The 60,948-nt window shown below is 37.9% G+C and overlaps 1 protein-coding gene and 1 long non-coding RNA gene across 2 annotated transcripts; both read right to left on the bottom strand.

Annotated features, from left to right (window-relative positions):
- Window positions 1–5,116: 5,116 nt before the first annotated feature.
- LOC142164154 (uncharacterized) lies at window positions 5,117–7,617 on the bottom strand. Its single transcript, XR_012694694.1, has 2 exons — window positions 6,791–7,617; window positions 5,117–5,336 (listed from the first exon to the last, which is right to left on the bottom strand). It is a non-coding gene; the product is annotated as an uncharacterized LOC142164154 (long non-coding RNA).
- A 2,412-nt stretch (window positions 7,618–10,029) lies between these two features.
- LOC107798792 (uncharacterized) lies at window positions 10,030–14,042 on the bottom strand. Its single transcript, XM_016621830.2, has 5 exons — window positions 13,802–14,042; window positions 13,524–13,717; window positions 12,646–12,730; window positions 10,455–10,520; window positions 10,030–10,369 (listed from the first exon to the last, which is right to left on the bottom strand). Exons 1-5 carry the CDS (start codon window positions 13,883–13,885, stop codon window positions 10,277–10,279), a joined length of 522 nt encoding a protein of 173 aa, XP_016477316.2. The 5' UTR covers window positions 13,886–14,042; the 3' UTR covers window positions 10,030–10,276.
- Between the last annotated feature and the right edge of the window lie 46,906 nt (window positions 14,043–60,948).

Genomic DNA, 60,948 nt, shown 5'->3' with positions numbered 1-60,948 from the left:
ATGTAAATATCATATAGAAATAATATTAGTATATTTTAATCCAAAATAAAGAAAAATAATTTGAGTATATTTAAGGGACAACCCCTCAAGTAGTTAAAATATTTTTTTAACTATAGTACCCTTCCCAGATAACTTATCCTAATTAAACTTAAATAATCAAATTAAGAACGAATATAAACTTCGGTTCAAAAATATCTTTTGTAACATATTTTATGATAGAAGTGGTCTATTCTCAATATTGTTCCACACGTAATATTTCTTTTTGTTATAACAAGGAAATTTGCGGCCACTATCCTTCGGGTACACACATAACAAAACTCCGCTCTTATCTAATAGTTCACAAACTACACAAAAGAGTAAATCGCACTAGCAAGATCGTACGACAAGCTCGACCGAAAAAGTATGCAAGTGGATTTAAACCCTAAACCTCCTATTTGGGAAGTTTTCCCAACGTAATATATATTGCATGAATCCTATTTCATTTTTCTTTTTGTTGCATCCTATAAGTTGGTAAGTTGGACTATTATATGATCCTTTTATTTTGGTCTTTCTTTTTCTTACTTTTTTCGGTTTTTCATTCGACGTCCGATATCCATATTGGGATCCGATTAAATCCGGATTCGCGCCGGGAAGTCCCACATTTGAAGGGTAAAGCGCTCCCTAACAAAGGCGACTCCATACCTACGGACTCGAACCCGAGACCTCTGGTTAGCTATTAAGTTCTTCACAAAACATAAAGGGCATAAAGGTCATTGCAAATTTTGTTTCTCCAGATATTGATAAAGGGTGTTGCTATAATTTCATAAGACTAGAGGAACTGTACATCCAATATAGATAACTTAGAGGGATGTCCCTGTAAATTACTCAAAATTTCAATGTTTTTGTCAATTAATTAAAAGTATTTGTAGTAGGAAGATGACATCAAACACAATGACTAACCAATGTTTCCTCACGACATTTGTAATAAGCTTTCTCCATCACCTAATTTTTATTAAACTTTAGTTCCTTAGCAAATAAGCAACTGTTTGTTCATCGTAGTTATTTGCCCAATTAGCCAAATAGTTGCACGGAATTATACGGCAGATATGAACTCATAATTTTAAAAAATTTAATGAGTACAATATTAGAAACTTTAAAAGTTGAACCAGTAAACAGATTCTAAACTAGCGTGCTAAAATAGTGTCAAACTCAGTTGACTAATAAAAATTCCATCCTCTTGCAAAAATTTTGTGTTTCGAAAATATACTTCTATCATAATATACTCGTAAAAAACATAATCTATCTTCTATCTATATAGAATAACAAAAGCAAAACTATCTTAGGCTGCCAAGTGGAATAGCCACAATTCTAACACATGTCAAAAATTAGGACAACTCTCCGAGATAGTTGGAGTTTCAAATTCAAACTACAAATCAGGAAAATAAAGTTAAATTTATCAAATTTCAAAAACTTCCAATCCTCCCACGATTGTGTTTTTGCAGTTGATCTCATTATTATTATTATTATTATTATTATTATTATTATTATTATTAGATATTAGATTATTAGACTTGCCTATTAAAAAGAGAATTCCTTCCCCTTTTTTTTGTTGGCTGTTATAAAAAAAATCCTCCCACTTTCTTAGTTGGCCGTTTTTTACTCAACCACTACCCTCTCATATTTGTAATTATATTTTTATAAAAAAAAAAAGTTAACAAAAAAAGGAGGAAAACAATTTTTTTTTAAAAATTCGACCATGTATGAAGTTGGTCGTTTTTCTTTAACAACTGCCCACTCAAATTTGCAATTATTTTTTTTATACATAAAAGTGAAAAAAAGGAGGAAAACAGTCAGATTTTATCCCACGACTGATCGTGCTCCCAAACGTGGGCTTCCAACCAAAAATCTCTATTTTATCTACACCTCCATAACTAATTGATTTATGCGCTTTATATTTTCAAAGGCTTTTCAACTTCATATTTTATCTACTCAATATACCAGTCTGATTACAATTGCTTTGCAAATATGGTTACACAACTTCATGATATCAAACAAATTCCAAGCAACTCGATGCAATGGAATCTCAAAGTTAGAGTCGTTCGAATGTGGGTAATGTCAGATCACTTTAAGCCGGAAATACCGTATTTAATTGAATTGGCTTTACAGGATTCGAAGGTAACATATTCAACTTTCTCATATTTTTAAACTTCCGTTTCTCTAAATATTTCTTTTGAGTGAAGAACAGTGCATGTATGAATATTATGCTGCTCTTTTTTCACATTAGAACAATGGTGGACACGAAGAATTTTCGTAATTAAACCATCAGTAACTTCAAAGACTGCTTTACTAAAGCAAGAAGTGTATTATGTATTGGGTCAATTACATACTAAAACGTTACCGATGCACTATCCAGGTCTGTTAAAGATGTCGATAAATATCCAATTATTAAACATTAAGCAGCCAAATTGTTGGTTCTCATAACATATGCAACTTCTTAAAGATTTTTCAAAGTAAGAATCACTAACTGTCTATTTTTGTGTTTTTTCTTCTGTATAATTATGCATCTTCACATAATTGAATTTCATCTCTTCAATCTCATTATTTGATTCTATTCATATAATTTTCTCCAGTACTATACAGTCTTTTGTCATACAAGACGAGATATTCTCATATAGTATTGACAAGGATCTCATGTATTGTGAAATCTTCAGAGAATCGATTAATAATAAGCGAAAGCTTCGGTTTTTCCATTTGTTAAGCATAAATATTCTCAAGTCTAAAATCGTTACTATTTTGGTTATAATCAAAATTTCTTTTTTCTTTTTCCATTTACTGTTCAGTTATGTCAATTGCAACAGATTATAAGTTGAATTTTTTAACATTCTATTCGAAATGAGTAAGTAAATGCAATTCGTTTTGGTTTTCTTATATTCTGCATTTTTTTAGTTTTGTAATGTCGATTTGAAAGAGTGGTATTCTTATTTTCTGAGATAGTATGAAGAAATTTGATGTCTGGTCATAGAGTATTGACAAAGATCGAATGTTTTACTTGTTTAACAATGATATGTGTTTGTATCGTCAACGATTTATTTTGTTTTGCAGACGAATTAGATGCAAATGACAGTAAGGGAAAAAATTTCAATCATCATTGAAGGTATGTTGATGGCCTTAATCTATACAACTCCTTGCTTTCCTTCTATGATTGTAATGCAATAGCAACTTGGGTTGCATAAGTTGGACATATTTAAGTATGCTATACAGCATGTCAGCATCAGATTCTATACTTAAAGTTTCGACCAAAGAAAATACACCCTCAATGGACAATTCTGAACTAATATCATAGAAGGCTATACCATTTTTCATGACTTCAAAAATCATGTCGCAATAGTATCTGAAAGGAAACACCCTCATGACACGGCAAACATACTCCACAAGGTGATATGGAAAGAGCTACAACAGAACATAATGATATTAAGTTATTGTGCATTAGTCCCAATTCATAAAGTGCATATCCAAGATATAACTTTATTGGTCTTGAAGGTAATAAAAAATCAGCATTTGACCAACTTCTATAATCTAAAGGTTCAACTTGCAATTACTGAAGCCAAAAAGGAGCTCCTGGAGAGGCATCATAGCTTTATTTTTCAAGCTGGGGAGTAGTATGCTGAATTTGTAGCACATGCTATGTTGTTGGAATTTGATATTCAGACTGCTGCTCCAAGTCAACTACTAGACTACTTAAGCCACTGCTTCAAATTTTGCAGTAGTACTGGAGATGATGTTCATCGTAAGCTTTCAAAGGTGATTGGATATCTACCTTGTGTGTGTACTTATGATATCATATCCTCATTATAATATAGCTAGATGTTTTGTCTCTTCTTTTTCTAAAAGATAATTGAAATGCAAATTTCAATTCGTGCCATCTTTTCCATTCACAAACCTTATTTTGCCAGGTGCTCTGCTCATTTAATTTAAACAGTGACGCTGCTACCTTGCTCTCTTTTTCTTCGAAGGTATGGAGTTTATACCTTGGCGCAAAATTTAGTGATTCTTATGGTTGATGTAGAATTACTTAAACATTAACTTTATGCATCTCTAACGCATGATTGTACATCTTTCTTTGATAATATGTCACTGAGGCCTGTATGTTTGAAATGAAGCTTCTTATGCCCTCCAATATAATGAATTTGCTTTACATATAGATTTAGCATTAACTTACCATTTGTTGCTGCAGTTTTCTTCGTCCTTGTCACACCTCCTTTTTCCGGCACCGCTAGGGTACAAGGAGTTTTTTTCCAATTAAAGGACAATCGAAACGGGATTTGTTTGTTTATTTCAGAGTCGCCACTTAGGAGATTTTAGGGTGTCCCAAGTCACCAATTTAATCCTGAATCGAGGAAAAGAATGACTCCATATTACAGTCTGCGTACCAGAAATCCGGATAAGGAATTCTGTTAACCCGGGAGAAGGTGTTAGGCATTCCCGAGTTCCGTGGTTCTAGCACGGTCGCTCAACTGTCATATTCGGCTTGATTATCTGATTTTATACAAATATGAACTTATGTGCAAATTTTAACTTTCTACCGCTTTCATAATTATCATTATTATTTTTACAAGGAATTGCAACGTTGTGAAAATGTATCTCGAACTGCGTCACAATCAATGTACCCGTGGTCGTCGACACACTTTGACTCCGTTGAGATTTGGATTTGAGTCACATAAATGTGCACCCGAGTTTAAGGAAATTAAATTATTAAAGGCGCGCCTAAAGTGACTAGCGTATCATTTACTTTGGGTAGAGCCGTGGAATTCGCTAAGCGGCCTATCCCGAGTTCTAAGTAATTAACACGTACATTTTTGTGAGGGTCCCGCAATCTGTGCGTTTTATTTGGTGAGGCTCATCTCATTTTATTTAAAAGGATAAACCTATAGTGACTACATTTCTTCTATTAAGTTCATCTCTAAAATAAAATAAAATCTCCCAATTAATTACATGCTGAAAAACGTAACTTATTAGTTATTAGTTTACGGCTAATACGAATGGAAAATTGCGATCGAGTTTGTACAAAGAAAGACTGCTTTCATTCTATATTCTATTATTTAATAATACTAGAACATGAGATTGACACACCATAATATCAAAACAAATTAACTAGTCTTTGATTAATTTAAACTAACATTATTAGATGAAGAAGTTATACATATGCAACCCCATTACTCATTAATCAGTCAACTACATTTTTATACAAAGAAGGGAAAATTCTATTCAAACACAAATCTAAACAGGAGGAATTCAACCGGAACAAAGCCGGATTAATATTTCATTTCACTTCAAGCCGAGAGTGTACAAATGTGTACCTGGAAATGGCAGTACAAGAAGAAAAGAAGGAGGAGTCAGCAACAGTAATAACACAGCAACAACAGGTTCAGTAACACCGCAAAACCAGTAACGACCCGTAGAATAACCCAGTAACAGATTGAAAAATCAGCAATACCAAAGTGCAATCGCAGTCAAAGCAGAAGAGAGACGGATACAAGATGTCGTAGTTTACTGATTTCGAATAACACTCGAGGAAAGACAAACGAAAATTATTCAAGTGAAAGTTCAAATTGTCTTTCTCTTTTACTCTCAAATTCTGATTTCTCAAAATTCTTTCAAGTTCAAGTCTCTCTCCTCTAAGTCTTAATTCTTCTTTAAGTGTGAAGTCTTCTTTAAGTTCAAGTCCTAAAACTCTCTTTCTTTTTTAAACTCCCCGTTTTTTTTAGTTCCGCTCTCAAGTGTAAAAAGTATGTCCCTATAATGTGTCAAATGACCCTATATATAACAAGACTCTTGTCTTGAATCCCCAACCCGAAATATTCCCCTCAAAGCATGCTTTGTTTCCCACTTTCTTAAACAAATGAATTATTCCCCACTATTTTGTGTCTTGTCCCCCATTATATTAAATAATTGTATCAACCCCACCCCATTACATCTTGTCCCCCATGCCTAACATAAACAATTACAATATTCCCCTCCACTACATTATGTCTTGTCCCCTATTATATTAAACAATTATATCACCCACACCCTATTACATTTTGTCCCCATGCTTAACATAAAGAATTATTCAAAATGTTCAATTCCCAAACTACCCCTCCGACCTTATTGCAATTACCATTTTACCCCTGAACGTACTGCAATTTACCAAACTACCCCATCAGCTATAGCCGATTCACCTAATCAATTTCAACCAAATATAGTCAATATGACCAATTTCTAAACAAATTCAACAACAAAAATCATATGAACACAGATGAACAACATCAAATTAATGGAAATAAATTAACCATATTGGGAACCAATCCTGGTTAACTTAGACCAAAAAAATGGATAAGCAAGGAAACAACAATATTAACAACACAATACATGATTCAAACTAAATCAACAAATCAAAAACAAAAATAAACTCAAATTAAATTACTGGATGGACTTCAAACAAAGAATAAACATGCATTAGATCCATATTAAATAACAAACATGACAGATTCAAATGATTTAAACTAAATCTAACAATATTAAAATTAAACTAACAATTTCTTTTACAAAAATACAAAATAAAAGCACATGAAATAAACTGAAAAACTAATTAATCAAAGTTCCATTTGAATCTGAAAATTAAATCAACAAAACATATGAACAAACTAGAAAATTATTTCAACGATGAACAAACAAAACAAGAATTGAACATTTATCGATTTTGGATCCGAAAAATATCAAACAAAAATATGGACAAAATGATGGACAAAATGAACTTAAAAAATCCACTAACCGGATCGAAACGACGAACAATGACTGACCAACAACGAACTCGTATGGACTGTTTTGACAAACCCCGACTAAAGTGAAGTAGCGACGAGCTACTGTGATGGAGAAGTCGAAGAAGAAAGCAACGATGTTCGACGAGATGGGCATGGTTGGACATAGCGGAAGCAGCAGAAGGATCTTGGTTTTGGGAGTAGCTGCTCGTCATGGCTGGATCGTAGCAGAAGCTGCAAGAAACAGTAACAGGAGCAGCTTGGCCATGAAGACGATGAAGTGAAGCAGCAGCGCCATTTGCTGTTGCTGCGTCGCCTGGAGGTCGTCGAAGATGAAGGCAGAAGCAACGGGAAGTAATGGCAGCAAAAGGGTGAAGCAGCTATGGTCATCGACTGTTGCTACGTTCAGCAGCTATGGTCGTCGAGGAGGAAGATGGCGATGAAGAAAGCTGAAACAGTAGTAGCAGCTATGAAAAAAAAATGGAGCAGCAGCGCGAGCTGAAGAAGCAGACGACGCAGCAGTGAAGCAGCTCGTCGAGGGTCGTTTGGTTATTTGGACGAAGAACGAAGGAGGAGGAGCAGCCATGAACGTTGGTGAAGCAGTAGCAGCTTAGCCATGGCAGCCATGGTGACGGGTTGACGACGAAGACGCAGTAACGTCAACAGAAACGAGCTCAATGGAGGAGAAAATGGCGGTGGCTAGAGCTTGTTCATGGTTGACGAGCAGAAGCAGTCGCGGGGTTGAGGGCAGCCATGGATGTGTGTTTTGGAGTTTGGAGAAGATGGAGAGAATGAGAGAGGGGGCGGATGGATTTTCTTAGGTTTTTAGGGTTTTGTTTTCTTTTTGTTTTGTTTTGTTTTTTGGAAAAAAAAATGAAAAATATGGGGTGTTGGGCATTTGGGTTATGGGGCGGACCGGGTCGACGCGTGTGGAGATGGACCGGGTCATGGGGAAGGTTGAGCAATTATTTGGGCCTGTGGTTTGAAATTGAAGAAGAGACCCAATTCCGATTTTCTTTATACTTTTGCTCTCTTTTCTTCTTTTATTTTTCTAAAACTAAATTCTAAAAATACTTAAATTATTATTAAGAACTAAATTAAGTTATAAAAATGTAAATTAACTCCCAATAACAATTAACGCACAATTAAGTAATAATTAAGCATAAAATTGTACAATTGGACATTAAATGCTAAAAATGCAAAAGATGCCTATTTTTGTAATTTTTAATTTTTGTAAAACAAACTTAATTATTAACAATTGTGGAATTAAATCCTACATGCAAAATGCGACATATTTTTGTATTTTTTATTAATTTAACAAATAAACATGCACAGACAAATACAAATAATTATCCAAAAATGTCACAAAAATTCTCAAAATTGCACACCAAGGAAAATCATTTTATTTTGAATTTTTTTTTGGAGTAATTCTCATATAGGGCAAAAATCACGTGCTTACAGTCCTCCTCTCTTTAGAATATCAAAACAGTATCTTTAATTTTCTTTTGCCAGATTTGTTTATTACTTCCAGTAATAATAATCTGCATATCTGCATGTGGAAGGGACAATATGTACATAGGAACCGATCTTTCTGATATTCATGATATTACTTTTAACTACGCAAACCATTCAGTTAGAGTTAGCTCTTTTGTTCTGTCTGGACCAGAGTTTTGAGCCAAGAATTGTATTCACAGAGAAACTATTCTGCAGATTATAAACACAACCAGAAGTGTATGCACTAAACTTTGTAATAGAAACTATACATTAACAATATAACTTCCTATATTTTTGTATATGACTTTTTAGATTTAATAAAATTGAACTATTACCATGAAACATACATGAGGAACATGATTTCAGCAATTTTGTGGGATGAACTTGTGGATCAAATTCAACCATACTTTAATGGATCTATGATGAGTAAGGATTTAGTGAATAAAGCTGTGGAAAGACTGAAAAGTTGTGGGGTACAATTGCTATGCATGTGAAAGATTGATCTTTTTGCTGGAATGATGAAAATAGTACTGAAAAAGCATTGAAAAATATAAACTTTGAGATTAAAAAATGAGAGTTTGCAGCTGTATCGTTGACTGTTGGTGTATTGTTTGATCTCCACTAAATCAGAGGTTTTACTGGTCAACAAAGTCAGACTAATGTGCTTCATTCCTTTGGCTCTAAACCTTAGTACTCTTTCATTCTAATGAACTTAAGGCGTGTAATGGAAACACCATTATATTGCATTAGCTGATTAGTTAATTTACACTTGCATAGCATATTTTATAATTTTTTGCTTAGTTGTCTATTGTTATGGATTAATAGTTCTAAATGCAAGCAAACTCAATTATTTTGTCGGTCTTGAGCTGAAATTAGTTCATGTTGTCCTTAGCTGAAGCTCTTGGTTCTATTGCATTCAATAACCATCTTTAAAAAATTAATATTTTTATAATGATACTTACTCTCAAATGTAGTCCCTGATAATTGGTTTGATATGGTGAAGCATGTATCCAATTACAATAACAAGATACTAAAGTGAGCATGGATCTTTTATTTAAAGTATTCTTATTGAATATTCTGTCAATTGTTCTTCGCTATAATTTCTCACGCTTTTTTTTTATAATATAATTAAAGAACTATGGAGGTAAAGTTACTTTGGCTTTCCTGGTGATTGGTGTTGCAGGAACTACTATAATGTTGTTTATATATTACATCCATATTATTTCCAACAGTTTATGAACAATTAATGTTTTCTTATTAGCTCTTACATTCCATGAACTTGCATAGTGTATAGGCGGACCACTAAAGTATCAAGGTGTCTAAAATTAAATTCTAAAATGAGATTCATATCAAGGCGGACCACTAATTTTTTTGACAATCCATCTGCTATCATTACGGCAATGCGTTATGTAACAAATGCAGCCATACTTTCCATTTTGATAGGAAAGATACAATAAGTTTATAAAATTTATTCTTATGTTTTATTTGTGATTATATTTTTCGTTTTAATTTGGTCATGTACAGGGAGGTTTGATTATATGTTCCAAAAAATAATAGCATTTCCATATTCGTTTGTATCTACCGTCTTTCACATATATTTTCTTATAAAAAATTCTTATATTTATTATTCTCTGCGCAACGCGCGGGTACGGATACTAGTTATATGTTAAACCTGAGAAGGGGTTTCAAGATCAAGTTGTAAATTGCACAAAAATGTAGCTAAATCCTTGATTATGTCATGGTACAGGTTTCAGAAGTAGATCTGGAAATGAGGCTGCTGACCAAGACATACACAAATACATTAAACAGACAGAAATCGATCTGTTTATGGCAATTCTACAGAGAATTCAAAACCATAATTTCCAACAAGATAAGAGTACATCGATCTCCAGTCTCGAGACAACTTGTGTGCTAGAGCACAATTTTCTGACATCGAAAAGCAATGGTAGTCAATCAGCCAACGCATAAGTCTCAGCAACACCAGTCTACTTCACTGCGATGCTGAGTTAACGAGCTCTTGTTTTAACAAATTTGGTTCTTGAAGCTTTCTTCTCCAGTTTCTCTCTCTTTTTTCTGGTCTTCTCATCCTCTTCAGCATCCTGAATAATCATGAGAAATATTAGGCCACTCAGTTAAAGACATTGTTAATCTATGAAGATTTCATTCCCTATTGTTAACACGAACCTCTGAACCTTGAGGTAAAAATCCTTTGATAAATCCAGAGAGCTGGTACGCTGCAAATGCAGGTATCTGGAAAGGGAAATGGTAATTTAGTACAAATCAACCAAATAATAACCTAAAAATCTCACTAGTTATCTGTCCCTGTCACCATTTCTTATATATATCCTTTCAATCATGCATATGAACTAATACTGCTGCTTGGACCAGAAGTTAGCTGTCCCTGTCCCATTACTAGACATGAATGAAGCACTACTATTACAGGATACCTTCTTTGCAACAAGAGAAATTACAGTATCACCCCTCGAAAAGATAATAGGGAAAGAATGATCATTAACAGAAGTACACAAAAAAGAGAAGTGCAATTTGGCTAGACCACTTTCACATTCTGAGGAACTTGTTAGCCCTTGTTAACCTTTTCTTTTTCCCTTTGGGATGCTAGTGCATCCCAGCCAACTTCTGTGCACCTCAACTAATCCACACACATCCACATGGCAGCCTGCTATAGCCCACAAGCAGCTGGGCAATCTGCCCAACCGGGGGGGGGTTGCAGATCGGTTCACGCTGATGATGCTGGGATTGGGATCCGAACCTGGGATCTCCAGGTTACCCCAATGCTTTAACCACTAAGGCATCCCCTTGGAATAACTTATTAGCAATTTCTAGAAAAGGTACAAAATCAAATGGCTAAAACAAGCTAGCATGACCACCTTTGTTATACCATTTAGTATTCTGCAGATTGACAAGACAACCACAATGACATCAACAACAACTAACCTCAGTCCCAAACAACTAATTGACATCATTGCACCTTTTTCTGTCCGGATGTATGTATTAAAACCAGCATACATTTGACCAGCACTAATTTGTTGTAAATGATAAAAGTCTAACAGTCCATGGACAAAAGGCCGAAAGAAGAAGAGTACTTGGGTCCTTGGTACAGGAAGTCTATTAATTAAGCCAATACCTCACTTTAATAGAGGGCTCTGAATTTTAATTGGAGTGGGAAAAACTTGATTGAAAACTGTGCAACTTCCAAATCTCCAAAAGTAAGGTCAAGTATGTCAAAAAACAGTTCCTTCTCTAATATGAGACACAGAATTGATAAATTAAGAGAACTAGCCCCCTTCATACCTGAGAATTTGCTAGATTGAGTTACTAATTTCCTTGAAAGCAAAAAACACCCTAAACGAAAACATCATTGGTTTCGCCTCAAGGCTTAAAGACAAAATCTTCGCAAAAACGTCAGAAGACCACTAGAAAAGGGCCAATTTTGGTTATTTACCACATTGTGAAAGACGAGAATACCGCTGGACGACAAGATGTTATAACTTTTGGACAAAAACTCTTTGTATCTCTGGTCTCCTTCCTCTTTCCCTCTCTCCTCAAACGCACAAGAATTCTCTCTCTCTCTCTTTCTCTCTTCTTACAATTTTATTTTTTCTTTTCCTTTTGGGATCATGACAGAGAATGCTTTGTCAAGCACCATCACAAGACATAAAATTGGGTGGAGGCGGGCTCTAAAATTGGGTGGAAGTGGGCTCTATTCATGTAGAAGAATTTCTGAAATTTTGACTTAAAAACAAAGAAAGCAAAAGCAAGCACCATCACAACATAAAATTGGGTGGTGGGCGCCATTTCTGCATTAGAATTTCTCGAGTTCATTGACTGAAAAGAAAGAAAGCACGAAACAATTGCCCTGAGATTTCAGCAACACCAAAACATAACATGTATATTGTGATAACTTTTCAACTTTATTAACGAATATAAAATAAATTGCAAGCTCATGCAAAGCTCCTCTGGTACACAGTAAAACCTACTCTAAATTTATCTGAAACTTATACTAATTAGTAATTCCTAACCAAATAAATGGAAGAATGATGGGAAAGTTAACTTATTTCTTCTTTCGTAAGATGCTTTTCTACACATCCTTGCTTTATTCACAAAAGATCCAAAAGTAGACTGTTTTTCCAGCGTTTTCACTAAAACCTTATTGTGATGGCTAGATAAACTATAGATCATACCAATGATAAGACAACAGAAATAACATCTTACCAAATTTTTACGTTAATTGAGTTTAGCAGCAATGGATATGGATGTTTCCTACTAATTACAAGCTTTAATCCATGCTCAAAATGCATAACGATGACTGTGACATGTAAGTAATGCATGGATAAAGGTATAAGAATAAACTTACCACTAGAAATGTGTACCAGAACTTGTCGGAGATGATAGAAGCCAACTGCACGAAACATGTAATGTAGATTACATCATGTAAATATCTGCAAGCAAGATTCATTACAAGATAAGATTTTTTATATATTTCCAAACAAAATGGAGCAGAAAATAATCAAGTTACCACAAAGCTCGTGCTTTGAGTAGGAATATAATATTAGCAAAACTGAGCATATTACAAGCAAAATCTACAGCTTGGAATCGAGTTCAAACTTCAGATAGTGATTATTGCATTAGTAGTTAGAATTTAATTTCTCCCACTCCTCCACCTGTAACAACCCAGCGCATTAGTGATAATGTCTTGTCCGCTTTGGGCCGAGACCAGCACAGCTTTAAAACGCGTCGCTAGGGTCTACGACTTCTCTACTTATATACCCAGCATTTCTTTACTGTTTTGTCGATGTGGGATTCGCCTAGGGTGTCACATATACCCCTTAGGGACTCAGCGTCCTCGTTGAGGTTTGCCCCACCACTGTTCAAGGTTGCAAGCAAAGTGGCTCTGATACCATATGTAACAGCTCAGCCATTAGTGATATCGCCTGCTTTGGGTCTAGACTCGCACGACTTTAAAACGTGTCGCTAGGATCTAAGGCTTGTCTACTAAAATACAGAGCATCTCTTCCATGTTTTGTCGATGTGAGATTCGCCTAGGGTGTGACACCAGTCTCCAAAAAAATACAAGGAAATTGATGTGTAAAGGGCATCGTAGCTCACATTTTTTAATAATTAAGGACAATATTTTATCAAACACAAGTTAAAACAGCTCAAAAAAGTATAAAAAACTCAAAACTCCAAAAAATAAAATAAAGAAAATGAATTGGGAATGAAGCTACACATTACCCACAAATACCACCAGTACTCATATCATATCCACCATCAAAGAGCTCTCCATCATCACCATAACTTGGTTTTGACATTGAATCTAATTGTTTGTATGGTAAAGCATAAGCCAACGAAGTCAACAATAATCCTACGACATGCTTCCATGTGAAACTTGAATGAAAAATTCCAGCTCTCACCAATAAATAAATCACCTATACACAACAACAGAAAAATGAATAAATAAAATAAAATTAATTAAAAAAATTCATTTTAATTGAAAAAAATGAGAAATTTACGTTGCAGGCAAGGATGATTTGAAAGAGTTTCTTCATATGACGAGCGTTTTCTTCCTTTCGCTTCTTTGCTCCTTGATTCGCCATCTTAGGATTCTTCTAAAACGATGTCGTATTCTGATCTAGGAGCCAAATTAAAGCCCTAAATTTGGAATTGAATTGTATGAAATTGAATTAACAGAGATGGCAGGGTGAAGAAGGAGGAGAAAGAAGCTGACCCGATTTTAATTTTTAATTAAGTTCTGTTTGGATAAGCGGAGATTACTATTCAGAGGAATTCTCGAGCCCCACTTCATTTCAGAGCCCAATTTCCAGGTGAAAATAGCACGGGCTAGTCAGTTTTCGGATTGATAATTTAAAAATAGCTAGCATTTACAAAGTCATAAAAAATAGTCACTATTTTGCTACAATATGAAAAATTCTAGTATAATATACTAGAGATTGATATACCTATGTATGAACTTCTAGCATATTATGCTAGAAATCCAGCACACGGAAAGTTCCAGCATAATATACTGGAGATTGGAGCACCTGTGTATAAACTTTCAGCATATTATGTTAGACCAACATATTATACTGGAACTCCAATATTTATGCTGGAACTCTAATATATTATTCTGGAACTCTAGTATATTATGCTGGAAGTTCATGTGTAAAAAATTCGAACTCCAATATATGTTGCTGGAATATTTTCTGGATTTTGAATAATGTTTTCATTCAGATTTATCTTTACATGAAAAGTGGCTAAATTTTGATTACTTTTGAAACTGTGGCTATTTTTTCAATTACCAATTATAAATCTGGCTATTTTTGAATTTCACTCAATCTTGAGAGTCAAAATCCAAATTGTTCTAGAATCCAGTTATTAGTCACAAGATGAAGGGGGTGATTTACAACTGCTAATTGAAAATTATTTATAGTTTTAAAAATAAGTCAAATTTAGCTATTTTTTCATGTGAAAATAAAATATGAACAAAATTACTCTAAAAATCAAAAAATTAAGGCATAATATTCTGGAATTCAAATTTTTTACATACGAGATTCCAGCATAATGTGTTAGAATTCATAATCTGCTAGATTTCTAATATAATATGTCATACACAAAAGTTTCATAATCTAGCATATTATGCTTTAATTTTTTGTGTTTCAGCTAGGGTACTTTTGTTCAGATTTCATCTCAACATTATATAATGACTACTTTTTATTAACTTTGCAAACACCGACTATTTTTCAATAATCACGCAGAAAAATGGCTATGCCATGCCATTAACCAAGATGAACGGTTGGAATTTGGCCTTTAATGTCCCCCGAGGAAATGCCCGATTGTTATGACCTTGTGGAACACAATTTAAACCAAAAATTACACGACATGTCTCAAACGTGACTGATCTTGGCGGAATATTCTCATTTTTATGGTTAGCGAAAGTCCTGACATTTTTACTTGAACGCCATAGTTCTTCAATATTTAAAGCTTGAAATTCTTATTTAATGGTGGAAAGAAGGTTAATGATCCATTATTGTTAAAATCATTAGAGTGTTGATATTTTCTAAATTTTTTAGTTCAAACACCTTTACTGTAAGAACCTCAAAACTCCATTATTGGACCTTAGAAAGCAGTAAAGAAGACAAAGTGAATCTTTTTTATTTGGCGTTATTTAGGTAAATTGGTGACTAGGGATTGTTTGTATTGGTATTTGAAAGGTTTTTTTTTTCAAATTTGAGATCATTTGGAGCGGATTTGGTGGTGGTTTGATTGAAATTAAAGTTGCAGATACGAAGAACAACAACAACCTAGTGAGTTCCCACAAGTGGGGTCTGGAAAATACTTTATTAAAATAACACAAAAAAACTGTGCATATCCGATAGATTTCGATGAACAACTTAACTTAACAGATAGGTAGAGCAAATATAGCATAAGCTCTACCAATCCAGCAAAGAAATATCTATACAACGAAATTATGTCAGCATGGTAGACTTTGATGAATAACTTAACGGATAGGTAAAGTAAATATAGCGCAAACTCTACCAATTCGGCTGAAAAACTCTGAAGAGCAATAAATATGTGTAGGTGGGGGCTATTTTTTAAATGCCATCAATTTTGAGGACATTCGGCTAAGATCAGCCCCTCACGGAGCCATTCATGTCAATCACACAAATTATTTGTGGCTTCTTCTCACAGGTGTAGTAGAACGAGCTAGAATAAGGAGTATGCTACCAATTGAGTTTTTCAAATGAAAATGGTTGCTCGGATTTCTTGTTAAAATAACACGGGCTAGCCAGTTTTCGGACTGGTTATTCAAAAATAGCCAGCATTTGCCAAGTCATTGAAAAATAGCTCACTATTTTGCTGCAACAAAGGATGGTCCAGCATAATATACTGGAGTTCGGTGCACCTATGTATGAACTTCCAGCATATTATGCTAAACCGGTATACTTTGATGGCTCTGGTATAATATACTGGAGATTGGAGCATCAATGCTCCAATTTCCAGTATATTATGCTGGACCGATGTATTATACTGGAACTCCAATATATTATGCTGGAGTATTTTTCCGGATTTTGAATAGTATTTTCATTCAGATTTATCTTTACATGAAAAGTGGCTAAATTTCGATTACTTTTGAAACTGTGGCTATTTTTAAATGACCACTTGTAAATCTGGCTATTTTTTAATTTCTCCCGGATTTCTTGTCTTGGTATTCTGGATCTCGTGTTCATGATATCTATATTTAATTACATTCCAAAAATACAGTCAAATTATGGCCGTTCAATGTGCTTTTGTCATGTCATAATAGTCCTTGATGTCTTTTAGGGCTCGGTTGGTATGAGAAATAAGGGATAATAAATCCCGGGATTAAATTTGAGATGAGTTTTGTGACGTCCCAACCAATCATCTCATGAGTTACCGCTCTGTTTTCCTTATTTTTATTTTTTTTATGTTTTGTTTATCCGTGTTATGTGATATCGGGTTGGTCGGATCGAATCTGGAATGATTTTGGTAAGGTCTGGGACACTTGATCTCTTTTAAGGAAGTTTAAGTTGGAAAAGTCAACCGGACGTTGACTTATGTGTTAGAAGGCTCGAATGTGAGTTCCGACGGTTCGGTTAGCTTCGGGAGGTGATTTGGGACTTAGGAGTGCGATCAGAATGAGTTTTAGAGGTTCAGAGTAGATTTAGGCTTGAATTGGCAAAGTTGATATTTTGGCGATTTTTGGTTGGTAGGCAAGATTTTGACATAGGGTTCGGAATGGAATTCCGAGAGTTACAGTAAATCCGTTGGGTCATTTAGGATGTGTGTGCAAATTTTCAGGTCATTCGGACGTGGTTTGGTTAGGTTTTTTTTATCAAAAGCGGAATTTAGAAGATTTTAGAAAGTTTGGCTTGAATCCGATGTGTTTTAGGTGATTTAATGTTGTTTGAGGTGTTTTGGTGATTAGAACAAGTTTGAATAAGGTATTGGGATATGTTTGTGCTTTTGGTTGAGGTCCCGGGGGCCTCAGGGTGATTTCGGATGGTTAACGGAGAAGTTGGATTTTTGTTGCAGCTGCTGAATTTGTTGCTTCTGATATTTTCGCACCTGCGGATTGGGAACCGCAGGTGCGGGAGAAAAGCCGCAGAAGCGGATTTTTGAGGATTTGCCAAGAACCACAGATGTGGTGTGGGACCGCACCTGCAGAGTCGCACGTGCGGAAGTCTGAGCGCAGAAGCGGCAATGGCTTTTAAGTGAAGGCCGGCAGAAGTGGTGGTTTGGGCGGATATGCGGTACCACAGAAGCGGTTAAAGGATCGCAGATGCGAAAATCTCAGGCCAGAAGGTATATATTATCTTCTTCACGAAATTTTGCTAAGTTCATCATTTTTGAAGACGGGAAAGAGGCTAAGGCATAGGATCAAGGGGAATCAAAGGATATCAGTTGGGTAAGTTCCCTAAGCTTATTTATTTGGATTTAATGTCATTTTTCTATTGTTTAATCATGGTTTTAGTGGAGATTAAGGAAGAAAAATTGGGGAATAGGCCTTGAGTTTAAGAGGCCTTTAAATGAGGATTTGAGGGGTCATTTGGACTCCGATTCTAGCGTTCCTGATATGTATAGACTCGTGGGAGGATAAGGATTCCGTTGATGTAAAATTTTTTGAATTCTGAGATGTGGGCCCGGGGGTCGGGTTTTGGTAATTTTGGGATTTATGCCATGTATTGATTGTTTTCGCTTGGGCTTCATTCCCTTGGCATATTTTCACATCCTCGTTCTAATTTTGGATAGATTCAACATGCGTGGAGGGCGATTCGAGGGGTAAAGGCATCGCGAACTAGAGATTTGATTGGTTCGAGGTGAGTAATGATTGTAAATGATGTTTTGAGGGTTTGAAACCCCGAATTTCACATCATAGTGCTATATTGAGGTGAGACACACGCTTGATGACGAGCGTAGGGTCGTGCACTATTGGGGATTGTGACTTGGTCCATCCCGATTGATATTTTTACTGCGTATTTAACTGAAATCTACTTGTTATCATCATTATTTGGGCTGAATGCCATATTTGGGCCTTGTGCCAACTATTTGAAACCTTCGGGGATTTTTACTGGTATTTCCTCACTGTATTGACTTTATACTTGAATTCAGTCATGTTATAGTTCACTATTTTTCGTACTCAGCCAGGTTTACTCTATTTTAACACTTATATGCTCTTTTAAATGATATTTTGGGCTGAGAAATATGTTTTACTACTGCCCGAGTGGCTTGTGAGGGTTTTTGACTAAGTAAGGCGGAGGACCTATGTTGTGAGAAAACATTTGATACTGATTATGAGGCCGAGGGCCTGAGATATGTACGCCACGAGGTGGCTTGATTGATATGAGGTCGAGGGCCGAGTGACGATGCCATGAGATGCCTTGATATTGCGCTTAGGCCGTAAGGGGCCCCTCTAGGAGTCTGCACACCCCTAGTGAGCGCGGGTACCCATTGTGATATGAGATTGAGCCCGAGGGGCTTGTATTGTTCTGAGATGTTGCCTGAGGGGCTGGTACTGTTCTGAGATGTTGCCCGAGGGGCAGATTTGTGGATACTGTGCCCGAGGGGCGAGCCTTTATGTGTTTACTTTTCATAATTAACTGTCAATTACCTGCTTGAACATTTAAAAAGGCTTTTCATGAAACTGCATTTGAGTTAAAGAATTCTACCTATCTTTCACTAGTTTACTATTTTTAAATGGTTTTATTGCTTCATTGTAGAATGCTTTGTGCCTTACGTGATTTCTTTCTTTCAGTCTTTATTTACATTTGTTACTCACTGAGTTGGAGTACTCACTTTACTTCCTGCACCCCTGTATGCAGATTCAAGCATTGTGGATCCTGCCAGTGCGAGTTGAGAGCTCCCAACAGATATCGGAGTCCACGAGGTAGCTATTTGACGTCCGCAGACCCGTGTTTCTCCTTTTTATCACTTCTATCTCTTATCAGACATTGTTAGGGTTGTGTTTGGTTGTACTTCTGCACTTTTATTGGTATTATCTGCTACTTCGTATTATTAATCATATTTTAGGCTATTTTATTGCTATTTAACTGTTTTAATAACGAATTGCGAATAGTTGGCTAGCCTTGTCTTCACGAGAGGCGCCATCACGACCGGATCCGGGTTTAGGGTCGTGACAAGTTAGTATCAGAGCCTAGGTTACATAGGTCTCATGAGTCATGAGCAAGTTTAGTAGAGTCTTGCGGATCAGTACAGAGACGTCTGTATTTATCCTCGAGAGGCTGTAGAACCTTTAGGAAAAACTTCATATTCTTGAAATTCTTGTCGTGCAAACTTGCTGATTCGAGTACTAAACTTCTGTTATTCTATCCTCTCATAGATGGTGAGCACATGCGCCACCGGACAGTAAGGACAACCACCAGTGCCACCAGCTGTGGCCACCAGAGGCCGAGAACGCGGTCATGGTCGTGGTAGAGGCAGAGCAGCGAGGGTAGCACATGTAGATCCATCAGCTGCCCCAGTTCAGGACTAGGTCCCAGCTATCGGCGCTCCAGCAGCACTAGCTCAAGCACCAGCTGTGCCCATTATGATTCCGGGTTTTCAGGAGGCCTTATCTCAGATCTTATCGGTTTGCACTGGCCTAGCTCAAGCAGTTTCAGCCACTACAGCCGCAACTACTTCTTAGGCCGGGGGAGGAAATCAGACTCCCGCCACTCGCACACCCGAGTAGGTCATGCAAGTACATCAGACATTGGGGGCACAACTAGCCCAGCCGGTTGCAACTGCTTAGGACTATGTAGTTCCTGCCATGCCGGAGGATGAGCAGCGTAGGTTGGAGAGGTTTGGTAGACTTCAGCCTCAGTCATTTAGTGGTGCAGAGGGCGAGGATGCCTAGGGTTTCTTGGATAAGTGTTAGAGGATGCTTCGTACAGCAGGTATTCTGGAGACCAGCGGGGTCGCTTTCACCACCTATCAGTTTTCAGGAGCTGCTTTCACTTAGTGGGAGAATTTTGAGAGGCGTAGGCCTGTTGGTGCAGCACCCCTTTCCTGGTAGTAGTTCTCCGTTCTCTTTCTGGAGAAGTATGTGCCGCAGTCTCGTAGAGAGAAGCTGCGTAGGCAGTTTAAGTGATTGCGTTAGGGGATATGATCGTGTCGCAGTATGAGTTGAGGTTCTCTGAGTTGGCTCGTCATGCCATCTGGTTGGTTCCGACAGATAGAGAGAGGATTATGAGGTTTGTTGATGGTCTCACTTATCAGCTCTGTATTCTTATGACCAAGAAGAGGGTGATTGGTTCTACTTTCGAGGAGGTTGTGGATATCGCCCGTGAGATTGAGTCTGTTCGTCGCTAGGAGCGATAAGAGAGGGAGGCCAAAAGGCCTCGAGGATTTGGTAGCTATAGTGGTGCTCCTTCGAGGGGTCAGTTTTAGCACGGCAGGGTCGTCCATTTAGGTCTACTCAGCCAGCTCGCCCAGGTTATCATGGGGTATTTTCGGGTCATGGCCATCACAATTCTCAGCAGGGCCAGTCATCACTTAGTGCCCTTCCAGCTCAGAGTTCGACCCGTGCTCTATCTATTCAGGTCTCTCTTATGCCGAGTACGTCTGCTAGTCATTCTGGTGCGAGGGGTTCCCTTCAGTCCCCTTCTCCAGCACCTGGGAGTCGTTATGAGTGTGGTGAGATGGGTCACATGTGGAGGCAGTGTCCTCGTCGTGTTGCTAGTTCGTCCCAGCAGAGGGGTCAGTCATCGTCTTCAGCGCTAGTTACTTCACCACCACCCGCCCAGCCAGCTAGAGGTGGAGGTCAGTCAGCTAGGGGTCGCCCCAGAGGGGGAGGTCGATCAGGTGGCGGTTAGACCCGTTTCTATGCACTTCCAGGCAGACCCGATGCTATTGCTTCAGATGCTGTCATTACATGTATTATTTCAGTCTGCCACAGAGATGCCTCTGTATTATTTGATCCCGGTTCCACCTTTTCTTATGTGTCATCATACTTTGCTCGTTATTTGGGTACGCCCCATGAATTAATTGCTTCACCTATTCATGTATATATCCCGGTGGGCGATACTGTTGTTATAGACCGTGTGTAACGGTCGTGTGTGGTGACTATTAGGGGTTTGGAGAACCGTGTGGACCTTTTACTATTATGTATGGTGGATTTCGATGTCATTTTGGGCATGGATTGGCTATCTTCGTGTCGTGTTATTCTATATTGTCATACTAAGATAGTCACATTGGCTATACCAGGTGTGCCACGGATCGAGTGGCGGGGTGTGACTGATTATGTTCCTAGTAGAGTGATCTCATTCTTGAAAGCCCAGCGTATGGTTGGGAAGGGTTGTCTTTCATATCTAGCATTTGTGAGGGATGTCGGTGTTGAGACTCCTAGTATTGATTCTATTCCAGTTGTGAGGGATTTTCCCTGTGTGTTTTCTGCAGACCTGTCGGGCATGCCACCGGACAGGGATATTGATTTTGGTATTGACCTGGTGCCGGGAACTCAGCCCATTTCTATTCCGCCGTCTCGTATGGCACCAGCGGAGTTGAAGGAATTAAAGGAGCAGCTTCAGGAACTCCTAGATAAGGGGTTCATTCGGCCTAGTGTGTCACCTTGGGGTGCGTCAGTTCTGTTTGTGAAGAAGAAGGATGGCACAATGAGAATGTGCATTAATTATAGGCAATTGAACAAGGTAACAATTAAGAACAAGTATCATTTTCCTCGTATTGATGATTTATTCGACCAGCTTTAGGGAGCAAGAGTGTTTTCCAAGATTGATCTCCATTCAGGTTATCACCAGTTGAAGATCAGGGATTTAGATATTCTTAAGACGGCTTTCAGGACCCGATATGGTCATTATGAGTTCTTGGTGATGTGTTTTGGGCTAACCAATGCCCCAACAGCGTTCATGCATTTGATGAACAGTGTGTTTCGGCCTTATCTTGACTCATTTGTCATAGTCTTTATTGATGATATTCTGGTGTATTCGCGTAGTCAGGAGGAACACGTGGAGCATTTGAGAGTTGTGTTGCAGAGATTGAGAGAGGAGAAGCTTTATGCAAAATTCTCCAAGTGTGAGTTTTGGCTTAGTTCAGTGGCTTTCTTGGGGCACGTGGTATCCAGCAAGGGTATTCAGGTTGATCCGAAGAAGATAGAGATGGTTCAGAGTTGGCCTAGACCGTCCTCATCCACAGAGATTCGCAGCTTTTTTGGTTTGTCAGGCTATTATCGCCGGTTTGTTTAGGGGTTCTCATCTATCGCATCACCCTTGACCAAGTTAACTCAGAAGGGTGCTTCATTTGTATGGACAGATGAGTGAGAGGAGAGCTTTCAGAAGCTTAAGACAGTTTTGACCACAGCTCCAGTGTTGGTTTTGCCATCAGCTTCAGGTTCATATACCGTGTATTGCGATGCTTCGAGAGTTGGGATTGGTTGTGTGTTGATGCAGGAGGGTATAGTTATTGCTTATGCTTCTTGTTAGTTGAAGTCCCATGAGAAGAACTACCCCGTGCATGATTTGGAGTTGGTTGCCATAGTTCACACGTTGAAAATTTGGAGGCATTACTTGTATGGCGTGTCTTGTGAGGTATTTATTGATCATTGTATCCTTCAGCATTTGTTCAAATAGAAGGATCTCAATTTGAGGCAGCGGAGGTGGTTGGAGTTGCTTAAGGATTATGATATCACTATACTGTACCATCGGGGAAAGGCCAATGTGGTGGCTGATGCTTTGAGCTGAAAGGCAATGAGTATGGGGAGTTTAGCATATATTCTAGTTGGGGATATACCTCTTGCGGTTGATGTTCAGGCCTTGGCCAATCGGTTTGTGAGATTAGATGTTTCTGAGCCCAATCGGGTATTGGTTTGTGTGATTTCTCGGTCTTCCTTATATGATCGCATCAGAGAGTGCCAATATAATGATCCGCATTTGCTTGTCCTTAAGGATAGAGTTCATCATAATGTTGCCAGAGATGTGACTATAGGTGATGATGGGGTGTTGAGGATGCAGAGCCGGATTTGTATGCCCAATGTGGATGGGCTTCGGGAGTTGATTCTAGAAGAGGCTCATAGCTCGCGGTATTCCATTCATCCGGGGTGCCGCGAAGATGTATCAGGATTTGAGGCAGCACTATTGGTGGAGAAGAATGAAGAAAGACATCGTGGGATTTATAGCTCGGTATCTCAAATGTCAGCAGGTGAAATATGAGCATCAGAGACCGGGTGGCTTGATACAGCGAATAGATATTCCCGAGTGGAAGTGGGAGAGGATCACTATGGACTTTGTTGTTGGACTTCCACGAACTTTGAGAAAGTTCGATGCTATTTGGGTGATTGTGGATCGGCTGACCAAGTCCACGCACTTCATTCCTGTGTGTACTACCTATCCTTCAGAGCGGTTGACAGAGATCTATATCCGTGAGATTGTTCGTTTGCATGGTGTCCCAGTTTCCATCATTTCAGATAGGGGCACTCAGTTTACATCACAGTTTTGGAGGTCTGTACAGCGAGAGTTGGGTACTCAGGTTGAGTTGAGCACAACTTTTTACCCTCAGACGGACGGGCAGTCCGAACGCACTATTCAGATACTGAAGGACATGTTGCGTGCTTGTGTTATTGACTTCAGAAGGTCATGGGATCAGTTTCTACCACTTTCAGAGTTTGCTTATAACAACAGCTACCAGTCGAGTATTCAGATGGCTCCATATGAGGCTTTGTATGGGAGGTGGTGTAGATCTCCAGTTGGTTGGTTCGAGCCCGGTGAGGCTAGGCTATTGGGGACAGATTTGGTGCAGGATGCTTTGGAGAAGGTGAAGGTGATTCACGAGAGGCTTCGTACAGTACAGTCAAGACAAAAAAGTTATGCTGACATGAAGGTTCGAGATGTGTCCTACACGATTGGCGAGAAGGTTCTGTTGAAGGTTCCGCCCATGAAGGGTGTTATGAGATTTGGAAAGAAAGGGAAATTGAGTCCTCAGTTCATTGGGCCTTTTGAGGTGCTTCGGAGGATTAGGGAGGTGGCTTATGAGCTTGCTTTGCCACCTAGCTTGTCGAGTATGCATCCTGTATTTCATGTTTCTATGCTCCGGAAGTATATTGGAGATCTGTCTCATGTTTTGGATTTCGGCACGGTTCAGTTGGATGATGATTTGACTTATGATGTGGAGCCAGTAACTATTTTGGGTCGTTAGGTTCGAAAGTTGAGGTCAAAGGATATAGCTTCAGTGAAAGTGCAGTGGAGAGGTCGGCCCGTGGAGGAGGCTACCTGGGAGACCGAGTAGGAGATGCGGAGCAGATACCCTTACATGTTTGAGGCTTCAGGTATGTTTCTTGACTCGTTCGCGGACGAACGTTTGTTTAAGTTGGGGAGGATGTGACGACCCGGCCAGTCGTCTCATGAGTTACCACTCCCTTTTCCCCATTTCTGCTTCTTTATGCTTTATTTATCCGTGTTATGTGATATCGGGTTGGTCGGATCGAATCTGGAATGATTTTGGTAAGGTCTGAGATACTTGGTCTCTTTTAAGGAAGTTTAAATTGGAAAAGTCAACCGGACATTGATATCACGACCCTAACCCGGACCCCGGTCGTGATGGCGCCTCTCATGAAGACAAGGCCAGCTGACACTTCCCATTTTCCAATTATTGACAGTTAAGCATTGAAGAAACGGTCTAAACATGACAAAATAAATCCGAAATAACCATGATAACATAAATACGCGGAAGAACACTCATACACATCCCTAATCGGGGTGTCACTAGTCATGAGCATCTATAAGTCATAATACAAATCTGCTAAGTCAATAAACTAGTACAACTATCTGAAAAGATATAGAAGTGATAAAGGAGTAGAGACACGGATCTGCGGACGTCAGGCAGCTACCTCGTGAACTCCGAATGTCCGCCGGGAGATCTCAACTCGCACTGGTAGGATCAGCAATGCCTGAATCTACACACAGGGGTGTGGGGAGTAAAGTGAGTACTCCAACTCAGTAAGTAACAAATGTAAATAAAGACTGAAAGCAAGAAATCACGTAAGGCACAAAGCATTCTATAATGAAGCAGTAAAACCATTTAAAATTAATAAATCAGTGAAAGATAGGTAAAATCCTTTAACTCAAATGTAGTTTCATGAAAAGCCTTTTTCATTAATTAAGCAGGTAATTGACAGTTAATTATGAAAAGTAAACACATAAAGGCTCGCCCCTCGGGCACAGTTTCAACAAATCCGCCCCTCGGGCAACATCTCAGAACAGTACCAGCCCCTCGAGCAATCATATAGAACAATATCAGCCCCTCGGGCTCAATCTCACATCACAATAGGTATCCGCGCTCACTGGGGGTGTACAGACTCCTGGAGGGGCCCCTTACGGCCCAAGCGCAATATCAAGCCACCTCGTGGTATTATCACTAGGCCCTCTGCCTTATATCAATCAAGCCACCTCATGGCGTACATATCTCAGGCCCTCGGCCTCATAATCAGTATCAAATGTTCCCTTATAACATAGGCCCTCGGCCTCACTCAGTCAAAAATCCTCACAAGCTACTCGAGCAATAGTAAAATAGTGTTTCTCAGCCCAAACATTACTTAAAAATATCATTTAAGTATTAAAACTGAGTAAACATGGTTGAGTACGAAAACAGTGGAAAATAACATGACTGAGTTCAAGTATAAAATCAAAACAGTGAGGAAATACCACTAAAAATCCCCGAAGGGTTCAAATAGTTGGCACAAGGCCCAAATATGGCATTCAGCCCAAATAATGATGATAGCAAATAGTTTTCAGTCAAATACGCGGTAAAATCATCAATCGGGACGGACCAAGTCACAATACCCAATAGTGCACGACCCCACACTTGTCATCAAGCATATGCCTCACCTCAATATAGCACTACGATGTGCAATCCGGGGTTTCAAACCCTTAGAACATCATTTACAATCATTACTCACCTCGAGCAGGTCAAATTTCTAGCTCGCGATGCCTTTGCCCCTCGAATCAGCCTCCACGTGCGTCGAATCTATCCAAAATCAGAACGAGGGCGTCAAAATATACTAAGGGAATGAAGCCCAAGCAAAAACAATCAATAAAGGGCACAAATCCCGAAATTACCAAAACCCGACCCCCGGACCCATGTCTCGGAATTAAATAATTTTTACATTAATAGATTCCTTATCTCCCCACGAGTTCATACATATCAAAAGTTCTCAAATCTGACCCCAAATGGTCCTTCAAATCCACAATTAAAGGCCTAAGTTTCCAAGCCCTAGTTTTCCCAATTTTTCACCGTTAATTTCCATAATTTCTAGCTCTAATCCGTGAAATAATAGCATTGAAATGAGTTTTAAGTCCAAATCTCTTACCTCAATGAAGTCTCCTTGAATTCCCTCTTTCAAATCGCCCAAAAAGCTCCCAAGCCGAAGTAGAAATGGTGAAAATAGCTCAAAATTGCGAATGAAATAACTTATATGTTCTACCCAGGCCTTTCTGCATCTGCGGTACCACATTTGCGGTCATTATTCCGCTTTTGCGGAAATCACTTAACCGGCCACATCTGCATCTGCGATCATCTTCGCATCTGCGACTCCGTAAATGCGGTCCTCTTAGTCGCTTCTGCGGTCCCTGACAAATCCCCATAATCCGCTTCTACGGCCACCCTCTCACACATGCGGCGCCGCACCTGCGGTCCCCAAACCGCAGGTGTGAAAACACCAGAAGCAGCAATTTCAGCAGCTGCAATAACATCTCAACTTCTCCGTAACCACCCGAAATCACCCCGAGACCCCTGGGACCTCAACCAAAAGCACGAACATATTCCAATACCTTATTCAAACTTGTTCCAATTACCAAAAAACTTCAAACAACATTAAATCACCCAAAACACATCGAATTCAAGCCAAACTTTCTAAAATCTTCCAAATTATGCTTTCGATAAAAAATCCAACCAAACTATGTCCGAATGACCTGAAATCTTGCACACACATTCCAAATGACTCAACGAAACTAGTGCAACTCTCGGAATCCCATTATGACCCCTATATCAAAATCTCGCCTACCAACCGGAAATTGCCAAACTATCAACTTCGCCAATTCAAGCCTAAATCTACTTTGAACCTCCAAAACTCATTCCGATCGCACTCCTAAGTCCCAAATCACCTTCTGAAACTAATCGAACCATCGAAACTCACATTCGAGCCCTCTAACACATAAGCCAACATCTGGTTGACTTTTCCAACTTAAGCTTCCTCAAAAGAGACTAAGTGTCTCAAACCTTACCAAATTCATTCCGAATTCGATCCGACCAACCCGAGTCCACATAACACGGATAAACAAAGCATAAAGAGGCAGAAATGGAAAAAATAAAGCGGTAACTCATGAGACGACTGGCCGGGTCGTCATAGTTCACTTATGTGTTAGAAAGCTTGGATGTGAGTTCCTATGGTTCGGTTAACTTCGGGAGGTGATTTGGGACTTAGAAGTGCGATCGGAACGAGTTTTAGAGGTTCGTAGTAGATTTAGGCTTGAATTGGCGAAGTTGATATTTTGGCGATTTCCGGTTGGTAGGCGAGATTTTGACATAGGGGTCGGAATGGAATTCCGAGAGTTGCAGTAGTTCCGTTGGGTCATTTGGGATGTGTGTGTAAAATTTCAGGTTATTCGGACGTGGTTTGGTTGGGTTTTTGATCAAAAGCAGAATTTAGAAGATTTTATAAAGTTTGGCTTGAATCTGATGTGTTTTAGGTGATTTAATGTTGTTTGAGGTATTTTGGTGATTGTAACAAGTTTGAATAAGGTATTGGGATATGTTTGTGCTTTTGGTTGAGGTCCCGGGGGCCTCGGGGTGATTTCAGATGGTTAACGGACAAGTTGGATTTTTGTTGCAGCTGCTGAATTTGCTGTTTCTGATATTTTTGCACCTGTGGATTGGGGACCGCAGGTGCGGCGCTGCACGTGCGGGAGAAGAGCTGCAAAAGCGGATTTTTGAGGATTTACCAGGAACCGCAGATACGGTATGGGACCGCACCTGTGGAGTCGCAGGTGCGGAAGGCTGAGTGCAGAAGCGGCGATTTGGCCGCATATGTGGTACCGCAAAAGCGGTTAAAGGATTGCAGATGCGAAAATCCCTGCCCAGAAGGTGTAGATTGTCTTCTTCGCGAAATTTTGCTAAGTTCATCATTTTTGAAGATGGGAAAGAGGCTAAGGCATAGAATTTCAAGGGGAATCAAAGAATATCAGTTGGGTAAGTTCCCTAAGCTTATTTATTTGAGTTTAAGGTCATTTTCCATTGTTTAATTATGGTTTTAGTGGAGATTAAGGAAAAAAATTGGGGATTAGGGCTTGAGTTTAAGAGGCTTTTAAATGAGGATTTGAGGGGTCATTTGGACTCCGATTTCAGTGTTCTTGATATGTATAGACTCGTGGGAGGATAAAGATTCCGTTGATATAAAAAATTTTGAATTCTAAGACGTGGGCCTGGGGGTTGAGTTTTGGTAATTTTGGGATTTGTTCCATTTATTGATTGTTTTCGCTTGGGTTTCGTTCCCTTAGCATATTTTAACGTCCTCGTTCTGATTTTGGATAGATTCGACGCGCATGGAGGCCGATTCGAGGGACAAAGGCGTCGCGAACTAGAGATTTGACCGGTTCGAGGTAAGTAATGATTGTAAATGATGTTCTAAGGGTTTGAAACCCCAAATTTCATATCGTAGTGCTATATTGAGGTGAGGCACACGCTTGATGACGAACATGGGGGCGTGCACTATTGGGGATTGTGACTTGGTCCATCCCGATTGATGTTTTTACTACGTATTTAACTGAAATCTACTTGTTCTCATCATTATGTGGGTTGAATATCATATTTGGGCCTTGTGCCAACTATTTGAATCCTTCGGGGATTTTAACTGGTATTTCCTCACTGTTTTGACTTTATACTTGAACTTAGTCATGTTATATTTCACTATTTTTCGTACTCAGCCAGGTTTACTCTGTTTTAACACTTATATGCTCTTTTAAATGATATTTTGGGCTGAGAAATATGTTTTACTACTGCTCGAGTGGCTTGTGAGGGTTTTTAACTGAGTAAGGCCGAGGGCTATGTTGTGAGGAAACATTTGATACTGATTATTTGGCCAAGGTCCTGAGATATGTACGCCACGAGATGACTTGATTGATATGAGGCCGAGGGCCGAGTGATGATGCCACGAGATGGCTTAATATTGTGTTTGGGACGTAAGAGGCCCCTCCAGGAGTCTGCACACCCCTAGTGAGCATGGGTACCCATTGTTATATGAGATTGAGCCCGAGGGGCTGATATTGTTCTGAGATGTTGCCCGAGGGGCTGGTACTATTCTGAGATGTTGACCGAGGGGCGTATTTGTTGATACTGTGCCCGAGGGGCGAGCATTTATGCATAATTGACTGTCAATTACCTGCTTAAACATTTAAAAGGGCTTTTCATGAAACTGCATTTGAGTTAAAGAGTTCTACCTATATTTCACTGGTTTACTGTTTTTAAATGGTTTTACTGCTTCATTATAGAATGCTTTGTGCCTTATGTGATTTCTTGCTTTCAGTCTTTATTTACATTTGTTACTCACTGAGTTGGAGTACTCACTTTACTCCCTACACCCCTGTGTGCAGATTCAGGCGTTGCGGATCCTGCCAATGCGAGTTGAGAGCTCCCGGCAGATATCGGAGTCTACGAGGTAGCTGCTTGACGTCCGCAGACCCGTGTTTCTTCCTCTTTATCATTTATATCTCTTATCAGACATTGTAATAGTGTTGTAGACCTTTCAGACTTGTATTAGGTTTTATAGATGCTCATGACTAGTGACACCCCGGTTAGGGCTGTGTTGGGTTGTACTTCCGCATTTTCATTGGTATTATCTGCTACTCCGTATTATTAATCATGTTTTAGGCTATTTTATTGATGTTTAACTGTTTTAATATCGAATTAGGAATAATTGGCTGGCCTAGTCTTCATGAGAGGCGTCATCACAATCGGGTCCGGGTTTAGGGTCGTGACAAGTTTATTTGGGATAAAATTGCGATATAATTAATCACAGGATTAGTTATCCCGGAATTGTAGTGTTATTTTTATCCCTATGGAAGAGTGGAATAACTTCTTAAAATAACTAATTTCAAAATAATTAATCCTGAAATAACTTATTTGCAAACCAAATGCGCCTAGTGGTTCGTCTAGTCCTATTGATGAGGTACAACATTTGCAGCTATTAAAACAACTGACGGCAAGATAAAATGAAAATAATGGTATTTGAACTGGTGCTGGCTATGCTCTCACTTCTTTTTTTAAGGGTCGTATTAAATCATTAATTTATATTTATCTCATCATAATCAAGTTTATTATCATATTATAAGTTTTAACATATGATATAGGAAATTCATTAGGACTTTTTGTGTATACAGTTAAACCTCTTTATAACAACATCTCTACATAACAATCATTCACTGTAAAAGTCAAGTTTTTCTCGGAATCGATTTTTTAAGTTATATTTTACCTCTCTATAAGAGCTTTTTACCTATAACGACAACTGCCAAATTTATAGCAGAACGCTCTTTGTAAAATTACCCTAACAGCCATATGGAATCTTTAAGATTACTAATAGTAATTCTAAAAATATGCACATGATCTTTTCCATTGAACAAAGTTTCTATCTTGCATAAGATATAAGATTTGAAGATTTACTCTAGATATCTTTTTCATTGGACAAATTCTAAAAAGTATTTAGATAGAAGATTTAACTGTTAAGCTCTTAGATTGTATTCAAGAGAAAGTTATCAGATACCTCTTTGCTGAAAATTTGGACATGCGCCGATTCAAACGTTATATCGCTAGCAAGAGAATGAAATCTACGAAACAAGTTACAATTACAAAGTTCATCCGTCAATCTTGAATTTTTTTATTTTTCTAGGTAGCTTTAACATGTGTGCCTTATAGTTTAAATTTTTATATGTTTAGTTATGAATATTTTAATAATATATTAGCTTTGTTCAATATTTAACTAGTGAAATATGCATATCTTTTGAGATTTTATTGAATAATTTTCTTATCTTCTATATGGAACATTACAAAATGAAAAATAATTAATTTTGAATAACTTTTATTTATAACAACCAAAAAATATTTAAATGGCAAATGGTATTATAAGTGTATAATAGTCATTTACTATAAAAATCAAAAAATATTTAAACGAACGAAAATTTTTATAGAGAGGGTTGACCGTAGTAGATGGATGAGTGCTGCATATATAGCCCTTGGCCTTGTGGCCACTCCACCAGAAAATGCAGTTAAATCTCAAACAAGAACTAATAACGGTAATTTTTTTGATAATATTAGTCAATTGTTAGTGCATTTTTTTTCCAAAGGATAAGAACTTTGGGAATGTCAATTTCAAAGATCTTATCATTACATTAGAATATATCCTCTTCTTGCTTTTCTTTTTGTGGTTACTAGTGATAGAACAAATTCTTGAAGAAATTTCATTTTATATTATTTCAAATTTAGACTTTTTATTTTATTATAATGAGATGATTTATAGCCACACAAATATTTATGACTTCTTTTAAACTATAAATTTCAATTTTTTTAACTTCATATCCAGTAATATACTATACATAAATTATAACGGAGGAAATAAAATTTAGGACGTTAGTACAATAACTATTGATCAATAGGACATTTCATGCGGACCTACAAAATTTCTGACAATAAGAGTCAGTTAAAAAAATTCTACAATATCAGCATATATTAATATATATGGAAAAATGAATATAATCATAAATTTGTATTGTATGTCCTGGAAATGCCATAAAATGCACTCGAACGTCATGTCAAAGCGATGAGTATTGGTCACTAGGCCATTTCTTATGGACCTATAAAATTTCATGTCAATCGTATTCCGTAAAAAAAATTCTATAAAATCAGCATGTAGTAATACACATGAAAAAGTAGATATAATTGTATGTTCGTATTGTATAATACCGAAATACCATAAAATAAACTCGAAAGTCATGGCGAAGCAATATGTATTGGTCACTTGGCCGTTTCTTATGGATCTATGAAATTTCAAGCCAATCGGAATCTGTCAATTTTTTTAATTACAAAATTAATATATATATATATATATATATATATGAAAAAGTAGATATAAATACAAAATTCATGTTGCATGATCATGAAACACCATAAAATGAACCCAAAAGTCATGGCGAAATAATGAGTATTGGTTACTAGGCTATTTTCTATGGACCTACGAATTTTCAGACCGATCGAAGTCCGTCAACAAAATTTTACAAAATTAGTATGTACTAATACACACAAAATAGTGGATATAATTATAAATTCGTGTTGCATGATCTTAAAACATCATAAAATAAACCAAAGGTTATGATGAACAAATGAGTATCGATTAATAGGTCGTTTCCTATGGATCTATGAAATTTCAGGCCAATCGGAATCCGTTAATTTTTTTTTAATCAATATGTGCTACGACATATAAAAAGGTGGCTATAATCATAAATTCGTGTTGCATGATCCCAAAAAAAATGCTAAAAAGCGACGTTAGTCATGACGAAGCAATGAGTATTGGTCAATAAGATATTTCTTATAGATCTAAGAAATTTCAGACCAATCAGGTCCGTTAAAAAAATTATATATAATTAACATGTACTAATACATATGAAAAATTGGATATAATTACAAATTAGTATTGCAGGACCGTGAAACGCCTTAAAATAAACCAGAAGTCATAGTGAAGCGATGCGTGTTGCTCACTAGGCTGTTTCCTATGGACCTACGAAATCTCATGCTAATCGAAGTCCGTTAATTTTTTTTACAATATCAGCATGTACTAATACACATGAAAAAGTAAATATAATCATAATTTATGTCACCTCGCCATGACTGTTCCTCGTTTTTGGCGTTTTAGATCCGTAAAACTAGAATTTCTTCCGATTACCAGAATTTTGTGTGTTATAGCCCTCGCTATCTGCATGGGTCTGGTCGAGTGGATCTGAATCACCTGAAATTTTGCCGGCCTATCAAAAGCGACCTAAGGAATAATAATCATCGTCTCGCTATGACCGTTCCTAGATTTTCTATTTTAGGGCCATAAAACTAGAATTTCGCCCGATTTTTAGATTTTCGTGTGCTATAACCCACGCCATCTGAATGGGTTCCAACGATCAGACTCGAATCACCTAATATTTAATCGGTCGATCAAAAGTGATCTCAGGAACAATAGTCATCGCATTGCCATAACCATTCCTTCTTTTTTGGCGTTTTAGATCTATAAAACTAGAATTCTGTCTGATTCATAGATGCTCATGTGCTATAGCCCTCGCCATCTATATGGGTACAGGCGACCGGACTCGAATCGCCTAATATTTGGTTATCCTATAAAAAGTTACGTAAGGAACAATAATCATCGCCTCGCCATGACCGTTACTCATTTTTTGGCGTTTTAGGGCCATAAAACTAAAATGCGGCTCGATTCCTTGATTTTCGTGTGCGATAACCCACACCATCTGCATCGGTCCGAGCGACCAGGCCCGAATCGCATAAAATTCCTTCGGCCCATAAAAACGACCAAAGGAACAATAATCATTGCCTTGCCATGACCGTTCCTCGTTTTATGGCATTTTAGGAAATTTTGCCTGATTTCAAAATTTTCGTGTGCTATAGCCCAATCATCTGCATGGGTCCGGGAATTGCCTAAAATTTTGTCGGCCTATCAAAAGCGACCTAAGGAACAATAGTCATCGCCTTGCCATGCCCGTTCCTCGTTTTTGGACATTTTGGCACCATAAAATTGGAATTTCGTCCGATTCCCAAATTTTTTTTTGCTGATATGGCACACGAAAATATGAAAATCGGGCAAAATTCCAGTTTCATGGCCCTAAAACACCAAAAAATAAGGAACGGTCATAGCGAGGCGATGACTATTGTTCCTTATGTCATTTTTTATGGGTCACCAAAATTTTTGGCGATTCGGGTCTGGTCATCTGGACCCATAGAGATGGCGTGGGCTATAGCACACGAAAATTCGGAAATCGGGCAAAATTCTAGTTTTATGGTCCTAAAATACAAAAAAAAGGAACAACCATGGCGAGGCGATGACTATTGTTCTTTAGGTTATTTTTTATGGGATGACAAAATTTTAGGAGATTAGAGTCCGGTTGACTGGACCCATGCAGATGGTGTGAGCTATAGCACACATAAATCGTGGAATCAAGCGGAACTAGAGGTTTTATGGCCCTAATACGCTAAAAAATGAGAAACGTTCATGGTGAAACAATGACTATTGTTGCTTAGGTTATTATTTATGGGTCGTCACAATTTTAGAAGATTCGGGTCCGGTCACCCGAACCCATGCATATGGCGTGGGTTATAGCACATGAAAATTTGGGAATCTAGCATAATTCTAACTTTATGGCCCTAAAACGCCAAAAAACGAGGAGCTATCATGGCAAGGTGATGATTATTATTCTCTTGGTCGCTTTGGATAGACCAGTAAAATTTTAGGCAATTCGGGCATGCATACGGCGTTGGCAATAGCACACGAAAATCTGGGAATCGACGGAATTCTAGTTTTATGGTCTTATAATGCCAAAAAGGAGGGACGGACATGGCGAGCCGATGACTATTTTTTCTTTGATCGTTTTTGATAGGCTGGTAAAATTTAAGTCTATTCGGGTCCAGTTTTAATTCCCCGGCAACGATGCCAAAATTTGATCACGCCCAATTATGCCTTGTAAAAAGGACAAAGCGGTCGCTGCAAATATAATCCGAGTATTTAGCTTAGAGTCGAATCCTTAGAGAATTAACCTACCAATTACTTTTGTTAGACTCACTAAATTCTTTGTAATCAACTTCCGAGATATTTGAATAACAATTGGTGATGGTTTAACTAACTATAACTGAATAAAAACAAGTAAACTAACAGCTAACTATGATTAAGTTGTAAGCAATTAAGAGAAGGATGTAAGGTTATGATTTCCCCTATTGATGGAATCCCTTCCTGTTATGTTTCGCATAGAATTGCCTAATCGTCTCTATCGATCATGAGCACTCTTACTACCGTAAATCTTTCCCGAGTAATTACGACAATTTACTAGACGCACTCCCCCGAGTTACGCTAGCTGACGTTTATTACAGCTCACTTTATATCGCACTCAAGGCTTCGTTATCCCTAATCTCGCCTTTAAACTCTCAGTTATTAATCCCTCATATACTTTAGGAGTGGTGTTGTTCAACAATTACCTAAATATGCACTCTCTCCCCAGTAATACATACTAAATAGACACAGCTAATTAAGGATCCTATCAATTAACTACAACAAAAACGCAGTTTAACAAATAGAGATTAAACCGGGCAAACTATATTAACATAACACGAAGTTCATCCTTCAACAGGTTCCATCAAAATCCTAGACTAAATATTTAGCTACTCATAATCTTGTTCATCATAACAATAGCAAAATTCATCATAAATGGTAAAATACAAAAGGAAGAAAGGAATAACTCGATGTTGAATTATCCTCCTTGCCTCTTACCTCTCCTTGCCTTCAACTAAGCTGTAAAAACCTTGATAATGTCCCTTTGGTCGAGCTGGACCTCTTGTAGGTTAAGTTAAATTACCTCCGAACTTCCAAGTTTACCCCTGAATTATATGTTCTGAACTGGACTAACGCAGTCGCGCCAGTGGGTGCGCTAATGACCGCGCATATGGCATAGTATTCTGCCTCGAATTCCTAGGCTAGCGCGGTCGCGCTAAGCTGGATCATCATTTCAGCTCCTCTTTTCTCTCTTCTTTCAACGTACTCAACTCTGAGGGGCTTCCCTTGCTTCAATTTAGCTCCAAACACAGTACTAAGTCCTCATAAGCGCAACTCACTCCTGCAAAACATGAAATTCACAATTAGAGCCAATTTATCGTCATTTAACTATCCGAGAACAGTGAAACATCGTCAAGCTGGGGCATAAACAGTTGCCAAATTACGTGAATCTAGCCTATTATCAGCAACCCACACTTAAATCATTGCTAGTCCTCGAGCAATCCACCACTCTCTATAAAGGTTCCTTTACTAAGTTTTTCCCTCCAACGTATCACACCAAGAACAAATCACCAAAGTAACGTCTAGTAGTGTACAATCTTTGCCCCAAAAGTCGACTCTCATATGTCGTGCAATATTCGTACTTACTCAAATTACTCTATACAGAAGTCAAGACTTACCTTTCCTTCGTGAATCATATGCCTTCACATCACACAAGAGAGTAGTTCCACAAATAATAATATTAAGAACAATTAGGAACCTAGATAGACAAAATTCGCTCACTCTAAAAAAGAACATTCACATGCCACACAGATGCACCATAGGCTTGCCCGTAGTGTACTACTATACTAATCGAACCCATTCAGTTTAAGATCAAAGGTCTTTATTTGGTTGTAATGTAGGCTAAGGGACGGGTATGATATATTTGGATATAGTGACTAACTTCTCTAAGCACTTTTAATATAATCACATTAACATTAGAAACCATACTTATGTCAAACCAAACATTCCACCACACTTCTATTTATAACATCCCACTCCATTAGGTGCAATTATATCAAGTCACCACTTATCACATACTACATTTACTCATTCTCTTTTTTTCTTTTTCTTTTTTTAAGTGGTGCCTATTCTTTTACTTTTTTAAATACTGCTCCTTTTCTCTAGTTCATCGGTTCCACTCAAAAACCAAACCACCACCCCACACTTTATCTTTTGCATATTTCATAACCATTCAAGTGCTCATGGGAGGTAAAAGGGTTTAAACAGATGGGCCGTTCAAACAATTGGGTAAGGTTCGTAATGTGATTGCCAAAGAAACAGGCTTATAGGCTCAACGGGATTAACTACGATGTATTGCATTAAGGTGGGTCTGATGTATTGCATTAAGGTGGGTCTACTTTATATATCTGGCTTAACAAAAAAATGCCTCTATCACTTATAAGACTAAATAAAGCTACTATTTCACTTTGCAAACACACAGGGCAAGTTCTAGGCATCAAATGCAGAGCATAGAATACAGTACAACTCACACACACATGGCACATGACTCACTCCAAATTGGCTTATCAAGACACTCTCGTTTGAGTATTCAAGTCAGTTACAAACATACAATTTAAGGCACTCTAGCAAGAATCAACCAGTGAGACTAAGCGTTACACTCTAGTGTCTACTGTGTTCAAGTGTATCAACGCTAAGGGTTTCTCTTTCTATTTCAGCTCGTAGCCCATCAATACTAACTAAAAACTAGAAACAAAATAAACAAAAACTAACTACACCCGGTTTAAGCAAAACCATTGAAAAAGAACCGTGGCCCAAAGAAAAATCAAAGGGGAGTTACTACACTACCTAAAACAAAAATATCTTTTTGGTATTTTCTTTAGACTTACTTTCCTCAAGAAAACTATCTAGAAGATCCGTCATCAGGAAGAGTCCAACATATTTCTATTTTTTTTTCACGTCAACTTAGACCCTCAAGAACCTCGTCGAAAGAGATCCATCATCGGGACAAGTCAACTTACCTACTTTGAACTTACCTAATTTGACTACTACTCAAAATCACTAAAAACAATCAAGAAAAACAAAGAAAACATCAAACAGTCAAGTTGCTACATATACACACATACATTGAAGTATCCCCACCCCACACTTAAAAGGAAGACATGTCCTCATGGTATACAAAATAAAGAACAGTGAGGTAAAGGAACTTCCCTAAATGATCACTCTTGATCGGAGACCGTGTCTGGGTTCAGATTGCAAGCACGACCCAGAGCTCTCAGCCAACCCAATATTTTCTTCTCCGATTTCACCTGCTGGGCATCCACCGCGTCAACACGTGTACCCAAGTCAGCGACCAAAGTATGCAATCTAACCACCTCCTGCTCCAAAGCTATGAACTGGGTAACCCGAGCAGCCCTAGATGGTGCTGCAGTCCCAGATGGTGCTGCAGCTGCTGCAATTTGCTCATGGGCCTGTGGCTCGGCCCTCACATCCTCCTGCTCAGCCTCCTCTTCCTCAGAGTCATCAGATTCACTACTATCCTCACCACCTACTGTCACCGGCTCCTTCCCAGTTGTGACCTTATCTGCTCGGAACTTGTGGTCTTTTGGCACTCTCCCATCCACATCTAGATTTTCTAGCACCCGAGCTGCCCGGCAAAGTCGAGTAACTAAGGAAGGGAAGAAGAACCCATACCTTTTCACCAGTCAACGGGTGAACATCTCCTCATGAATCACCTTGGCCACGTCAAAGTTGTGACCATTTATAAAGCACCAAATCAGAGCCGCTCGAGGACCATTCACCTCCGTAATATTGGAAGACGGGATTAGGCGGTTGTTGATAACATACAACCAGTACTTCCCTTCAAAGGTTAGCGCCGCGGAGTGAAACTTCTGACCATACTTCATCCAGTTAATTTCCTTTTCGGGTACACAGATTGTTTCAAAGAACATCCCCAACTACGTGTGTGATCTTCCATACCCCTCATAATATTCTTCATATGGATCCACATGAGGGGGCAGCTGGTATATCCTCCATATAGCCTCAACAGAGCCATAGTACCTGGAAAAGGAATAACATTAGCACAACCCAAAAAATTGTGACTCAATGCGGTTACTCAGACTTCACGCGCACAATTGGTCACAATTACTCATTTACACTAACTGTGGCATTTAAGCAAATACCTTGTGGGCATTATATACCCGCACCGAATTCAAACATGTTGTAACCCCATGACCACCATGATTTCCCCAAATTCACCCACTAAGTTAAGATACAACTCCACCAACATTACTGCCCACAATCACTACAACATACACTATAAATGTCTACTTAAGAAAAGAAAAACTACTACATAAAAAAATAAAAACGAAAATCTGAAAAAAAAAAAGAAATTGGCAAAAAGAGAAACCTTACATGTAGTGAGAGAAGATGGTGAGAAGTAAAGAGGAGTAGGGGAGGTGGGCTTGAGCCTTGGGGAATTTGGGTTGGGAATTTGGATAAGAGGGAGTTTGAAGAAGACGGAATTTGAAGAAGAAGGGAGTTAGGGTTGGGGAAGGGGCTTTCTGCGTTGGGGATTTTCTTTTAAGAGTGAAGAAGAGGGGAGTAATTAGATGGAGAAGGGGGGAGAATAGTTAGGGGAAATACACTTAAAAAATTATACAAAATAAAATAAAAAAATAAAACAAAATATTAAGTTAAACAGGCGGAATTAGCGCGGTCGTAGTGCGGTACGAGCGCGGCCGCGCTAGTCAAAACAGTGTACATGGCCATATGCGTGGCCACTAGCACGGTCATAGCACGGTCACGCTAGTGATGGAGAAGCTGAGGCAGAATGTTTGCCCATATGCGCGGCCTGTAGCGTGGGCGCGCTCCTGGGCACGAAAATTTTCCATTTTTTCACATGTTCTTTTCACGTCCGATGGACTTATCACCTGCCCAAGCTCACCTGCATTGGTTAGTACTTCCCAAAATCAAAATTAACAACTACTAACTATCATTGGGTTGCCTCCCAACCAGCGCCTTAGTTAATGTCGTGGCACGATAGTTACAACAAATTAATGGGTTGCCTCCCATGCAGCGCCTGATTTAACATTGCGGCACGACACAGATAAGCGCAATTAAGGCTCGCTCGACCTTTGAGGTTCAGTCAGATGGATCTATGACACTCCCTTTGGTTCATTTATTCCCACATATAGTTTCAATCTCTGTCCATTGACTATAAATGTATGAGAGTCTTTCTCTAAGGCAATCTTTACAGCACCTGAGAGGAATACTTTGACCACTCGAAATGGTCCAGACCATCGTGACTTGAGTTTTCCCGGAAATAGCCTTAATCTTGAGTTATAAAGCAATACCATGTCTCTAGGATTGAAATTTTGCTCAACAATGTTCTTGTCATGCAACCTCTTCATTCTTTCCTTGTACAACCTTGTGCTCTCAAAAGCAAGATATCAGAACTTGTCGAGCTCATGCAATTTTGTGACTCTAGTTGTTCCCGCAGCCTCAATGTCCAGATTTAGTTGTTTCATTGCCCACCAAGCTCTATGTTCTAGTTCCACTGGCAAGTGATAGGCCTTCCCGAACACCAACTTGTATGGTGACATACCAATTGGTGTTTTGAACATAGTTCTATAGGCCCAGAGTGCATCATCTAGCTTTTCACCCAATCAGTTCTTGTGGCATTCCCAGTCTTGGTCAGTACACTACGGGGTTGCCACCTTGTGGCGTACAACATACTTTGCTAACAATTTCTCGAAGGCTCGATTGCAGAAGTGAGTGCCTCCGTCACTGATAATATCTCTTGGGGTCTCGAAACGAGTGAATATATTCTTCTTCAAAAACCCCACCACCACTCTTGCATCATTGGTGGGAAGTGCTGTAGCTTCCACCCATTTGGACATGTAATCTACAACAACAAGTATGTACTTATTGCCAAATGAGCTGACGAAGAGGCCCATTAAGTCTATCCCCCAGACATCGAACACTTCAACCTCTTGAATTGGGTTCATGGGCATCTCATGGCGACGGAAAATGTTCCCGGTTCACTGACATTCATTACAGTCCTTTACCCATTGATGTGCATCCTTAAGCACTGTTTGCCAGCAGAACCCGGCTTCTAGTACTTTTGCTGTCGTCCTGACTCCTCCAAAGTGCCCGCCATACATCGATGTATGACATGCCTGCAAAACAGAAGATTGTTCTATCTCGGGGACACACCTCCGGATTATATTGTCAACATATATTCTAAATAGATAAGGTTCATCCCAGTAATACATGCGGCAGTCACGATAAAACCTTTTCTTTTGTACAGAGGAAAGGTCATAGGGAACTATACCGCATGCCAGGTAATTTGCAAAGTTTGTCCATGGAACTTCCTCAAGGCTTGTAGCGAGTAGCTACTCATCTAGAAAGGTTTCCAGAATATCCTCAACCTCAACTGAGTTTTCAGCTCCCTCAAGTCGTGATAGATGATCAGCGACTTGGTTTTTTATGCCCTTACGGTCATAAATTTCAAGGTCAAACTCTTGTAGTAACAGCACCCAACGAATCAGGCGCGGTTTGGACTCCTTATTCTCAATCAAGTACCTGAGAGCTGCATGATCAGTATATACAATTACCTTAGAGCCAATCAAGTATGATCTGAACTTGTCGAATGCAAACACCACAGCCAGCATCTCCTTTTCAGTCATAGTGTAGTTCAGTTGGGCTCCACTCAGCATTCTATTGGCATAGTAGATTGGGTGCATTAGCTTGTCTTTCCTCTGTCCCAGCACCGCCCCCATTGTATAATCACTAGCGTCACACATGAGTTCGAATGGTTGCTCCCAGTCGGGGGCGACAATGATGGGTGCTGTGACTAGCCTCTTTTTAACTCCTCGAATGCTACCCTGCAATCATCAGAAAACAAGAAAGGGTGATCTTTTTCTAACAACTTACAGAGAGGGTTGACAATTTTTTAGATGTCTTTTATGAATCTCCGGTAGAACCCGGCATGCCCGAGGAAGCTCCTGATTGCCTTGCTGAAGTGGGGGCTGGCAGCTTTGCTATCACGTCAACTTTAGCAAGATCTACCTTATTCCCTTGCTTTATACCCGGTGTCCCAAGACTATGCCCTCTTGTACCATGTAATGGCACTTCTCCCAATTAAGTACCAGGTTAGTCTCAATACATCGTTTCAACACTCGGATTAGATTTATAAGGCACTCGTCGAATGAGTTTCCCACCACTGAGAAATCATCCATGAACACCTCCATTATGTCTTCGACCATGTCAGTGAATATGACTATCATGCACCTTTGGAATGTGGCAGGTGCATTGCATAGGCCAAAGGGCATCCTCCGAAAAGCATAAATGCTATATGGGCATGTGAAGGAGGTCTTCTCTCTGTCCTCTGGTGAAATGGATATTTGATTGTACCCTGAGTGTCACGCCCCCTTTTTTCCCTCTACGGAGAGAGAGGTCTAAGTTTCGACATTCCATGGGGTGTGATAACTCATTTCCTTTTGGGAATTGGGTATTTGAAGAGTCGCCACCTAACGAGTTATGGTGCGTTAGGGTACCTAGAGCAATTAACTCTTGGATTGGTTTGCATTACCAAAGATTAGGGTAATGGCTCGAAATAACCTCGAGGGGAAGGTGTTAGGTACCACTCTTGGTCCACAGCTGCGGGTCCTGACTGAACTTATATTTACAAATTAGTCCATTACAAATAAATAGTTGAATCAAAATAGGTTGCAAGTAAAACACGTTGGATGACTCAAGTAATAAGATAAAGATTTTTTGAACAAGTTGTATAAAACAAAGGTTTTAAATGGAAAAAGGAATTTTGGAAAAGAAGGAATCCTAGGTTGATTAGCCTATAGGATCACCACACATAATGTCTGGTAAACACTCCTCAATGAGGGGCTACACGTGACATTAGCGCGTAGTCATCATATCTCATATCTACCCTTCCTATCCCCTTAGTGGTCATTCAAAGCGAGTGTTAACGATCTCTATTGTGTGCTGTTACCCGTCCCTTCTTAATGGTCCTGGAGAGAGTTAGGACCTTTACCTATAGGTGGTTCTAGACAGACCCCTAAGGTTTTAAAGGTGAAAATACTAAGGCGACATGCAAAGAACAATTAGGACTCTTAGCAAATAAGAACAAAAGGGAGCAATTAGAGGCTCAAAGTTTTCCTCCTCAAACAAGGCACATAAACAGCACGACTCAAGCACAAATAAGGCCTTTTGTTAAACAGTACCCTAAGGCATAATGTCTAAATGAATGTACAGAAAACAGGCAGTTTGTTTTATAAACTCAGAAGTAATGACTCTATCAGTTACATACTGATCTTAAAGCTTGCTTAAACAGGACAACATTAAGTCACAGAAATAGTTTCAGAATTGCATGTTTTGAAAACGCCCTACAGGTTTACCTATACGCGGAATACTGATGACTACACTAATGTTGTATTGTGGTCCGGGCCCAGGCCAAACGGGCCTAAACGGGTCTGGGCCTAAACGGGCCTGGGCTTGAGGCGGTCCCAGGCCAAACGGTCCCAATGTGTGGAACCGGCCCACGGTGGTCCTAAGCCCACATGGTCCCGGGCTAAATGGGCCGGGCCCGCGGGCCTAACGGGCTTTTTTCGTTTCGGGCTATTTTTTTTTAATTTTTTTTTATCTAAGGCACTTTCTTGTAAACTATATATGTATATACTAGTATAAATTGCTTATATATAGCTATATAAATATATATAGTATATATAGTATGTATATATAAGGGTGTATTATGTGTATATATAATTATATATTGCCTTATGTAATATATATTGTCTTATATATATGTATGTATATATATATATATATATATATATATATATATATATATATATAGTTTATATGTATTAGAGATATATATAGTGCCTTATATATATGTGTATGTATATATATATATATATACACACACACACACACACACACACACACACATATATATATATAGGCTATTTTTTTAAATTTTTTTTATCTAAGGCACTTTCTTGTAAACTATATATGTATATACTAGTATAAATTGCTTATATATAGCTATATAAATATATATAGTATGTATAGTATGTATATATAAGGGTGTATTATGTGTATATATAGTTATATATTGCCTTATGTAATATTTTGTAGATCTCGATTTAATCTAACCACTTTAGGGCCCACGGGCCTAAACGGGCCTAGCGTGTGTTCTGAGCTTTTTTTTTAAATTTTTTTTATCTAAGGCAATTTCTTGTAAACTATATATATATACTATATACTATATCAAATTTAAACGCAAAATAAATTGCAAAGAAATATTCAAGGGAATGTCTTATATATTTTACTATTACGACATTAACAAAGAATGGCAATATCTTTCTTAGTCTTCCTCCCCCCAATGGAATGAGCACAACAAGGTACTAATACCACCATTAAAAGGAAAAAAACTAAGGAAGATGTGCCAAAATACAAGTTACATGTTAGTCTATGTATTATCTCTAACAAATCTCATAAATCCTTCAAGGTCCGGAGGAATTTCTGTTGGTGGTGGTGGAAAAGAAGCTTGTTCATCACCGCTTCCGGGCGAAGCAGCATCCTGCGCAAGTTCCGCTAGCATTTCTTCATAAGCTTCATCTATCTCCGGTTGTGATTCTGCAAGTCCAAAATTTCTTCTTTCCGAACGGATCCAATCTCTGAAGAGTAATGATTTTTCCAAGCTCTCCCTTATAGACGCTCTATGATCACCGATTTGAAGTCTCGCTTGACTGAATGTGCTCTCTGATGCCACTGTTGAAGCTTGAACACTTAAAATATCTCAAGTCATTCTTGAAAGAAGCGGATAGTGTTTTTGTTTGTCCTTCCACCATTCCAAAACATTGAAGGAGCCGTCGGGATTCTCTGATTCAAGTCCCTGCGACAAATAAACTTGAAGCTAATTTAGTTGTGAACTATCACCAAAATTATCACCTTGAGAACCCCTGAACTCCATCCAAGAACTAAGGCTTTTAGACCCACAGTTCTTTTAGATGCTTTCGAACTAGACGAAGTAGGAGTTGGAACATTTGGTCTAGCTTGATCTAAGGCAAGTTGATAAGCATTATAAATCATTTGAGCATTTATTTTAATTGAGGCTTTTGCATCTCCAAGTGTAGCAAATTCCTCAGCTGAAAGTGATAAAGTGTTATAAATTTTTGAATACCAAAAGTGAGGACCTTCTAATTTCATTGTAAGATTTAACAATGCAGCAACACCAAAAATAGGGAGGATAGGGAAAAAATATTTTTAAACTTAGCTTTCATAGAATTAATAGCTTTTTGATAAATTACTTCACCCTCTGAAAATTGAGTAAATAAATCTACAAGTGCTGTAATATAAACTAAACAGTTAGAAATAGTAGGATAATATTGGCCAGATAATTCATTTGTAGCAATATGAAATTGTTCTAAAAAGTCTACAAGTATTTTAACATTACTCCAATCTTGATTTGTAAGGTGCTCATCATCATCATCATCACCATCACCTACACAAGCATTATACATTGCGCTTATTGGGTTCCTATATTCATATACAACAACTAAACTTTCATACATGTAATTCCCATCTAGTTGGACAAGGTTTAGGAATATTTCTTTCTCTAAGGCCAAATTTATCATATTTTTTAAAATAGTCTCTAAGACTACTTCTACGGTTTGAATAAAAAAGCCAATTAAGAGCCATTTTAACCTTTTCAATTTCTACATTTAAAACTTTCATACCAGCACTGGCGATTAAATGGTAAATATGACAAATACATCTAACATGAAAAATATTACTAAATGCAGGATTTAGTGTAGTTGTAAGCAAGCCTATAGCGTTAGTGTTACTAGAAGCATTATCCATTGAAACCGACATAATTTTATCTCTAATGCAAAAATATCTACAAATATCTGCAACTGTGTTAGCAATAAACTTACCTGTGTGGCGTGAATTAATTATTCTATAAGCAATAATGCGCTTTTGCATTATCCACTCCTCATCTATCCAATGACTTGTAACAGTTAGATAATCACAGTCATTACCACTTCTACCAATATCAGTAGTAATAGCAATGCGACAATCTATATGAGTAAATAAATAGCGCAAATATTGTTCATATTCATGTTTATATTTATAAATATCGCTCTTTACGGTTGCGCGAGGCCATCCTTTATAAGTAGGATTAAAAACTCTTCTAATATAATGCACAAAATGAGGGTTAGAAGGAAAACTATAGGGTAAGCACATAACAGTAACCATTTTTGCCAATTCTTCACGATCTTTATTTGGATCATAATATAAAATGCCACCGGTAACAGTGTTAATTTCCGGTTGAACTAGATTTGAACCTGTACTAGGGTTAACCGTAGTATCTACATTTGTCCCCTCTTGCGCAGCTTTCATTTGTAAAAATCTAGCTTTATCTCTAGGGTGTTTCAATATGTGTCTAGTCAAACTACCCGTACCGCTACGGTCTCCAGTAAATTTATGAACTAGTTGAGACCCACAAGTTTTACACTTAGCCTTATTTTGTTCTCTTAGTTGAGTAAAAAAGTGCCAAACAAAAGATGTTTCAAGCCGTTTAACAAATTGTCTATTAAAAGTAGGGGTTACTACAGGAGGGTCAGGCGAGACATCATTTGGGTTATTAACAGGACTAGTAGGTGTATCATCTAAATCCGGTTGCATTTCATCTAAATCATCATTTTCCTCATCATTTTCAAAGATAGTTTTATTAGGATAAAGAGCATTCATAACTTCTTCATTTAATTGTTGACCTGGTGCAACATCATGGCAAAATTGACTATCGAAAAATTGAAAACAAGGGTTATCACTATCAAGAATAACAAGTGGGGGAGGATAGGTAACAGGTCTGGGTCGGGGAGCCAGGGGAGGAGTAGTAGCTTGGCTACTAGATTCACCAATTTTAGATTTTCCCTTACCGTTACCACCAAAAAAAAATCAAAGAAAATGCCATATTAATTATAATTATACTAAATAAAACTAACAAAACTATAATATTAAAACTTAAGAGTTGGAACGAGTTTACCGAATTGACGAACAACTTCTTGAAAATTGAATATCGTTGAAGACTTGAATACTTTAATTCACCAACTTCACAATTTTTCACGAAATTGCAATAATAAAGTAAGCAATTATAGAAGAAAATTAGAGAGAGATTGATGAATTTGTGAGTAAAAATGAAAGAATGGGGGGGGGGGGTATTTATAGTTGAGAATTGGGAAAAAATATAATTATAAAAAGTTTGGGGTTAAAACAAAGTTTGGGGGCCAAATGGCTATTTTTTAAAGTGCCAAATGGTTGAATTTTGATGGCCAACGACTAGATTTTAAAAATCTGACCGTTGGCCATTTTTTTTTAAAAAATAATTTACAAAATAGCCATTGGGACCCGTTTGGCCCGGTTGAACCGACCCAGGCCCGCCTGCCGGTCCCGGGCTCACGGGCTATTTGGGTTGGACCGGCCCGCTACGGGCTTATGCACCACTAGAGACCGGGCCCGCGGTCCTGGGCCGGTCCCGGACCACAATACAGCCTTAGACTACACTTTATATAGAATGAAACAAGGCAGGTTTTGAAACGGACTTTTTAATCCCTATAGGCATGTTGTCTAATACAGTTTAAGGCAGTTTTTAAAGAACTCGTTTCAGGAAATATAAACCGCTAATTAAGCCAATTCAGAAGTGAGATAATCCTTAGTTTATTTAAACCGAATTAGTTCAGATTGACATGCAGAATTTCTGGTGTTGTCTCCTATAGGCATGATATCTAGTCGAATACTAATTTTAGAAACTTGCAGGCATGAACACATGTAAACACTTGTCATAATAGAATTTGGATTAAATTATATCCTATAGGCATGACATCTATTTGTGAAGCTGATTTTAAGACTTGTAGGCATGATTTCTATTACGTAATTATTTGAAACCTATAGGCATGATTTTTAACGTGGTGAAATAAACATGAGAAGATGTAAAGTTCTATAAGCATGATTTCTACGTGGTAAGGCAATCAGATCAAAATGTAAAGTCCTATAAACATGATTTCTACCCGTATTACCCCATATACATGTAGCTACCCATCCCTTTTCACTAATTACCCCAATATTTGTTTACAGGTTATTACAGGCCATATGAATGAATTACATAAGTATATAAAGGAAATAAGAAGTTATTATATAGGGAGCCTATAGATAGGCCCAGATCTCCAAAGACTTCAATAGCCTCAAATGCCTCAATTCCATAGACAAATTCATAGTCTAGGTGCATCAAAGTTTTCTAAGTATCTCAAGGATCCCGGACAGTGCTTACACCCAGACTTGGTAACCAAAATTGAATAAGTGTAGTGTGGAAGGGCCAGCCTCAGTATGCCAGAGTTCAGAGGGTTCTCAAGAGGATCTCAAGACAGTACACATACTAGAGGGGGCAGAACTTATTGACTTAGGAGTAGAGTGAGAGTTCTTGACACAAATTGAAAGGTTTTTAAAAGGAAGTTTGTTTGAAATAATTTAGTAAAACAACAAGGCAGTTTGAAAAGAGAGTGGAGTAGTGAACAACAGTCCAAACACAACACCTTTAGGACGGGTTCATACACAGTCAGGGGCCACAGAACCAAAGCATCACAAATAGGGGTCAAGGGATTGGGGGATACATAGAACACTTGATTGTAAACACATAACAAGCAAAGGTCTTAGGGATTAGTGCAGACATGCTCAGACACAACTAACTAGACATAGTCACAGAACTAGACATAAAGAACAAACTTACATACAGGGGTGATAGGGATTTGGGGTACATGGAGAATATGAAGATAAACACATAACATGCAGAGGTGATTGGTACAGACATGCTCAGAAACGATTGATCAGACATAGAGGGGGAACATGTTTATACTGATTCTAAGGAAGGGGAGTTCATAACATGCTAGTCATGTAAGCATACTAACTACAAGTCTCACAACAAAACCATAGATAAAAGCAAACTAGAAATAGGATAAATTGAAGGAATAAAAAAACCATATTGTTGTTGGAACTTGAATTGAAACTAGAACATACCAGTAGAGAAAACAGTAAACAAAAGTGAAGGAGCAGGAGAACACAATGGTTAGCCTTGGCTTGCAGCCGGCCAACTTAAAATAGTAGCAAGTAGCACAAAGAGAGCAGAAAGTTTAAGTATGAGAGAGAGCTTTTGAACCAAATTGTTTGTGTGTTTGTGCTAATAAGAGAATGCGTATATATAGTTTGAAGCAGGTAGCAAATAAGGTAAAAATCAAAGTTCATCAGTAATTATGGGGACTCAGAATCAATCAGTCATGAAATTAAGGCAAGTACTCCCTTTAATTGAGGAGTTAACTTCTAAACGGTAATAAATATGTGACAAATAAGGAAGGAAATCGTATAAGGCTGAACATAACAAATAAGAAAATATTTTCAGCATAGTACAAGTACACAACATGTAATAGAGGCTAGGTTCAACATATTTCAATCAAGAAAAATACTTAGGAAATCAATTAATAGCATAACTGACCATAGAATAAGGTCAGAAAATATTTTACAAGGTTAAAAATTAGTAGAGGTATCATGTAAAATCAGTGAAAGATTAATCACAAAGACTCAAGGATTCAAAAGTAGAAAATAGCACTGATTTAGCACAACTTTATAAGAACAAGCACATAGTAAGCAAAAACCAGAACTCTAAGAGGTCGAGTAGGACAAAAATCATGTATAAATTAGGGATTCATGTAGAGCATAGTCTGAATTAGTAGAATAAGCATGATACAGGTAGGAGAAGTGAAGAAACATAAACATTGGTGAACAAAATAGGGCAAAATCACACAATAGGCAGAGATAACCATAATTAGGAACCTTAACAAGCAATCATAGGGTAAAATCACAGAATCACGGAAACATATAGATTAACTGAACACGTTTTCCAAACAAAACTCAGAAACCCCAAGATTAGAACTAAGAAATTAGGGTTTTCAAAAGAGGCGAGTTGAAAAGGGAGTAAAATCATAGAATCAGTAGAAATATGCAAGAGATAGAAGTTTAAACATAAAGAATCAGTTTAAACAAAGTTTTAAAAAGAGTTCCGAAACCCTAATTTTAGAAGAAGACGAAAACACTTTGAAATTGATAATTCTCGTAAAAGAGTTTCAAGAACAATGTTAAATACTAAAGAAATCAACTCGAATCGTCTTAAATCTGTACAGATCTAGGAGATACCAGGAGAAATTAGGGTTTTAGAAGAAATCCATAGAGAGATGCAAGAACCTGTATAGAATCTCAAGGATCGTGCCAAACACATCATGATTTTGCTTGAAATCACACTGAAGGAGCCAAGAACAGATAAAAGCAAACCCTAGATGCAAGTCAGCGTGGCCCAGGCCCTTGAAGGCCTCAGAGAAGGCCATGACAATAGAGGAGCCATTGGAGGCTTAGGAGTTGAAAGGAGATCACCTTAGAAGACCGAAGAAGGGAGTTAGAGGTTGAAGGAGCTAGGGTTAGGTTGAGAGGTTGAGATAGGAGAGGAGATGAGAGAATACAGAGGCGACAGAATTGAGAAATGAGATAGGGTTAGGGAGTCGTTTGGGATCAAAAAAGTAAGAACTCATGAGGGTCGTTGATCTTTTAGATCAACCGCCAGGATTTGATGGGTCTTGGGTCGGGTAGGCGGGTTTAGGGTTTGGGTCGGGTGTTTTTAATCTGAGATTGGGTTGGGGTTGGGTTTAAATTGGTCTACAATTGAAATGCAAATCTGGATATATTTTAAATAGCCAATTTTCCCTATATAATTTATAATAAATAATAAATAATTTTTGGAAAATATTTTTATATACTAAAATGATTTAAAATAGATATTTAATATTTTAAAAATATAGGAGATCAATTTCACGCATATAAATGTAATTATATACTAATGGGGCTAATATTGTAATTATATGCAATTTAGTTTTAAAAAATACCAAATGCAATTATAAAGATATATAAAAAATATTTTTACCATATTTTGGCATAAATATAGAAATTAAATGACTAAATCACCATAACAATAATTTGAGGGATAATTACTGGGGATTTTATGAATAAAAGGGAAGGAAATAAATCAATTTAAATACTTAAAATTATGGAAAAAATTATAAAAACATTGTGCATGCTTATATATGCATATATATACTATTTTGGAAATATCTATGCATATTTAAAATATATAGGGAAAAATTGGATATCAACACTAAGTACCCATCTAGAAAACAGAAGTGGGACCTCCCTGCCAATCTGTCAAGCATTTGATCAATGAAGGGAAGTGGGAAGTGGCCTTTCCGGGTGGCCAGATTTAATTTCCTGTAATCCTTACAAATTCTCCAGCCTATGACGGTTCTTGTCGAGATCAACTCATTATTATCATTTTTTACCACTGTCATACCGCCCTTCTTAAGAACATATTGCATAGGGCTAAACCAGTTGCTGTCAGAGATACGGAAAATGATTCATGCATCCAACAACTTAATCACCTCTTTCTTCACCACTTCCTTCATGTTGGGGTTCAGCCTTCTTTGATGCTTCCTGGAAGGTTTGTGCCCCTCTTCCAGCAGAATTTTGTGCATACAATATGTCGGGTTGATCCTCTTAATGTCTGTCATGGTCCACCCAATGGCAGTCTTGCACTCCTTGAGTACCTGCAAAAGTTGTTGTGCCTGCACATCTAACAAACTAGATGAGATAATAACATGTAATATGGAGATAGGTCCTAGGAACTCATACCTGAGATGGGCGGGCAGTGGCTTCAACTCCAGCTTTGGTGGTTCTTCTATGGATGGCTTGGCTGGAGGAGTTTCTCTGTTTTCTAAGTGCAGGGGCTCGAAATCAAGTGTTCTATCCCAAAACCCTCTGCCTCTAAAGCCAACACCTATTCTGCCAATTCTTCCCCATTCACCTCATCCAAATTTTCCAGACATCCAGCAAGAGGGTCCTCAATGGTCAACATCTCATCATCTGCTTCTACGATTACATCCACGATATCAATAAGAGAACAATTAGCGAATTCACTTGGTCGCCTCATAGATTTCTGCACATTGAATGTTATCTCCTCATTGTTCAACCTCATCTTGAGCTCCCCAGTTTCACAATCAATGAGAGCTCTCCCTATGGCTAAGAACGGCCTTCCCAAAATTATGGGAATTTCTTCATCCACCTTGCAATCTAGAATCACAAAATCTGCAAGTTATATTGTCACCTCTGTCAGTTTCGTTGAATCATCTAGCTCAATAGGCACTGGTACAAGTGTTTTAGCCTGTCTACTTTCTCGAGCCCTCTCTTGCTCCAAGTCTAAGTCTCTGACATGACGTAGACCCACTGCCATTAGTTTCTTCGAGCCTTGATCTTTTGGATTTATCTGAGTATCTGCAGGTAATGTCCCACGAGGATGATTATTCAAAGACATCGAAATCTGGCCCATCTACACTTCAATATTCTTTATAGCTGACTCATGTGCATCTAACCTTTCACTCATTTTTGCATTTGACCCAATAACCTGCTGCATCATTGCCTCGAGTCTGGCAAACCCATCTTCCTGTCTTCCACCATGTTGTTGCTGAGGAGGATGATAATCCTGCTGCTGATTTTGCTTGTTATATCCCTGTGGCCTTTGGTAAGGCGCAATATTATTGTGAGGTCGCATACCTTTCATATATACATTGTTGAGTTGTGGCTGGACTGGCCTATATGGCTGGTTTTGTTGGGCCCAATTCTGACCACCCTGTCTCTGGCCCCCATAATTAGACACATAATTCATGTCCTCAGGATAATGATGATGCCCACTTTCTGCATTCCACTGGTTACCAATTGGCTGACTAATGCAAGATGTGCATAAGCCCCCATTGGTAATATCAACAATGTGTACCTGCTGCTTCTGCCCAGATTCTTCCACCTTTTTGGTGAGTATACTCATCTGTGTCATTAATGTGACCATATTTTCAGCAAGAGTGTTGGATGGATCTAAGGGCACTGAATGAACTACTGGAGTGATAGGTGCATTCCTGGTTGTCCACCCCGAATTCTGTGCCATCTTGTCAAGCAGGCTCTGGTTTTCTCTCCATGTTTTTCTCAAGAATGCTCTACCAGCTGAAGCATCAACATTAGCCTTCACGCTATCTATCAAACCCATGTAAAACCACTGCCTCAACATCTGATCTAGAATACCGTGGTGCAGACATATAACCAACATCCCTTTGAATCGTTCCCACATTTCTTGTAGTGTCTCCATTGATTTCTGTTTGAATCTCAAAATTTCATCAATTTGATGAGTAGTCTTGTTGGGTGGATGAAACTTATTCACGAATTGCTTGACTAACTCCTCCCAAGTCATGATGGAATTAATGGGGAGTAAGGTTAGCCAGGTCTGGGCAGCTCCTGTCACTGAGAATGGAAACAACAACAACTTTATTGCTTCCTGGGTTACATTTGGCTGCCTCTGAGTTTTGCAGATTGACAGAAAATTCTTCAAGTGTTGTTGCGGATCTCAATGTATGACCGCGAAAATAGTCCCTTGTTTTGCAACAAGTGCAACATATTGTTCGTGATTTGAAATGACTTGGCCTGTATCTGCAGGACTAATATCGTTGTGGCCAAATTCTTTATTGTAGGTTGTGCCCAGTCATATAGAGCAGCCTCTGGCAGAAGAGGTGCCACTGGCGCCAATGGTGCAGCTGGTTCTAACATATTGTCCCTCATGTCTGGTTCGAGTTGTTCAGTTGATTATTGTTGTTTGTTTTTTCGGTTGGCCAGATTCAAGGCATTGAGAACTTTCTCAGGATCTGATAATGCTTCAAATACTTCACCGGTTCTCGATGAGCTTCTAGGCATGCACCTGTACAACCAAGTCAACAATCGTTAAAATTTCAATGTATAGATTAAAAATAAAGAAAACTGACTACACTAAGAATTTTTTTTGTATTTCTTTCAACTGTAATTGATAACATAGTTAATTCCCCGACAACCGCCCAAAATTTGATCACGCCAAACTATGTCTTGTAAAAAGGATAAAGTTGTCGCTGCAAATATAATCCTAGTATTTAGCTCAGAGTCGAATCCTCAGAGAATTAACCTACCAATTACTTTTGTTAGACACACTAAATTCTTTGTAATCAACTTCCCAGATATTTGAATAACAATTGGTGATGGTTTAACTAACTATAACTGAATAAAAGCAAGTAAACTAACAACTAACTATGATTGAGTTGTAAGCAATTAAGAGAAGGATGTAAGGTTATGATTTCCCCTATTGATGGAATCCCTTCCTGTTATGTTTCGCATAGAATTGTCTAATCGTCTCTATCAATCATGAGCACTCTTACTACCGTAAATCTCTCCTGAGTAATTACGACAATTTACTAGACACACTCTCCTGAGTTACACTAGTTGACTTTTATTACAGCTCACTTTAGATCGCACCCAAGGCTTCGTTATCCCTAATCCCACCTTTAAACTCTCAGTTATTGATTCCTCATATACTTTGGGAGTGGTGTTGTTCAACAATTACCTAAATATACACTCTCTCCTCAGTAATACATACTAAATAGGCACAACTAATTAAGGATCCTATCAATTAACTACAACAAAGACGCAGTTGAACAAATAGAGATTAAACCGGGCAAACTATATTAACATAACACGAAGTTCATCCTTCAACAGGTTCCATCAAAATCCTAGACTAAATATTTAGCTACTCATAATCTTGTTCATCATAAAAATAGCAAAATTCATCATAAATGGTAAAATACAAAAGGAAGAAAGGAATAACTCGATGTTGAATTATCCTCCTTGCCTCTTACCTCTCCTTGCCTTCAACTAAGCTGTAAAAACCTTGATAATGTCCCTTTGGTCGAGCTGGACCTCTTGTAGGTTAAGTTAAATTACCCTCGAACTTCCAAGTTTACCCCCGAATTATATGTTCTGAACTGGACTAACACGGTCGCGCCAGTAGGCGTGCTAATGACTGCGCATATGGCATAGTATTCTGCCTCAAAATCCTAGGTTAGCGCGGTCGCGCTAAGCTTGATCATTTTTTCAGCTCCTCTTTTCTCTCTTCTTTCAACGTACTCAACTCCGAGGGGCTTTCCTTGCTTCAATTTAGCTCCAAACACAGTCCTAAGTCCTCATAAGCGCAACTCGCTCCAGCAAAACATGAAATTCACAATTAGAGCCAATTTATCGTCATTTAACTATCCGAGAACAGTGAAACATCGTCAAGCTGGGGAATAAACAGTCGCCAAATTATGTGAATCTAGCCTATTATCACCCATGCATATGCCATGGGCTATGCCACATGAAAATCAACGAATCAGACGGAATTCCAATTTTATGGCCCTAAAATTTCCAGAAATGAGGAACGGTCATGGCAATGCGATGAGTATTGTTTCTTATATCATTTTTAATGGGCCGAAAAGTTTTTACGCAATTCGGGTCTGGTCACCCAAACCCATGAAGATGGAGTGGGCTATAGCATGCGAAAATTTGAGAATGAGGCGGAATTCTAGTTATATCGCCCTTAAACACTAAAAAACAAAAAACGACCATGGCGAGCCGATAACTATTGTTTCTTAGGTGTTTTGATAGGCCAGCAAAATAATAGGCCATTCGGGTTCGGTCCCCCGAACATATATATATGGCGTGAGCTATAATACACTAAAATTTGAGAATCGCACGGAATTTCAGTTTTATGGCCCTAAAATACCAAATAACAAGGAACGGTTATGGCGAAACAATGGCTATTGTTCATTAGGACACTTTTGTTGGGCCGACAAAAATTTAGGCGATTCGGGTCCTATTGCCCGGGCCCATATAGATGGTGTGGGCTATAACACACAAAAATTTGAAAATCAGGCGAAATTTCAGTTTATGGCCCTAAAATGCGAAAAAATGAGAAACGAAATTTCAGTCTGCCTCGTCATCACCATTCCTCATTTTTTCCATTTTAGGCCATAAAACAGGATTTTAGTACGATTTTTGATTTTTCGTGTGCTAATATTCATGCCATCTTTATGAATTCGGACAACCGGCCTCGAATTGCCTAAAATTTTGTAGGTCCATCAGAAACGATCTAATGAATAATAATGAGTGCCTCGCCATGATTGTTCCTTATTTTTTGGTATTTTAGGGCCATAAAACAGGAATTTGGGACGATTTTTGGTTTTCGTGTGCTAATATCCAAGCCATCTTTATCAATTTGAGCGATCGGCCCGAATCGCCTAAAATTATTTGGGCCATCAAAAATGACCTAATGAACAATAGTCATTACATCGCCATGACCGTTCCTTTTTTTTTTGGTATTTTAGGGCCATAAAATAGGAATTCAACATGACTTACGATTTTTTGTATTGCTAATGTCCACGTCATCTTCATGAATTAGGGCGATAAGCTTCGATTCGTCAAATTTTTGTTGGCCCATAAAAATTACCTAATTAAGAATAGTCATTGCCTCGCCATATGTGTTCATCGTTTTTTGGCATTTTAGGACCGTAAAATAGGAATTCAGCACGATTTTTAATTTTTCGTGTGCTAATGTTCACGCCATATTCATGAATTCGGCGACTAGCCAAGAATCGTTTAAAATTTTATGGGCCCATCAGAAACGATTTAATGAACAATAGTCATTGTCTCACCATGATCTTTCCTTGTTTTTGGCATTTTAGGACCATAAAACAGAAATTCAACACGATTTTTGATTTTTCATGCGCTAATGTCCACACCATCTTTATTAATTCAGACAAACGACTCTGAATTGCCTAAAAAAATTTGGGCCCACCAAAAATAACCTAATTCATAGCTTAGCCATGATTGTTCCTCATTTTTTAGCGTCTTAGTGCCATAAAACAAGAATTTAAGACGATTTCCGATTTTTTGTGTGCTAATGTTCATGCCATATTCGTAAATTCGGGCAAGTGACCCCAAATTGCCTAAAATTTTATAGGTCATACAAAACGACCTAATGAACCACAGTTATTGCCTTGCCATAGTCGTTCCTCATTTTGATGGCGTTTTAGGGCCATAAAATAGAAATTCAACACGATCTTTGATTTTTCGTGTTTGTCCACATCATCTTCATGAATTCGGGAGATCGGCCCCGAATCACCTAAAATCTTGTGGGACTATTAGAAATGACCTAATTAACAATAATCATCACTTCTTCATGACCGTTTCTCATTTTTTGGCATTATAGTGCTATAAAACAGGAATCCATGTCATCTTCATGAATTCGGGCGACGGGCCCCGATTCGTAAAATTTTGTTAGCCCATCAGAAACGACCTAATAAAAAATATTCATTAATTGCCTCTCCATGAAATAATAAAAAATTTGTGTTATATTACCTCTAAAATACCAAAAAATAAATCCGAAAATCATGGCAAAGAAATGAGTATTGATCACTAGGCCGTTTCTTATAGACCTATAAAATTCCAGGTCAATCAGAGTCTGTCGATGAAATTCTACAAAATTAGCATATACTAATACATACAGAAATAAATATAACTATAAATTTGTGTTACATTATCACAAAACGTCGTAAACTGATGGGTTGTCTTTTCCTCTACATGCTAAGCTTAATTCATTTTTTCCTCTCTATTCCTCTCTCTCATGCAATCTCAGAGACTTAATTCTGCTTACACCGTAGAGATCTTCATTCACCATATATTTGAGTTGTGGCAAAAAGTGGGCTTTCTTCACATTTCTGATGCAAGGCTAGACCTTTAATTACACTCTGTTTGGATCATTGTTTCCCGTCATTTTATAATGTATCGTATCATTTTATGAATACAATGTTTAGATAGATTGTATTGTTTGTTATTGTTAAATAATATTTTGCTGTTTGGTTTGACTGTATTGTAGTGTACCGTAACTGATAAGTTTACTAAAATACCCTCAATTATTTAAATATTAAATTTATCAAAAATTATGCATAAAAATAATTTTAAAAAATAAAACAGAAGAAGGCAAAACACCTTATGAAAGCAGAACAAAGGAGCGAGACAGAAGAAGAAAATACAAAGGAGCACAACTAATTAAAATTGAGTTAAAAGCAAATTAGGAAAAAAAATAAAATAGAAGGCGACAAAACACCTTTAATGTTGGCGACAGAAGTTCTAAAAAAAAAGTAGGTCATAGGTTGGAGATTTGGAGTTAAAATAACAAAAAAAGCTAAACGGTAAAATAGAATTGTGTAGTAATAAGTTAGGACATAATTGGAAAGAAAAATAGGAAACAATCCCAACACACCAAATCGGTTGTTTCAAAAAAGGGGATTTTTCATTGTTCCGGAACAATAGATTTAACAATACAACACAATCAATTTTAATGAAACAATTAAAACAAATATTGTTTTGGGATAACAATACAATACGATACATCGGGAACAACCATCCAAACAAAATGTTAATGTTCGGATTATATTTTAATTGACTACCGTAATGGAGGAATTAATAAAATGATGTGAAAAGCAAAGATTTTATATATATATATATATATATATATATATATATATATATATATATATATATATATATATATATATATATATATATATATATATATTTTGGGCGGAAAAAGATGTACAAATGATCACTCTTGTTAATACCTAATTACACAACCGAGGCCTTGAACATTAATAAAATGAGTAAAAATCATGAAATACAGGTACAAATTTTTAGCAAATATTAAAATAAAATATTAGTCATTTTTTATTTATTTATATTTTTTTCAATAAAGTTACTTGGTAAATGTATAGTGAAAAGTGATAGTATTTGGTGAAATGATTAAAGCTGCGGCATCTACTCAACCATGGGCGAATGCAACATATAGTTACCGGATTTAACTGAATCCAATACTTTCGACGCGAAACATAAATTTAAATGTAAAAATCACTAAAATTATAATAAATAATAGATATGAATTAATAATTTTAAAATATAATGGGTTCAATGCTTATAAAAACTTTAAATGTTGACATAGAATTAAAATTCTAGATCCGCCGCAGAACTCAACCCCAACTAATCCTCCCCTAAATCCTGTTGTAAGAGTCTCATGCAATTTGATATATACTTTGAAAGATTTGTTCCTATTCTTTCTCTTTGTTCCTTCTTTTTTGTGTTTTTTCCCTATAACTTAAGAGTTTCCTGAAAAATAGGGTCCTGAAATTCAGATGTTGGTTTTTGTATCAACACTTAAACTCATTTTCTTCTTTATACCATTCTATTTATAGAAATTCACACACACACACAGAGTGATAGACAGAAACAAGCTTCAGCATGCATATTTTGTGTGTACAGGACTAAAGATATGGTGTGATTTTGGTTGGTTTTGGCAAGTCTTGGTTTGAGCTCTATCAGCTTATCAGGTGATTTCATTGAATCTTTTCTTGAACTTAATTTATTCTATTATAGTGAGTTGTTTTATACTGTATCCAAAATTTTGAGTTTATAAATTTTGAATTTTAGAAAAGAAGCTTATTAGAAGGGGAGTCTTGGAGTAACGTTAAAGTTGTTTCCGTGTGACCTATAAGTTACGGGTGTGAACCCTGGAAACAACTTCTAATACTTGCATTAGGGTGGACTGTCTGCATCACACTCCTTGAGGTACGATAACTCTTCTTCGAACCCTGCATGAATACAGAATGTCTTGTTCACCAGGCTGCCCTCTAGAAAAGAAGTTTATTGGGTTTTAAATAAATTAGTTTATATATATTTCATGAATTTTTTAACATAAATACATAATATGATTAGCCAAAGTTATTAGGTTCTGTAGAACACATAGGTAGAACTATAGTCGATGAGTGAGCAGTGCCGCATTAACTTATTGAGACTAAAGGAGTTAACTAAAAGTTGCTTTATGAATAATGCATAATTCCTTAAGCCTAAAAAGTTTCTCTCTAGTCAAGACTTTGAAACACCACCAGTGTGTCTAAATGCCACCAACACCCAACTCCTTAACAATTCCCCCTAAACTGCCGGATATCAACCCAATCACCAGCCCCATGGAAGCCAAATCCATGACAAAAGAACCTATTTCTTTTAAGGATAAACTCCTTAACAAAGAGATGAGCCTTAATATAGATCTAACCTATGATTCATCACTTCCACAATAAGTCCCAATGGATTTCCACTATGGCACAAAGATCCTAAGCGAACCATCAATTCCCTCCCACGAGTATAACATCTCAGTATCTATTACGAATGAAGACAAACAAAGAATCTACCTTCCATGGAGGTACTCTTTAATCATTAAGTTACAAGGGAAGAGGATCACTCATGATTTGTTGAAAAAGAAATTAATAGATCTTTGGAAATCATCAGAAAACTTCCCACTAATTGATCTAGGAGAAGACTACTATATCATTCGATTCATTAAAGAAGAGAACATGGCTAATGTATTCCAAAATGTCCTTGGTTTATCTATGGTCACTTCCTCTCAGTCCAACGATGGATTCCAAATTTTGTAGCATCTAAAGCAACACAATCTTTTACTGCAATCTGGATTCGACTTCCCCAACTTCCCACTGAATTTTACGATAAGGAAATACTACAAAAAGTAGGAAGCCCAATAGGAAGACTCCTGAAAATTAATGCTTATACGTCGACAGCCCTCCGAGGGAGATATGCTCATCTCTGTGTGGAACTCACTCTAAACAAACCTGTCACCCCGTTCCTCCTTATAGGATCTCACAAACAACATATCCACTATAAAGGTGACAAATTCCTATGTACAACATGTGGTCACCTAGGCCATGTAACAACTCAGTGCAATCACCCCAAAACCATTCAAAGGCAGGAACCACTCATCAAAGATCTAGACACAATCCAATTCGGGCAAACCAAGTTGGAAGGACTATGGAAAACTGTCCTTTTCAAAAGAGGTAAACGAAGAGATCTCCCAAGAAATGTCTCAGAATTGCCAGAGATTGTTCAAGGACCAGGTATTAGCGTAAATATTTTTGAAGCCAAGTCAGGTAAATTTCTATCCTCTCAAAAGTTTTGTTACAAAACTAAATCTCACCAATTACAATCTTCCAACAATGGTAAAAT

This window comes from Nicotiana tabacum, chromosome 9 (assembly GCF_000715075.1).
Source record: "Nicotiana tabacum cultivar K326 chromosome 9, ASM71507v2, whole genome shotgun sequence".
Lineage (NCBI taxonomy): Eukaryota > Viridiplantae > Streptophyta > Magnoliopsida > Solanales > Solanaceae > Nicotiana > Nicotiana tabacum.
This window is presented reverse-complemented; position numbering and strand designations above follow the sequence as displayed.

Bases quoted from the DNA above. Each gene is read 5' to 3' on its own strand.
- LOC107798792 (XM_016621830.2), bottom strand. From the start codon at position 13,885: ATGGCGAATCAAGGAGCAAAGAAGCGAAAGGAAGAAAACGCTCGTCAT. The intron at 12,731-13,523 runs GTAATGTGTAGC...TCTTGCTTGCAG, and splicing joins AGTACTGGTGGTATTTGTGG to ATATTTACATGATGTAATCT. The intron at 10,521-12,645 runs GTAAGTTTATTC...TTCCCTTTCCAG, and splicing joins TCTGGTACACATTTCTAGTG to ATACCTGCATTTGCAGCGTA.